The sequence below is a fragment of the Lissotriton helveticus genome, chromosome 6 (genome assembly GCF_964261635.1).
Source record: "Lissotriton helveticus chromosome 6, aLisHel1.1, whole genome shotgun sequence".
Classification (NCBI taxonomy): domain Eukaryota; kingdom Metazoa; phylum Chordata; class Amphibia; order Caudata; family Salamandridae; genus Lissotriton; species Lissotriton helveticus.
The window spans coordinates 326,318,896-326,390,984 of record NC_136067.1 but is presented as its reverse complement, the minus strand read 5'-3'; positions in this window follow the sequence as shown (position 1 = coordinate 326,390,984).

Sequence of the window (72,089 nt, the reverse complement as noted above, 5' to 3'; positions counted from 1 at the left end):
GCATCACTCATGATATGCTCAGTGACATCACCGATGACATCACTGATGACATCATCCACATGATCATCTGATGCACATCCTCACACCCTAATAAAACCTTTCATACACACACTCCAAAATACAGACTGCCAGTAACGAAACCATTGGCACACCAATAGCAGTTAGTACATACCTGCTCAGTTATTCATATGTCTACACACACATTCACCCACTAACCCATACAGTCACTCATCCATGCAGTCATTCATCAATACAGTCACTGATATATCCACTCATACACCCATCTAAACACTCCCACACTGCCACTCACCCAAAGAGTTGCTCAAAAACCTATTCAGTCACCCAAAGAATTAATTACACTGCCATTTATGCACCTATACAGTTATACACACACCACAACACTTATTTATGCAGCCACTGTCACAATCGCTCATTGTTACATATACTCACTTATATACTCCAACGCTCACAAATACTGCCTTGCACATATGTAGTTATTTACACATATACCACTAACACATCCATTCACTGACCAACACAGCTATACATAAACTCACTCACCGATACACTACCTAACACACACACTCATAAACACATACATCCAGTGAATCACCCACTCAGACATCCATGCAGGGAGTCACCCCCCATACCCACACAGACACTCAGGTACCAATACAGGTTCTCAGACAACCAATCATTCTTCAATATACCTTGGAATATATAGATATAACATTCTTGACATTTTTAGAAACACTTAGTCACTGGATGATGTCATCAGTGATGTCATCAGTGATGTCACTTGAGATGTCATGAGTGATGTCACTGAGCATGTCATGAGTGATGTAATATGTGACATCATCAGCAGTGCATTGTGGGGGCGCGAGTTATAGTTAGCTCTACTAACTATAACAGCTGAATGTCTCTGGTTTTATACGAGTGAAATATCCAACTAACTATAACGTCCCTGCAACCTATGATTTTTTCAGTGAATATATATATATGTACAGCAAAGAAAGTTACAAAATCACAAGGACAGTACAACGATTTTGCCATCCAATTGCGCAAGATCTCGACATTGGAAATGTTCTAGGAAAACGACCCTTGATAACATACAGGAAAACAAAATCACTCCAAGACCAACTAGTACAAAGCCACTTCAAAGACAAACCTAAGAAAAACTGGCTTGAAGACCAACAATTGGGTTTTAAAAAATGCAACAAATGCAAAGCTTGCAAAATAGCAATTAACACAAATACATTTCTGATACAGAAGGAAAGAAAATCAAGCTCAACAACATAATTACTTGTACTACCCAATCTGTTGTATATGTGATCCGCTGTGTATGTGGCCTACAATATGTAGGAAGTACTGTATGTATGCTAAAAAAGCTTATTCTGGAACATATAATAGCAGTAAAAAATAAAGACCTAAGCTATTTGACAGCAAGACACATGGCACAATGTCAAAACAACAACTTTTGAAAATTGAGTTCTTTGGACTGGATACCATGCCACCGAACGAAAGAGGAGGCGATAGGAAACTCAAATTAAGACAGCTGGAGTCACGGTATATCATCAGGCTCCGTACCAAGACTCCTAAAGGTTTGAATAATGACAAGGAACTTTATATCCATCTATGAAACTGTATCAAGTAGCTGGACAATGGAACCATGTCAGCTTGGGAAAATGTCATAAACTACCTTAAGGCTACTTACCCGGAATTGACATATGATATACTATATTTGACACCGTAAGGGTGTCAAATATAATTAGCGAAAATCAATAATGTGCAGCGTATGATGTGCATAAGAGTCACCCAAGGGTACCACCTACCGCAACACTGTGAGACATATAGGGGCCGATTAGGATGGCGGACGGAAATGGGTACTGTCCGCCATGGTGGGGGAAATTTTACTCCCGGCTGCGCCGCGGAGAAACCGCGGTTGGGATTAGGATATTCATGTCACGAAACTCCGACCGCGGCGGACGGAACACAACCAACACCGTCCGCGGTGGACGGAACACAACCAAGTCCGTCCGCGGCGGACGGAGTCCAATGAACAACCACTGCCGCGGACGGAAATGACCGCGGAAAATAAAACATGTACCGCCATCCCTGAGAATACTCCGTGGCCGCAATTAGGATAAATCCGCCCGTACAACGGAACTCACAGCCATCCACGTCCGCGGCGGAAACAATGCAACGAGAACCACAGCATCAGGGCGGAAGGCCAACACGCACAACATCCCTAGCGCCTAACAAATGTATGAAAGTGCACCGCAAGTCCTAAGCAAACATACGAACATTGACAAGGCCCCCCCCCCAGCACAAGCCACCATGACACGTCCCAATTATCCAATAATGCACACAAGTCAACACGCCCACCTACCACCTGACTGCCAACAACCATCGAGACACGACTATAAAAAGACACCCCCACACAACCACAATCCCTTGCACCACAGCATTGCTGCCAGCAAGAGGGCCATTCGAGACACTGCGAACTCACATAAAATCACATAGAAGACACCCACCCACCACCCTACCACACAAACACCCACCACACAAATCCTACACATCACACACCACACACCTGCACCTCCCAACTCACTCAACTCACACACTGAGCACCACACACCATGGCACCCAAAAAAAAACCCAAATTCACGGAGACAGAGTTGCGGGTAATGGTAGATGAAATTATCCTGAACTGGCCGAACGTCTGAGTGCCGATCAACAGCAAACTAGCGGTGAGCATACTGTCTGTGTAGGAAACTTGTGAGTGCTATGCATGTATTGGTGCACAGACACACCATTGAGTTCCGTGTTGCGTATGTATGCCTGTGATGGCATTTTGGTCCCATTGGGTGGTACTCATTTGACATCCAGGTCCGCCATGTTGACACGCCACTTGCTTAGTAGTTGAGTGTTAAAGCACATCCCCTAGTGGTCCATGTCCCCATGGCAGAAAATGTGAGGATGACTGGTAGGGGTGGGCCATGTGCAGGCTGAGGGCTCATGAACCTTTGTCTGCTATGTGATTTGGCTATCCTGTTCCTTCTGTACGTGAGTGTGCCCATGACTCACACATCTTTTCTGTGCATTTCAGCTTTGACAGAGGACACTCAGCCACAGACGGTGGAGAGTAGCCGAGGAAATGAGTCCGGCTCAGACTTCGCACACACGCAGACTGACACGGAGGAGGCCAGCGCCGGAGAGGGGGACAGGACCGTCCCTGAGGACTCGCATGTGGAGACACCATCGTCCTCCTCGTCGGACACTCTTGGTGAGCCTGCACTGTTGTCACAGACTGGGAGTGGGCACTCATCACCTTCTGTCGGAAGACAGCACACAGGGCCCACACTTCCGCCAACTGCACCATGTATTGTTCGTGGCCGAAGGAGTAGGGGGAGCAGAGTGGCGTTCGGTGCAGGCACCGCTGCCCCTGCCACGGTGAGCCAAAATGCACTGTGTGCTGAGGCCGTTGATCTGCTGCGACAGCTGTGTGTGGGTCAGACCAATATGACAAATGCTTTCCAGGATCATGATAGGAAGTTGGGGCAGGTGGTGGCATTCATGGAAGGGATGCATGGCGATCTTGCAGGTCTACACAGGACAGTGCAGTCATTGGCAAGCAGTGTGTCGTCTGCAATAGTACAGTCGAATGAACAGGGTGCTACTTCTGTTTCCCCATCTACACCGCTGGATGTCTCAGGGGGTAGTGATTATTCAGAGCAGGACTCAAATACAGGTTATTGCACTAGAAGCAGCGTCAGACAGCACGTCAGGGCACGCAGGGCACAGACCCCATCCCCTAGATCAGCTAAATCTGTTCACGTAGACGACGTCAGATGCACTGGAGTACACACACAGGATCCACAAGTGTTGTTGGGGGACATGCCTTCCGGAGCTACACAGGCATTCAACACGAAAGGTACTCCGAAGGCAAGGGATACTCACATGTCCATGGACTGTTCCTTGGACAAGGCCAGTCAGAAGACAAAGGCACCTACTGAGAGCAGGGAGACTCCCAAGAGCAGGCCCACAGCAGAGGTAAGGGACACTCCCAAGGACAGTGAGAAGACTAAGGCACCTACTAAGAGCAGGGAGACTCCCAAGAGCAGGCCCACAGCAGAGGTAAGGGACACTCCCAAGGACAGTGAGAAGACTAAGGCACCTACTAAGAGCAGGGAGACTCCCAAGAGCAGGCCCACAGCAGAGGTAAGGGACACTCCCAAGGACAGTGAGAAGACTAAGGCACCTACTAAGAGCAGGGAGACTCCCAAGAGCAGGCCCACAGCAGAGGTAAGGGACACTCCCAAGGACAGTGAGAAGACTAAGGCACCTACTAAGAGCAGGGAGACTCCCAAGAGCAGGCCCACAGCAGTGGATAGGAACACTCCCAAGGGCAGCGACACACACAGGGAGCAGGTGTCTGCTGGAGGCAGGTGCACCACAGACGACAAGTCTGCTGGCAGGAACAGGGCGGCGAGCAGGGCACAGGCTACATCCAGAGACAACACTCCACCTAAGGATAAGGCACATCCTACGGACAAGGCATCTAGCATGGACAATGGCGCAATCAAGGACAGGCATACTTCACCCCTGGCTGCACTGAGGCTGATGTTTTCTACTAAACGCCAAACTGATGTCTCCGCGGCGGAGTCCCCCCATACCTCCACTCCCATCCAGGCCAGTCAGAAGCAGAGGAGGGTGTCCCCTGTTGTTGCATCCCCCATTACACATCATTCCGAGTCCAGGCGGCAGGCACAGAGCAAACGACAAGCAGGCTCCAGCACGTCCCCCGAAACCAGATCCCCGGCAGCAGTTGCTCCACCTATACTGGGTGGTGATTCTTTGGAGTCCCCACCACTTGGCAGTCCTGTCCTGTCCAGGGTGCACTCACACCTCCCTAAGAAACGCAGACACACACCATTGACACCTGCAAACCCCGATTTGGCTCTAGGTGAGCTATCCCCAGCTCCCAGGCCCACCCTGCCTCCTGGCCCATACAGCCCTGTGGCTCATCATTTCAGTTATCCCAGTGGCGCCGGTGCAGTTGACTCTCATGTATCAGATGGTGGCACAGTGTCAGTTGTGCCCTCTCCTGTTGCAGGTCCTGGCAGTGTATCTGGGTCTATGGCTCACGTGTCAGTTAGAAGATCTGTGGCTGTGTTGCACACTCCTGTTTCTGGTGCTGGCAGTCTGTCTGGGTCAGTGGCTCACGTGTCAGTGACTACATCTGTGGCTGTGTCTCACACTCCTGTTGCTGGTGCTGCCAGTGTGTCTGGGTCCGTGGCCCATGTGTGTGTCACTCGGGCTGTGGCTGTGTCTCACACTCCTGTTGCTGGTGCTGCCAGTGTGTCCGAGGCAGGTAGTTCACGCAGTCCCCCCTGATTCTGTGATGTGACGTGCTGTACACTTCACTCAAATGTTAATTCACATGGTGTGTCCATTGAGAACTGCGTGGCACTCTTGTGGTCCCTGTGACGGGTTGGTAGGGACACGTAGTTGTGCTGCCTCTGATGTACCTGCTCTGTACTCTACAATGCCCTGTTGATGCTCTGATACTGCATGCTGCCCTCTCGTTACCTGCCTCTGATGTACCTGCTCTGTAATGCACAATGCCCTGTTGATGCTCTGATACTGGCCTCTCGTTACCTGCCTCTGATGTACCTGCTCTGTAATGCACAATGCCCTGTTGATGCTCTGATACTGCATACTGGCCTCTCGTTACCTGCCTCTGATGTACCTGCTCTGTAATGCACAATGCCCTGTTGGTGCTCTGATACTGCATTCTGCCCTCTCGTTACCTGCCTCTGATGTACCTGCTCTGTAATGCACAATGCCCTGTTGATGCTCTGATACTGCATTCTGCCCCTCTCACGTGCTGCCTCTGATGGAGCTGTTCTGTGCAATGGACTGTTGATGCACTTGGCCCCTCTCACGTGCTGCCAGTGATGTGACTGTTCTGTGCAATGGACTGTTGATGCACTTGGCCCCTCTCACGTGCTGCCTCTGATGGAGCTGTTCTGTGCAATGGACTGTTGATGCACTTGGCCCCTCTCACGTGCTGCCTCTGATGGAGCTGTTCTGTGCAATGGACTGTTGATGCACTTGGCCCCTCTCACGTGCTGCCTCTGATGGAGCTGTTCTGTGCAATGGACTGTTGATGCACTTGGCCCCTCTCACGTGCTGCCTCTGATGGAGCTGTTCTGTGCAATGGACTGTTGATGCACTTGGCCCCTCTCACGTGCTGCCTCTGATGGAGCTGTTCTGTGCAATGGACTGTTGATGCACTTGGCCCCTCTCACGTGCTGCCTCTGATGGAGCTGTTCTGTGCAATGGACTGTTGATGCACTTAGCCCCTCTCACGTGCTGCCTCTGATGTACCTGCTCTGTACTCTACAATGCCCTGTTGATGCTCTGATACTGCATTCTGCCCTCTCGTTACCTGCCTATGATGTACCTGCTCTGTACTGCGCATTGCCCTGTTGATGCTCTGATACTGCATACTGCCCTCTCGTTACCTGCCTATGATGTACCTGCTCTGTACTGCGCATTGCCCTGTTGATGCTCTGATACTGCATACTGGCCTCTCGTTACCTGCTATGTTGTACCTGCTCTGTACTCTACAATGCCCTGTTGGTGCTCTGATACTGCATTCTGCCCTCTCGTTACCTGCCTATGATGTACCTGCTCTGTACTGCGCATTGCCCTGTTGATGCTCTGATACTGCATACTGCCCTCTCGTTACCTGCCTATGATGTACCTGCTCTGTACTCTACAATGCCCTGTTGATGCTCTGATACTGCATGCTGCCCTCTCGTTACCTGCTATGTTGTACCTGCTCTGGTGCCCACTTTGCCCATGTTCACGCATACACTGTGATTTGACCCCTATTATTTGACAATAAAGGTAGTCTATCAAGTCTCGTGGTCTGTCGTTGTCATTCCTGCTTGCGTCCTGCTAATGTGTATTCGTATATGCTTCTCATCAGTGGTTTCGGTAACATGACACTCCCCCTCCCTACGTCACGTCCCTTGCTGGTATTCCCCTCCAGACAGCCAATGGTTTGTACCTTACCTGCGTCGTCGTCCATAGTAGGCCATGACTAGGACGTGGTGGATCGCGAAGAGCATCGGGAAAGCGTGTAGCGCCGGGTCCATGGTGGTGGTCAGCTTGCGGTGGGTATCTCGGCTGTGTCACCTATGTTCGCTGTGGGGATTCCGCCGTGTTAAGACAGGTTGTTTTTCCGCAGCGGTTTTATGTGTGTTTTCCGCCATCTTGATTTGGGGGACGGTCTTCGACGTCAGTGCGTACGGCGGAGCGTTTGGATGTGTTCCGTCCGCCGCGTGGTCGTGTGTAGTTGGCCGGCGGAGCGTGTTTTTCCGTCGCGGACGGAAATTTGACACGTTTTCCTATCCTGATATGGCGGACGGAGTATCCGCGGCAGGCGGACACGGAAAAGGCTTTTTCCGCCTACTCCAGGGCCGCGGTGGCTCTTCCGTCCGCCATCCTGATCGACCCCATAGTCTGTGTAAATAACAAAGAGATAAATAGTGTACTAGTCACTATAGTGTTTGTGATGACTCGTGTTGGGACCGGTTGGCACTATTACCTGAAAGGAATCTGTTATATATGTAATACATGTAATATATACAACAAATGAAATATGTGTAATATATGCAGTACGTGGAATATAAATATTATATGTAATCATGCACTCAAACTCAATAATGGCAATTTACAAATGGGGACCATTAATGACAAAGAAATCCCAAAATATTGATTAAGTGGTAAGCAATTAACAGTAATTGTTGTTACTGGTAGCGAATATTCCTGCATATGCTTCATAAATATGTAAAAACTATGGTAACTGCACCTTTTGAATTTGACAAAAACATATTTTTATATGTTACACTACAATTCCCAGAAGGCCACATACTGGGCTTGCAATGTGAGAGGTTTATGAACTCTACTTAGCCATATTGTCAATCAACCGTTAGCAAGGCCAAAAGGCAGCAACGTGTTGGTGGAGGCAGGCTGGCTCTGCATATGAAATAAAACAACTTATTGAGATTCCTGAGTGTAGCGTAATTTGTTTTCAAAAGATAAGCCTGTTTCGGCCCTACGTGAGCACCCGATGCCAAGCGCGCCAATTTGGGACCACATTGTTTGACAAATATATATGAAGAAGGCTGCATGAGACAGCTGGAAAGCAAACGAAGCACTCCCAACAACCTCCAGCAAACAGGAACTGCAACGCTTGTGAAGAAGGAGACAGACCACGAAGAACAGGCAAGATATTGATTTATTTTGACCCAAAATTCAGCAGCGACACGTTTCAAGCCCAAAAGCCCTTGTTCACACTGCAGTCACATATATTCAAAGCAAATAAAAATAATATATAAATGCATCTAATAGACCCCAAATAAATGTATATATTCATTTGGTTTACTAGATGCATTTATATATTATTTTAATTTTTATTTGTTTTGTATTTATTTACTCTTCTATTTTAAATAGCACTCCTGTACTGACAAGAGTATTATTTATATACAACAGCAGTCAACTAAATTTGGAAGAGTAAAAGTTATTTGGACAAAATATTTAGTTTTAAATATTGAGTTACAGAAATGTCGCCAAAAATATTGTAATACAAAAATATTATGATGGAGAAATATCGCTATCAAAACCATTATTGTTTTTTATATTGTTTACAATAAAACAGTTATAAAAAATAAATGTTTTTAATTATCTTTATGTGTTTTAGTTCAGATATTAAGTTTTTGGTATTATTGTTTGTATAATTGTTAATATTTTTAAATATAGTTTGTAATTTTATGTGATTTATCATTTTTCATTTAATTACTAATAGTAATTGATAGTGTAGCAGGTTGCTAGGTTTGTAAGGGTATAGAGTGGAAAGTTAATTAGGCATAATTAGTTAATAATTAATTATTAGTGTATTACAAAAAATGTAAGTGCTTATTAATTATGTAATTGTGTAATAATAATTATTTTTAAGTTATATATTAGTTGCAGGCTTCTGGGTTTGTAGGGCAATAGAGTGGGAAGGTAATTAGGTAATAATTAACAATTAATCAATATTGTATTGATTATTAATTATGTTACTTGTGTTATAGTTATTTATTTTAGTTATAATTTTAATGTGGTATGACAGGTTTGTGGGGATATAGCGTGGGAAGTTAATTAAGTAAAAGAAAAAGTAAAGTAACATTTTTAATTAATTATTACATTGTGCAATAATCATGCAAATTGTTTTATTGTTTTTTTATTTTATATATCATTTTTATTCAGTTAATAAACAATGTTTATATCAAGAGTTTTACATTTGTTGTACATTATTAGTGTTGAAATATGTTATGTTGGAAGTGTAGTACTTTTCCTACTGTTGCCCAGACAGAAGTGGGAATAGTACATTTAACCCTTCCGAAGACTAAGTTGTTCCCTACTGTTCACAGACTGGAGTGGGAATGGTAAATGTATCTCCTCTGAAGTCCACTGCTTTCCCTACTGTTGCACAGACTGGAGTGGGAATAGTAAATGTATTCCCTCCGCAGTTCAATGTTTCCCCTAATGTTGCACAGACTGAAGTGGGAATCGTAAGTATAAACCCTCTATTGTCTAATGCTTTCCCTATTGTTGCACAGACTGGAGTGGGAATAGTAAATGTAACCCCATCTTAGTCCAAAACTTTCCTTACTGTTGCACACACTTGAGTGGGAATAGTAAATCTTAACCCCCCCCACCCCTGCACCCCCTGAATTCTAACCCTTTACCTACTGTTACCCAGACTGGAGTGGGAATAGTAAATTGAATCCCTTCGAAGTCCAATGCTTTCCCTGCTGTTGCACAGACTGGAGTGGGAATAGTAATTCTTAACCTCAGAAGTACAACACTTTTCCTACTGTTGCACAGACTGGAGTGGGAATAGTATGTCTATTATTCCCAGACTTCAATATTTTTCTTAATATTGCTTAAATATATAATATTATTATTTGTTTAATTGTATTAGATTTGTTTACATATATATATGTTTTACTTTCTGTAAATCATTAAGTAATATTTTTAGTAAATGTATTTTTTCTTTTTTTATATTTCATTAATTTGTTAATTTATTTAATGTTTAGCATTTGATTTGTTAATATTTTTATGTTTCATATGTATAAATATTTACATATATATGTCTTTTATGACAGTACATTTCAAAAATGTAATAGAATGTAAAATATAAATATTTAATAATAGTGATATATATATATATATATATATATATATATATATATATATATATATATATATATATATATATATATATATATATATATATATATATATATATATATATATATATATATATATATATATATTACCTACTGGCGATAGCCAGTAGGTATATATAGTTAGGATTTTTTTCCTATGGGATTTTTGAAAATTCTATGTCGAATAACTTTGGCGTTTGAGGACAGAATTGGCTGAAATTTTCAGGAAAATGGAACATTTTGTTTCTGAGCAGCCCCTGAAAAATTTGGGGGGGTTTAGTCAAGGGGGGGCCGAGAAAAAAGGGGGGTCCCAAAACGTGTTTTTCCCATGCAATTTTCCATAGGGCGGTTGGCCTCACTTTTAGCCTGAACGGCTGAATGGATTTACACCAAACTTGGCAAAATTGTAGGGACTGGTAGCCCGATGTGCCTTTGCTATGTCTCAAGATATAGGCTCCAGTGGTTTTTACGAAAATTAACTTTGAAAAATATATATTGGGCTACATTGGGCTATATATATGTTGGAGCCCAAATGTAGCCCAATGTAGCCCAATGTAGCCCAATGTAGCCCAAAGATGGCCACCAGAGACAAAAAAAAACAAATGTAGCCCAAATATCAGCCAGATGTAGCCCAACTATAGCCCAATGACAGAATGTCCCAGAGTGTTCTAAAGAACAACTAGAGTGCTAACAGTCCTACTTATTACAAAGGTATGGCACACCTGAAGCCATCTTGATTGGAATAAAGTGGTAACTCTTAAAACATTTAATTTAAAAAGGAACAAAATGAGGGGGTTCATTTTGCCATAGAAAGTATGATTAGCGAATATATGACGAAATCCCGCATACCATCAGTCCGCAAAAAAAATCCCGCATGTACTATTAGGCCGCAAATTAAAATAACGAAAACTTTTAGAACGAATATGCCTTTAGCATACACTAAACAACTAAACTACCCTAAACCCTAAAACACTACCCCCAGCATGACCCTACACTACACAAACACTACAACACAACCCTAAACCCTAAAACACTACCCCCAGCATGACCCTACACTACGCAAACACTACAACACAACCCTAAACCCTAAAACACTACCCCCAGCATGACCCTACACTACGCAAACACTACAACACTACCCTAAACCCTAAAACACTACCCCCAGCATGACCCTACACTACGCAAACACTACAACACTACCCAAAACCCTAAAACACTACACCCCCGCATGACCCTACACTACGCAAACACTACAACACAACCCTAAACCCTAAAACACTACCCCCAGCATGACCCTACACTACGCAAACACTACAACACTACCCTAAACCCTAAAACACTACCCCCAGCATGACCCTACACTACGCAAACACTACAACACTACCCAAAACCCTAAAACACTACACCCCCGCATGACCCTACACTACGCAAACACTACAACACTACCCTAAACCCTAAAACACTACCCCCAGCATGACCCTACACTACGCAAACACTACAACACTACCCAAAACCCTAAAACACTACACCCCCGCATGACCCTACACTACGCAAACACTACAACACTACCCTAAACCCTAAAACACTACCCCCAGCATGACCCTACACTACGCAAACACTACAACACTACCCAAAACCCTAAAACACTACACCCCAGCATGACCCTACACTACGCAAACACTACAACACTACCCTAAACCCTAAAACACTACCCCCAGCATGACCCTACACTACGCAAACACTACAACACTACCCTAAACCCTAAAACACTACCCCCAGCATGACCCTACACTACGCAAACACTACAACACTACCCAAAACCCTAAAACACTACCCCCAGCATGACCCTACACTACGCAAACACTACAACACTACCCAAAACCCTAAAACACTACCCCCCAGCATGACCCTACACTACGCAAACACTACAACACTACCCAAAACCCTAAAACACTACCCCCAGCATGACCCTACACTACGCAAACACTACAACACTACCCAAAACCCTAAAACACTACCCCCAGCATGACCCTACACTACGCAAACACTACAACACTACCCAAAACCCTAAAACACTACACCCCAGCATGACCCTACACTACGCAAACACTACAACACTACCCAAAACCCTAAAACACTACACCCCAGCATGACCCTACACTACGCAAACACTACAACACTACCCAAAACCCTAAAACACTACACCCCAGCATGACCCTACACTACGCAAACACTACAACACTACCCTAAACTCTAAAATACTACACCCCAGCATGACCCTACACTACGCAAACACTACAACACTACCCAAAACCCTAAAACACTACCCCCAGCATGACCCTACACTACGCAAACACTACAACACTATCCTAAACCCTAAAACACTACGCCCAGCATGACCCTACACTACGCAAACACTACAACACTACCCTAAACCCTAAAACACTAGCCCCAGCATGACCCTACACTACGCAAACACTACAACACAACCCTAAGCCCTAAAACACTACCCCCAGCATGACCCTACACTACGCAAACACTACAACACTACCCTAAGCCCTAAAACACTACCCCCAGCATGACCCTACACTACGCAAACACTACAACACTACCCAAAACTCTAAAACACTACCCCCAGCATGACCCTACACTACGCAAACACTACAACACTACCCAAAACCCTAAAACACTACCCCCAGCATGACCCTACACTACGCAAACACTACAACACTACCCAAAACCCTAAAACACTACCCCCAGCATGACCCTACACTACGCAAACACTACAACACTACCCAAAACCCTAAAACACTACACCCCAGCATGACCCTACACTACGCAAACACTACAACACTACCCAAAACCCTAAAACACTACACCCCAGCATGACCCTACACTACGCAAACACTACAACACTACCCTAAACCCTAAAACACTACACCCCAGCATGACCCTACACTACGCAAACACTACAACACTACCCAAAACCCTAAAACACTACCCCCAGCATGACCCTACACTACGCAAACACTACAACACTACCCTAAACCCTAAAACACTACGCCCAGCATGACCCTACACTACGCAAACACTACAACACTACCCTAAACCCTAAAACACTAGCCCCAGCATGACCCTACACTACGCAAACACTACAACACAACCCTAAACCCTAAAACACTACCCCCAGCATGACCCTACACTACGCAAACACTACAACACTACCCTAAACCCTAAAACACTACCCCCAGCATGACCCTACACTACGCAAACACTACAACACAACCCTAAACCCTAAAACACTACCCCCAGCATGACCCTACACTAAACAACCACCACAACTCTACACTACACTAACACAACACTACACTACACAACACTACACTACACTACACAATCACTAACCCACGAAAAAATTAACACAAACCCACTTACCTCTCTCGTCATCGTGGTTTTCACAACGCAAATGCATTTACCATACATGCCTTTAAAACGTAATTCTTTGTAAAGGCATGCGCGATAAATGCACATGCGTTTTGAAAAAATGCGGGATAATGGTATGCGAGGTCAATGACCTTGCGGGATAATGGTATGCGGACTGAAAGTCTGCGGGATAAAAAATGCGGGAAAATGGCTGCAAACCATGATTAGCAGCAGACTTCCCTGGTGAGCACTAGCTTTACTACAGTGATCTAATGAGCAACTAGAGTGCTAACATTCAGAATTTATGGCAAATGTGTGACACATCTGAATGCCTTCTTGATAGAACCAAAGTAAACAAGCATTGAAAATGCAATTGATCTCGCCCTCGTTTAAGTTAAAGCCATTCTGTTTGTAATGAGGTGGCTTTTTAGCTTTGCTTTTATTAGTGTTTTTAAAACTTTCATGTAAATAACATGCATATGTATGCATATATGTATTTGTATGCATGCATTTATATTTATATAGATATGCAGATTATATATGTTTATATATGTATATTACCTACTGGCGATAGCCAGTGGGTATATATAGTTAGGATTTTTTCTCTATGGGATTTCTGAAAATTCTATGTCTAATAACTTTGGCGTTTGTGGGCGGAATTAGCTGACATTTTCAGGAAAATGGCACATATTGTTTCTGAGCATCCCCTGAAAATTTGGGGGGGTTTCGTCAAGGGGGGGCCGAGACAAAAGGGGGGTCCCAAAACGCGTTTTTCCCATTCATTTTTCCATAGGGCGGTTGGACTCACTTTTAGCTCGAACGGCTGAATAGATTTACATGAAACTTGGCAAAATGGTAGATATGGTTTGCCCGACGTGCCTTTGCTATGTCTCAATATATGTGCTCTAGTGGATTTTGAGAAATTAACGTTTAAAAAAATATATATATCTGTGACAGCGCTCCGGTTAGCGCCCCGGTTCGCGTACCTGACGCGTAACGGAACTTCGCGAAGCGAAGCTGATTGGCTCTCCGGTGTCTGTCAACATTCTAAACAGTCCGGAGCGGCCACCATCTTGTCTCTCGGTAGGTTCGAGAGACAAGATGTGGTGAAAAAAGAAGGGGGAAATGAAGGAAAGGGGGCAAGGTAAACCCCTCCTGACCCCCTAGGATTGATGAGGGGGATATTAAAGTCCCCCGCGATTTTTCGCGGTAGAGGCGCTTCCCGGAACGCGAACCGGGCAGCTAACCGGCAGCGTAACGGGAGTCCGACATCTTGTGTTTTTGGAGCGTCCGGTTCGCGTACCGGGTAGCGTCCTGGTAAGCGTAACAAGGGGAAAACCAAGAGAAACAGTAAAAAAAAAATAAAGGGAATAGATTTCCAGCAAACTTGGCAAAATTGTAGGGACTGTTTGTTTGATGTGCCTTTGCAAGGCCTCAAGATATGTGCACGTGTGGATTTTGTCTAATTAAGGTTAAAAAAATATATATATCTGTAAGCGTGCTCCGGCACGCTTACGTTACGGGTTTTGTTTGCGCTGCAGAGCCGATACGTCACGGTTATGCGACGCGTCATGAGGCGTCTCACGTGGCTACGTGATACGTCACGTAATAAAGAATATATTTTACAGCTATAGATATTAGCTTTTAAAAAACCAATGAAATTCACTGAAAAAACCATAGGTTATAGACCATATATAGTTAGGAATTTGCATTTACAAAACCTTGAAAATTCACTGAAAAAAACATAGGTTAGAGACCATATATAGTTAGCTGGACATTTTATTGACATAAAACCAATGAAATTCCATATATAGTTAGTTGCACTAACTATATATCGCGCACCCGCAATCCACTGCTGATGATGTCACATATTACATCATTCATGACATGGTCAGTGACATCACTGATGACATCACTGATGACATCTCAAATGACATCACTGATGACATCACAGATGACATCACTGATGACATCTCAAATGACATCACTGATGACATCATGACACACCAATACCAGTTACTACATACGCACTCACTGATTCCTACGTCTACACACACATTCACTCATTCACCCATACAATCACTCATACATACTGTCACTCATTATTACAACACTATCATATGCACTCATACACCTATGCAGACACTCACACACTGCCACTCATCCATGGAGTTACTCACACACCTAGTCAGTCCTGTAAAGAATCAATCACACTTCCATTTCCTCATCTATACAGTTAAACACAGAACACCATACTTCAGTGACATCACTGATGCCATCACTGATGACATCTCAAATGACATCACTGATAACATCTCAAATGACATCACTGATGACATCATGACACACCAATACCAGTTACTACATACGCACTCACTGATTCCTACGTCTACACACACATTCACTCATTCACCCATACAATCACTCATACATACAGTCACTCATTATTACAACACTATCATATGCACTCATACACCTAGTCAGTCCTGTGAAGAATCAATCACACTTCGATTTCCTCATCTATACAGTTAAACACAGAACACCATACTTTTCACACATATACTAATACATACTTACTCTCTTATACAATCACTGATACAAGTACACATTGATATGCACAGAGTCACACACCTCCCAGCCAGCCACACACACACTCAGTCTTCCATACATCCACTCATTCTTCAATATGTAAAACATATTTAAACTTTACAAAATCACACAGACACTAGATGATGTCATCAGTGATGTCATTTGAGATGTCATCAGTGATGTCATCAGTGATGTCATTTGAGATGTCATCAGTGATGTCACTGACCATGTCATGAATGATGTAATATGTGACATCATCAGCAGTGGATTGCGGGTGCGCGATATATAGTTAGTGCAACTAACTATATATGGAATTTCATTGGTTTTATGTCAATAAAATGTCCAGCTAACTATATATGGTCTCTAACCTATGGTTTTTTCAGTGAATTTTCAAGGTTTTGTAAATGCAAATTCCTAACTATATATGGTCTATAACCTATGGTTTTTTCAGTGAATATATATATATATATATATACATATATATATATATGTGTGCATATATACCTATACACACATATATGTGTGTGTATGTCTTTATATAAGTATATATTATACATAGTATTAAATATTACGGCAATATATTTAATTCTCATTATATTAATGTTATATATTGAAATATTTAAGATTTACAGATGCCCACTCGCTGTTGGGGAATAGGCAGTTTAAAACGAAGACATGCAAATACAGAAAAGTATGTAGTTTTTATTTCATGAAAACCTTAAACCACAAAAAAATCACAATCCATCTGCCTCTGTGCAATATTGTTGTCACTGAATCATGTCAAAGCACACACATCATGAAAAGGATTCTTGCATGCATGATGCACTGTTAGTCCCAAGACAGAAGTCGTTCAGAGCAGCCTTAAACATTAGTCCTGCATTTTCCTGCCTTCCTTTGAGTTCCTTTCACACAGGACGCCCCGGATAATCAGGTCTGCCTCTTCTACAAGCACGAGATAGGATGCTTGCTGTAGCCAGATGGCTGGGATGGTGCTAAGGTCAGAGAGTGGCTGAACCCCTTCCATTCACTGTGACCTGAAGCTAGCAAGCAGATGGGTTTACCTGCCCGAGGGACCCTTGGGATTACTTCTGTGATGGATCATGGGAGTATCGGCTTCCTTTTCTGTAACTCCAGTCATCTAAGTGCCAGCGATAGCCTTGATAGACTGAAGCAAGTCTGTGCTGTTTGGTTTACCCCTGGCTGGTATATTGAATGTAAACATCCCGCATTTGACCCCAGAGAATATGCATTTCGCGATTAGGGCGGCTCATCCACCATTTAACACATCCATTACTTTTTATTAGCATCCACTTCTTGTGTTAGATGTTCTTATGGTTCTGTGAATATTCTTTGTTGCAATTATAATCTTTAAAAAATATATATATTATTAGCCTGTTCTCGAAAGTAAGGATACCACCTGTATAGGTTTTGGAACAGATACATACCTAGAAAGTAAACATTAGCAGGATTATATACTGACCCAAGCAGGACCGTCCCCTTAAAACCCACCCATTGGTTGCCCTGAGTTGCAAGGCAGTGTGCAGCACACAAGAAGGGTACGTTTTAGGGTTGTAGGCCTCCTAATCTAAGACCTGTGATACATGCAGATGCAGTGTTCTAGCATGGGTGGGATGGTCCCTGATGCCAGCGTGGAAAACTACCCCCTGAGCCAACAATTAGACAGTGAAAACATCCATAACTGAGATGGGCAGGACCCCACACGGCTCTTTGACCCTGGTGTAACAACACATACTGAACAGTGAGAGCTATGCCCCGGTTTATTCTTCGCTGAGTTTCTCATTTTGCTTGTTTCCCTTTTCTTCCCTTGCTCCATCTTTTGCACCTCTCATCTACTTCCACGCTTTTATTCTTCCTCCTTTTCTCACACTCAACTTTGTCTCCTTCTTTCCTTCTCCTTCGTTACTTTTTCTTCCCCACTCCATACTCTGTTACCTTACCCTCTGATCTTTGTATTTCTCTCCTATACTTCTCCTAATCATCTCTTCTATCAATATCCTAGTCTTTTTCCTTTTTTCTGCTTGTTCTCTCTGTTCTTTTTGTCCCTTTCTCTTCTTTATCTTCTTTCTCCCTTTGCTTCTGCATCGTGTCTTTAGCTCTCTCCCTCTCATCCCCTTCCTCCCTTTCTTTCTCCTCCTTCGGCTTCTTCCTACACTTTTCTGTCTGATCCTTTTCTCTGTCCACTACTTTCTGAGCTCCATGGACCATATCGCAGAAAGTGTCCTGGAGTGCAACCCTCAAAACACTAGAACATTGCTATAAGCATGCTTGAAAACTTCAGGAACTTCAGAGAGAAGCATATGACCTGAAAGAATATGATACCTTTGTTCTATGTAGGTGGAGATTGTAAAAGGGATGCAGATGTGAAAGTGAAAGAAGTGTACATGCAGTGGTGTTCTGCTCATATAGGTGTTGTGACAGAACTCCAGCAGAAATCCAGGCAGTCACTCTGAGGTTGATAGTTGTGCAGCACTGGCTTATATGAGGTAGCCCTGCAAATTACCAGCCATTCAAGTGACACCAACTATGAATTCTACTCCCACATGTTTGATGTGCACTCTGGTAATTCATGGGGAAGCATTATCAGCTTTTAGAAGGTAGTCTGAAATGGAGATTTATTAGAGAGCTGGGACTAACACCAAGGCCTACACTGTAGAAAAGCTGTCCATGCATTACCTATATGTGGTGTTTACAGTGCAGGACCTGCAGCACAGCAAATCAGCATGAAACAGTGGTATGGGCCTAATTTTATGTATCCATTGGAATATTGGGTCTTCCCCGGTATGCTTCTAGCTATGCAATAAAGGTTGCCATTATTACACATATTGGGTCCAATTCGGACATATTGATGGCCATTCTCTGCATGCTGTTGACGTTCCTTAGCATTTTAGAGCTTAGTCCTTTCCTTATGTTTGCAGTAACAAAATGATGGCCATTTTGGTATTTGGTGGCAATTATACATATTTTTAAAGGAACGACAAAATGTCACAATTGCAAAAACTGCAACAATGTAATACCAGGAAGTGTAATCCTACACCCAAGAACTGGTGAACAAATACAACTAAAGCATAACACATCCTGTAATTCTGAACATGTAATCTACACCATCAAGTGTCCATGCGGACTCCTTTATGTAGGAAAAACAGATAGGAAATTAAAAGTGAGGCTTACTGAGCACAAAAGTCGAATAAGACTTAAGAATACCACATCGCCGTTGGCGCAGCATTGGCTCGAATTCAGACACACAATTGCTCAACTAAGGTTTCAAGTAGTAGAGCAAGTTCCACAAAGGCTTGGTTTCGATAATGCAAGGATCCTTCTCCAAAGAGAAGCTTACTGGATGCGAAAATTACAGACACTTGTCCCGTTCGGACTCAATGATAAAATGGAGATGGTTTGCTTTCTGTAAAAAGTCATAGAACATGGCCAGTTCTGAAGCCCCGTGAATTCTGACCCGTGATGAATCGAATAGTAAAATACATACATATAATTTTTCGAATGAACACATAACCAAATTGCACATTATTCACAACAACTACACACAGAGCTCAAGTTTGTAAATAGGAAGGTATTTAATATAATCTATATGGGGTAGGTTGAATATGTAACAGTTTCCTAATTATCTATTGACAATCTTTATAATAAGAGGCAATTGTTGCACCAATGCGCTATAAACTGTTCTAATTTTCCTTTTTTCTTCTTTTGATCTATATCTATATAGCCCATATTTCAAATATAATCGATTAACCTCACAGGAGACTTAAATAGAATAAACACACGCTTTAGGAATTCCAAGATGGCCACTGCGCAAAGATTGGAAGTCCTTTATTGATTTCCATGGGATGATCGACAATAGCATAGATGTAGGACTATGAGCTCGACTGAGGCATGAAGCCTTCGAGCACAGAACCCGGTGAGACGGAGCTGAATGCAAACACCCTGGTAAGACGCGAGAGCGTTGCTATGCTAAAGGTTTTTAGCGTTTTCAAACATTTTTGAACATGCCGAAAATCGCCACCCTTTAACACGTGGATCATATTTTCGCAGGCTTAAAGCGTAAATCAACACTGCGGGACCGAAGCCCTCTTGCCTAGGACCGCAGGTAAATGTTTAACTAGAGCTTTTTTTAAATGTGGCGCGCAAGCAGTACCGGTACTGCCAGCGTGCGCGAATTAAAGGCAGTATTGTCTGTCTCTATGTAAAGTAGAATTAAAACGGCACCTTTAACTTTTTTGCCAGGTTGTTGCGGGCTGGCTCACTAAAAAGGTGCAAGTATAACTACCCAAAGAGGTAAGAATATGGTGCTAGATATAGACATGTGTGGTGGATATCACCAAATGAACCTAGATTGCAATTGGTTCCCCTTTTTTTTGACAGATAGCACTTGTTCGTCCGGATCACAGAAGCGAGACCGACGCTGTATGCATAGGCTCGCAGGTAACTATCAAATAAGAAAAGTAGCAATGCGCAAACTACAATATTCAACTGACAGTGTAGTAAGCTACCCTGTATTTATTCTTGTCTTTCTGCAGAAGAGTTGTTCATCATCTAGAAAAACCATATAATAACGGTAGGACGGCGTAACAAAAACCTATGGCTCTACTAAAAATATGTAAATAAATTTGCATGATTTGCCATTTACACAATAAATATATAAAGATGTTGCATCTCAATATATGAGAGCTTAAGTCATCTAAATGATAATATTGGTTTAAAACAAGTAACTGAGAAACCTTTAAACGTCGAAAGTAACGAGTTTTCTTTTTCTTTTTCTTTTTCTCTTTCTATTCTATTATCATCTCTTCTTTTTATGTTTTTTCCTGGTAGACCCCTGACGAAGGGGCCGCGAGGTCCCGAAATGCATTGGGTTGATGTATTTTTGTATTGCATATTGAGTTTGATGAACTAAATGTCATGAATTTGCTATGATTTATGTATATAAATGTTAATAATGCTTTGATTACGGTGAATATACCGAGATAACATATCATGTAAGCAATTGATTAAAACCAAAAATGAAATGTTGAAAGTTATTTAAGAGTTTACTCATTCAAGAAGTGCACCCATGAGCCCTGGCAGCCATTCAGGTGCCAGGCTACATACATAATTATACATATTTGGCATTATGGGGCTCATTCCCGGCTGCCAGTAGCAAAATAATAGCCATTCTTGACCAATACTGATTCTGCCATAATGATGGCCATTCTTAGCATATTGTGGGCATCCTTGGCATTTTTGGGCTTGCCTTCCCCATTCTTCACATACTCTGGAAATTTATGGGATGATAAAGTGCCAAATTTATGGGATGATAAAGTGCCACCACTTTCAAAATCCACCAGTCTCCAGTAATTATAACTTCTTTTATTTGAGGTCTGAGCTCATACTTTTGGTGTAATATGTTTGAACCTGCAAGGTGTCTTTAACATGAGTGGTAGAGCTGCTTATTATGCCTCAAAGGGTTGTTTTGCTCTGTTTTCTACAATCCGAGACTGTGAAGGCTCTTTGATTTATCATTTTACACCCTGGCCTTCTAAGAAGATTCCTAGTCATAGCATATGACCAGACTCTACTTGGAAGTGTCAAAAAGAGATGCTATTTACATTTTGAAAAAAAATGCTAGTGCATGCGAAATTGTATACACAGATTTTCTAACTCTCCTCTAATACCTAAGACAATGCTGCCCTTCTTTAAGGAATTTGTGCATAAATATTCACCTCTTTGCCACCATGTATTAGTTTTCTTTGGAAGGATGAATCCCAAAAACTAATGGGAGGGGTCAAGCTTGCTTGGCACACCTTTACAGCACTGGAATATTGCAGGAGTGTCCCTACAAACCCTATTACTTTTTTAAATTTTGAATGAAAAAAGCATTGATGGCATTGTGCAATGCAACACATGACCCCAATTAAAAAATATATATAATCTTGGGGGCGATACCCCACAGAGCCTTCTTGGAGCGAGTTAGACTCATTTGCTTAACTTGGTCCATGAATAGGTATGTATGCCCTTTCAAAACTCAGCATTTTACTCACATATCTGTGAGAGACATTCATGGAATCTGTGAAGATTCACACAATTCCTACCATCCAGCATTCCCACACTTCTCCCAATAAAAATGCTACCCAGTTATGTGGCTCGGCTTGGCATTTGGAACATGAGCGTATTAAACTAGGGAGCATGCCAAGACAATATGGTTTTTGCATGGTTCATGATCTTTGCATGGTTCCTGGCTTGATCCGTTTCTGTTGAGTGTGCTGCCCATCCACACAACTGAGGTACTGCTTTTATAGAGAGAAGTAAGGGAATGCTCGTTGGTTTGAATTTTGAGGATCCCCAAAGCTTTCAGAAATTTCCCGCCCAGAATTGTGAGGAAAATATGTGATCTTGTCAAAGTTTAAGGTTTGCAGGGCATGTGGATGAGAAAACATTGTGGGATCCACGCGAGTCAGACCACCCTGAACTCCCAAATTTAAATTTAGTAGTTTTCACTGGTTGCTATGTGACCCTATGTGACCCTATGCCCAATTAGTTTGTCCAATCAGTTTGGTAAGTCAGAGAAAATTGGGCGAAGAAGTGTCCCCAACTGCTGCCAATGCAGCAAAAGTGAAAAGACTTTCTGTCTCGCACTCAGTAGGGCAGAGTGGGGATAAGCCCCACACCTCCACTCCGCATGGGGCAAAAAAGCTGATGTGCTCTTTATGGGGTAGGGGGCATGGCCTAATGCTGCTCACCTCCCTCCCCGGGGTCTATTGGATGCATTCATGCTTAGAGATTGCCCTTCATTGGCGGTCCCTAAGCAGTGATCCACTAGAGAGAGAAATCGTTGGAACGGGAAGATTCTTTGATGTCACCATCATCTCATTCACCGGAAGTAACTGCGGCAGTAGGAACTTGAAGACTTACTGCTGGGTGATGATATGTGGAAATTATTGACAAGTCCATGATGGAGGATTAAGTTTCTACTCCTCTAGTGTAATTTTGCAATCAACAGGAAGAATTAATGTTGCATCCTTGTTGTATGGGAATTACAACCGCCTCTTAATATTTTGAACACGGAATTTATTGTGAGCACATGAAATATAAATGTAATTGCTCCGTTCAGAATTTTAAGTACAGACTCTTGACGCTCATTGAATTGTTTTGTCCTGATGATGACCGCAACCTCTGACTGCGGTTGAAACGCCGTTGACGTATATGTGGCTTATAAACTTTAGAGGACACATAATCTCTGTATATGTTGTACCCCTTCTTTTGTAACATAATTATTGTTTGCCACTTGTTTGGTTTTCTTCTGTATGTTATGCATTGTTTTATAAACCAGCAATTATCTTCTTGAGCGCATTATCTATAATAAATTTGTGATACTTTTTTAAATTATTTGTTGACAGTTTTGATTTATGTCTCCCTTTTCTTTACCCCTTTCCTTTTTCTTCTTTTTTCCTTTTGCAAAGTAGAATTTGATTGCAATTGATTTTTCTTAATTGTGATTCGTTAATTGTCTCCTGAACTGTTGTTTGGAATACTTACCATCATGTCAATGGCACCCAGTTGAGAGCGCTATTAACATGAAGGTCATATCAAGAACACCCGAGCGGTTACGGAAATAATCTTTAGTACTCCAGGCCATGTTTAAGGATAGGCCTATTCCACTCCAGCCCTTTCTAATGAAAGTGGTACGGATGATTAGCTAAGAAATTGTCAATCCTTTTGAATTATCTAATGGGTTAGACCAACATTAAGGGGTTTTGGGTGTGGTCAGCAGCTAGAGTCAGTCCTTGTCCTGGGTGACTTTGGAAGCTCAGTCACTGATGGCAGTGTTGTCCCCTTTGTGGTGTTAAACATTTTTGTTCTTGTCCACAGTGGCAGCCATTGAAAATTGCTGGACTGTCTCACATCTCTAGGCATGAGTGTCAGAGCTCTGAGTTGAGCCACTTCTTTTCATGGTAACAAAATACAATTGATGTCCTTGAAAAGCACACTCGTCCCTATTTCATTGCAGGATTCAACACATCAGCAAACAGTGAGCTCAAACACATCATTTATGATATGTCTAGTTTACAGACCACCAGCTCAATGGAACGTTTGCCAAGGACTTCTACTGTTGTCAACTCCTAATTTAAAATAAAGTTGTCCTAAAGGACCTCGATTTCACCAATTAGGGTCACACTCTTACATATAATAAATGGCATATATTGACAAAAGGATCATGGATTGAGACTCAGTGTGGCTGCTAATATTTGTCTGGCTTTTTCTCTGGCCTTTTCCAGCAAGTTACATTAGGACCACTGCTCTCCTAGCCTAGTATGATTACTTGTGAAATTCTGCAGGGTCCTGTGCTCTCCCCACTTCTCATTGATATCCTCTCATTGGTGGGGATGGTCCGGGCAAACAAACTCACATATCAGATGCACATCAACGATACTCAGCTAGTGATTCAGCTGGAAATGGCAATGTAGTGGAACACTACACTCTTCTCTGCCTTTAGAAGATGTTTGCGAGGAGGAAGAACAACTTGGGGCCATATGTATCAACAAACTATTTTGCGATTCCTAAATAGCAATTTTTAAGGAATCGCTATTTAGGAATTGCAAAATGGTATGTATGAAGAAAATCGCTATATATTTTAGCGATTCCTTAATCTTCCTTATTTGCGAATTCGCGTTTTGCGAATTCGCAATTAAGGAATAATTTCCAATGCATTCCTATGGGCCAGGAGGCCCATAGGAATGATTGCGAAATAATTCTCAAATTGCGAATTCGCAATTTGCTAATCGCAATTTGAGAATTATTTCAAGGGTGCAGGGGTGTCTCAAAGACACCCTGCTGCACCCCTGAAATGTACATGTGTGCGCATATGGCGCACATACATGCCCTATGGGCATGTGTGTGCATCACATGACACATTAAAAAATGCCACATTGTGCATTTTTTGAAGAATTCACAAGTTACCATCAACTACAAGTTGGTGGTAATTTGCGAATTCTTAAACATAATTCGCTACCCAAAAATGGTACATACATAGCATTTAAGGAATCGCAAATTTGCGATTCCTTAAATGCTATGGCAAAATAAGGAATCGCAAATATTTGCTATTCCTTATTTTGCGGATATTACATACATACCAAAACATGCAAAAAGGCCGTTTGCGATTCGCAAAGGCCGAAATTCTGCGAATTTCGGTCTTTGCGATTCAAAAACGGCTTGATACATATGGCCCTTGGTCTTTAACAGGCCAGTGACTGGGTGCAAGGATGCTCTGTCCAGTCCAATATGATTGGTCTGAAATTGTGTGCACCCTCCTCAAATTGTCACTAAAGTAATGTCAGGTTCTATTTCAACCATTGCCCTCTTAATGACCAAACAAATTTAGGAAGTGGTGGTAAATTGTAACTTTTGGCAGAAGAAAAAGTGAAACCTCCTTTTATTTCTAGACAATCAACGACAGATACGCTTATTGCAGATATTGTGTTTAGGCTTAATTGTACAAATTCTGTTCATAAGTGTCTGCCAGTTTCATAGAATCAGAAGAAATAAATTACTGGCACATGCATCAAAAATGCCATTTGCGATTCCTGATTAGCGAAAAATAAGGATTCGCTGATAAGGAATCGCAAAAGCCTTTGTATGTAGGAATCACTAAAACAATAGCGATTCCTAGAAATTCCTTAATTGCGACTGGCAAAGTGCGAGTCGCAATTAAGGAAAGGCTTCCCATTCATTCCTATCAGCCTACAGGTCCATAGGAATGAATGGGAATTGCATGCGCAATTTGCGTGTGCCCATTAGGTACTCGAAAATTGCGCATGCAATTTCAAGGGTGCAAGGGTGTCAAAAGGACACCCTGCTGCACTCCTGAAATTGATATGTGCATCCATGCTGGGCACACACACGCCCGAAGGGCATGTGTGCGTGTAACCTGTAACTTTGAAAAATGCACTTTAGTGCATTTTTCAAAGTTTTCGCTAAATACCATCAGGTTGAATTTTTCGGTATTTTGCGCACCCTAATAGCGAAATCGCTATTTTAAATGCCATCTTGCATTGCATTCAAGTCATCGCAATTTGCAATTCCTTAAATGCAATCGCAATTTGCGATTTTTGCATTTGGGATGATGCATCCCAAATGCAAAAATACCGTCGCAAAGGGGCAGATTCTGAGAATCTGCCCGTTTGCGACCAGTTTTTCCTTTGATGAATGTGCCCCTTAGTTTTTTTAAGTTATAAATGAGAGACTGTATCGCTGTACCTTTGGTGAAGCTGCACTGGCTGCAGGTTAGCAGGTTAGGTAAGAAACTGGGTTTAGGTTGTACTGTTCTGCTCCAGGCAGGATGGGACAAAGAAATACAGTAAGGAGTAAATGGTCCATGAGAATGAGCAGCAAGGAGAAAATGGTCCATGAGAATGAGCAGCTAGAGCAAAGGCTCGTCCATAACAATAAAGTATTAATCACCGGAGAACAGACTCTGGTTTGCCAGGGTCCAGAACTCTGGGTCAAGCTTCCTGAAACCTGCAAGGAAATAAAGGCCACTAAAGAATCCGCACGGTGCTCTTTAAGAGAGAGTTAGTTTAGCATTCTGTCAAATTGTCTTGGGGATTTCGAGGGCCCAATTAACAAAGAATTTGCTATGAGCAGAAGTGAATTACAAGTTTAAAAAAAAAAAAAAAAAATGAGCAGAAGTGAATTACTTTTGAAGTCCTCCTGGTTTACTACTGATCAAAGGAATAAGTCAGGTGTACTACAATAGTAAGTAACAACAAAATATCTGAGGTCTGGGCAAGGAGTGCTGTGCCCCTGCTCCTTGTAGTAGCCTCTGGGATGCATAGTGCAAAGCAGAAGCATTCTTCTACTATGACAATTGATTCCTCAGAGATGTATGAAGGTAGGCTCAAACAAAGAGGTATAATGTCAGGTTACTGGATCCTTGCTTTATGTCCTCCAGCACAGGTTTTTTCAAGGGTGCCCCTTGATGAATTGAACACTTGCCTTGATTCAAAAGCAGGTTTGCATCTGCTGTGGTTGGGTTCCCTACAGGATAGTCAACAATACACAGAGATGTGACGGTTACTACCTCAGCCAGTAGGTCTGTGTGTTTGGGGCTGTGGCCCTACTCCACATTAGGCATGAGGACTTTTCACGCTGTTTGACACCATCAACTTCTAACTATTATCAGATAAATTGGAGAGGTCTGGCTCACTGGTTAGAGGCGGCAGACCTGTAAGCAGAGAACGGCCCGGGACCAGGGTTCAATTCCCAACGCGGCAGGGTCTTGGACCAGGGTCAATGGACTCGATAATTCTCGCCTCAGTGCCTACTCTAACCAGGGAACACACTTGGTAACTCTGGGCATTAAGCTTGCCTCATCTCTACAACGGCCCCCCACAGACGCCGGGGATGCCTGGTTTCATCCTGGAGATACCCAGAAAGGGACCATCTCACAGGGAAAACCAGGACGGGTTCCCCAGCGGTCTACAGCGCCAGGACACTCGGGTAGAGTAACAGTGCGCTTTACAAGTATCCCACATTTACATTTACATTTATAAAGTGTAGGTGTTTTGGTCCAAACTTTTATCACTACTAAGCAAACTACACTTAACAGCTGGGCCTCAATGACAAATCAGAGACCACCTGCCACAAAGTCAAATTCCGATTAGAGCTTGTGTCAGGCAGGGATATATATTGGCAGCCAAGGCTATTAAAATGTTCACATGCGACTTGATTCTACTTTCTATTTCTGTGCACAATTTTCACCCAAAACTATACCCAAATAATGCCTGTGCCTTGCCATATTCAACCAACTATCTTTTTATAAGACCACAGGCGGACTGCAATGACCGTCATAACTACGGGGCAGTACTTTGATGCTAACCATTTAAGAATTAACAAAAACTATTATATGGGTTATCTGTTCAAGTACAAAAAAACTAAGTAGTAGTGGCACCTTGAAGGTACAGTTATAACCGAAGCAAATGTGTCCAACTATCGAGTTGCGAGTTGCTCGCTGCTAGAATGGGTTGTGCACAGAGCATGACTGTCAAAGGAAACTTTTTAACGATCTGATTAAAGCATTGGCTTGCTTTACTAGTAAGTTTAGAAGCTTTTTTCTATCCCCTCGAGTAAAAGCCTACACGGTCAAAGGTGTCTCAGTGCTGACCTAGGGCAATGGGCTATGGCTCCCAAGATTTCTTTGAGAGATGGATCTGGTGGAAGACAGCCTGACATTGCTTATTACCAATAAAAGCAAAATTCTGTTTGGAACTGTAGGTCTAGAGTTTGGGGCCGGTGAGCCGGGGTTTTTTTTGTGAATAGCCTTACTGTTTTTAAGCTGAGCAGGCCTTGCTTATACTCCCTCCACTGCTAGAAAGAAGTGGGATTCCGCTGGATCCTGGTTCTGGCAGCTATTTCTAGGCCGATATGGGAGCCGGTTGACTCAGGCAAATATGAAGAATTTGTCCTGGTGCACACTAGTACACAAATCAGTAGCACCCACACATTGCCTGCTTTCCGTTTGTTTGGTGCAGCAATGTGCAGTTGATGAGGTGGCTTTCTTCGTTTCCCTTTCAAATGGGCCCAAACAAGGCCCTGATCTATAGGGCCATTAGCCCTTCTTTTGTTCAAGTATCACCCTGGCTGGTAGCCATTTCAAGCCTAACACCTAGACACTGATGCCATCGGAGGAAGCAGAGGCACACAGCATATCACTTGACAGGTGCTTTAGAGAAACTATGACTTGGCGGCAGATTTTTCATTTTGCTCAACCCTCTATGTCAGAGGTGGGCATGCACCCTTAAGAATGCAAGATGTGCAATGGGGTCCTTTTTTCCCATATTATGGGCTTGCCCCAACATCTAACAATACTGGAGGGAGATAACACAGGCCATGGCCAGGTTCATGGGCCTTACACATCCCACTGGAGGCGCATTGGCATATCCTGGGTGTGACGGTAGGGGAGGAGTGGCCTAAGTATAATAAAATATGTCTGATGCCGGAGGGGGTGGCAAAGAGAAACATAGTGAGGGCCTGGGGTGTGGATGGTCCACCGAGAGTAGCGGACTGGAAAACCAACCTGTATTGGTGTCAACAAGCCAAGAAGGTGGTCTATTAGAGTCGGAGATGTCCAAGGAAATGAGAAACAAGGTTGGGACCTATGTGAGGCCTATAGAGGTCACTGACACCACACCAGGGGGACTACTGAAAATTTCATATAGAGACTTAAGTGGTATAATGATCTATGTTGAGGTGTGTATATTATACACTAGGAAGCCTTTATTATCTATCTGACTATAATGGGCACTGTAAACATTGTGCACTTGTATTCTCACACTGTCAATTGTGATTCGGTTTATATGAACCTGTCCATGTATGCTGAGCAACTGTTTAATAAGAAATGTTTTTAACAAAAAGAATGGCAAATGTATCTGTGTGTATGAGTAATTACACAAATAATGATTTAAATTGAATTTACTAAATGTCTTATTTCATTCTTTTATAGCACTACTCTCCCAGTATAGGGTGTAAGAGCGCTTTCCATCACGCGAAGACACAATAAAGCATTCAAGCGCGTAAATCAATGTACAGTAAATGTTACATAAGACGATGGGGTTTAAAAAAGAGTAAGGATCACATATCGTTCAAACTTGTAGACATTATGGAACCGATTATGATGTCAGAGGGACTACCACTGATAGGGTGACGTTGGCAGTCCATCCAACATTTGGTGCTGCGGTGTGTCCGCCGCATTATGATGCGCGGCGGTCAGAGGCAGCGGGCGGAGGGACTGACAGTCACTTCCTACAGACTCAAGTAGCCCGTCGGACTATTGGTCCGAACGTAATACCTTACATTAGGAGCGGTGCCTGCTCAGGCACCGTCTTAGGTATTACAATGGCCCATTCCGACTGCCTTCTCAAGGTGATCCGACCGCCATGAAAAGGCAGCTGAAATGGGACTTCGGGGGCCCCTAGCAGTCCCAGTTCCCCGTGGGTCTCCACCTTGGGCCCAAACATCATTTACCCGTGTGCCTGGCACCACATGGTGCCTGCCACATGAGGCATGGATGTTTGAAAACATTTATTTTTCCATTTGTTTTTCCATTGTGGCTTGTGCTGTGGCCCTTTTCGGTCGGTCCCAACTCCGCTACGATGTTGTCGGACGCTCGTCCGATCGGCATCGTAATGAGGCCCTATATGTTAAAAGGGCATGGTTGGGAGAAACATAAAGTAAATAAAAAGTAACACAATTATTCGGGTTGTCTGTACTAACAAGACTTTATTACTTCCCTAGGTTACTCTTGTATGCAATCTTAGAATAACAACAGACTGAGAAAAAAACAATAAGGATCTAAGCCCACGACTTACAGTTGGCATGCAGCTCCTTGATGCCGGTAAATAGATCACTGTTATATATTAGAAGGTTTGCAGTTTATGAATTGGAAGTAACTAAATGATACTAATGTTAAAAACAGCATTTACTTCTCTACATAAAATACAAATATGTGATCTGCATATTACACAATGTACTTTGCAGCAGGCACATTGATCTTCTCTGCTACTTCCTGAGTCAAAATTGTGATTGGACAAATCACGGAACTCTTCCAGAACTGCTTTAACCACCAGAGTATTTTACCGCTATTATAATCCCCTCACAATTGCTGGGCACACAATGAGATTATTTGGTTATTATGCTTTGTAGTACAGTGGCAAGACACCGTTTATGTTATACGTAACCTTAAACTATACCAACTCTGTCTAGAGAAGTAAAAGACTATTGGGGGCAGCTTACATTATTTCTTCCAAAGGAGTTTTGATAGGTCCCCCGTTCGATTTGAGATGAGGCCGATTCTATCATCGTCAAGTAGAAACCTTCCAGAATATTTGGAACCGAGTGCCTCTTTTTAACACTCAGAGATGGAAGCTTATGTCCTTGTGTGCCTCCGTTTTGAAACTAGACATACATGAATTAACTATTAGAATGACCATACATTATAATAACGTGGCGAAACTACAGCTGATTATTTTGATTACATTTTCAATTGTGAACATTTATGATTATTGTATAACATGTTTTAAAATATTGTATATGTAATTCTGAGGTATTTTTGTGTTTATAGATTTGGCACCAAGAATAAAAGATAACTAAATAAATAAGTAACACTATAATTCAACTCAATTGCACTTATGTCATTGACCTTGAAAGGATGAAGGACTGGGTTGGACTACTAGATTTCCAACAGGTGACCCTATAGTTACACAGAGATTTCTATAGGCGGTGGATTCGTTCACTGAGCTCTCTTATTACCTCCTAGAGTAACCTAAACTCACATAAAGTAACTATAACACAACACAATTGTTCTATCTCCTCATGCATCAGCTGAGATAAAATTAACCAGAGCATGTCCATATAAATTGAACTTACTAACTTTCTTATTTCATTCTTTTATAGCACTACTCTCCCAGTATAGGGTGTAAGAGCGCTTTCCATCACACAAAGACACAATAAAGCATTCAAGCGCAAGTCACAATAAAGCATTCAGCTGCTATTGATTTTTTAAATAAAATGAAGTGGACACTGGATTTCACATTTGAGAATACACGTAAATTGAACATCCCAGCTGCAAAAAAAATTGGGGCTTGTTATATTGCGCACACATAGCGCCTAATGGCTTCGGGGTAGTGCAAGGTTAACCAAGGAGCAGTCGGCAGTCTCTGAAAACCGCACGACCATTGCGGTGTACTGAAGGCAACCCCACGGAAAAAAACACGTAGTATCCAGCTCAGAATTTACTCGCCATACTTCAGAGAGGAGTGGACCCAGAGCTGCTTGTAGGTAATTTGTCGACGAGAATGTTACAGCCTTCCCCGCTGAGAAAGCAGATCGGGGCCTCATTTTTTAGGCCCGGACAGGAGATGAATGCATCTTTTATGTTCTGGACGGAGTGCGAATGGGCCGCATGGTAAAAATTATTAGAGGCTCCAACAAGGGAACGCCAGTCTGCGGCTAATTTTTTGGTAACTATTTATTTTTTCATTAAACAAAGTCTGCCGTTGCATGGCTTGTTGTCTCGGAGTCCCCGAAGCCCAATAAACCAATGTGAGTGGGTTTTCAGTATTTAGTGAGTCTGGCTCTGAGATTCGAGCTATTACCTCATGTTTCCATTCTGTGCTGCAGCATACGCGCCATAAATGACACCTTTCAGGAGGCTGCTGTTCAGAGGCTACCAGCGCGCGGGTGGATCTCTCTGAGTGAGGGCCAGTCCCTTCACGCCCCTCCCTGTTGCTGTGGTATGAGAGCCCCTGCCTCCCCTCCCCCATACATCATATCTGTTAACAATCTGAATACCTGCTTCTGTTTGCAGACAGAAGCTATTGTCTGTCCCACATAGCTGCTGACCAGAGCGCATGTAATAGGCATAGCTCTGGTCAAATTGAGCTTAGCCCCAGGGATCAACTTAGCGCATAGTTTTCTCAAATTTCCTGGCTCAGCTGATTAGCCCTACAGCAACTGCCCTACGTTAAGCCAGTGCATCGCACAGCGCACATTACTCTGTCGGCTGAAGAAAGAAGGCCGCCTCTGGAGTTGAGCGCTCGCCACAGACAAAAGTGGTTGTCTGAAAATCATCAGTTGGCGTCCCAGTGGCAAACTCAACCTTCCACTTTCTGCGGCTGGTAAATCGAGTTCTAAAAGTTGGGGTATGGTAACATCGGGTGCTTGGAAACAGCAGAAGAGACATGCCAAGCACTATTGTTATTAATATTATTATTTTAAAGTCAGTATTAGCCTCTTCACCGAAGTCGCGTGAGGAGAGGGCAGGGGAAAGCTCAGTACATTCCCAGCGCTTGGAGAAAGAGAGAGGTGGCGAAGTTCTCCCCTATAGGGCAATGTTGCAAGTGCAGGGGCCCTTTTGATGGCCAGTCAGCTGACACATCTAGCCGCATAGCTTTGGAGCTGGGACCGGGGCCAAATTCCAGGCCCCATTCCGCGCGCTCTTGCTGCATGTACCGGGAGGCCGGGGTGCTGCCGTTAACAGTGCTGTCTGTGTGGGGTTTGAACACGCGGCCTGCCGCGCGAAGCCTCCATTCAAATCCCATAAGACGTTAGATTCCGTTGCAAGGCACGAGAGAGTCAATAAATAATACATGGCATATCTCTACAAGCTACTCGGGCTCACACGAAATATTCATGCTCTTTTGTGAGTAGTTTAGAGCTCCTCCGAGAACGAATCTGCACTGAGAATGCATAACGCCGAGCCCAAAAGATCCCCTCGTTATATTCCCTTGGTACCTTGGAGCATTGTTCTCTCCGACAGGATTTATATACCTCGCCTCACACAATCCACCGCTGCACCATTCAGCTTCCGCAGTCCAGGAGCACAGCCTTTCATTTGTCATGGATAATACACAGGCCTCAAAATATACAATTGATGACCTTCTTGAAGCTGCATATTTCAAGATGGCGCAGTATTTCTCCAACCCTGCTGCAGGGACCATCTTATAGTTTTTCAACAGCTCTCTTACAGAAAGGTATTTGAGGAAGATGTAGGTTTTTAGACATGTATGTATGTATGCATTTAGAGGAGAGATGATCCAGAGCTGAACCAAGTATCTGGCACACGCGAGCCCAGAAAATGGTTGCCATGAAAATCATGGAGCAGACATCACATAAAATATATATGACAAAGTCTCCTCAAAATTCAAGCAAGTGTGTTCTTTAACACGGGAAGCTTTGACCTTAATAAGTCACAATATATCACAGCACTGAGAGGTACTCATTAAAAGAGAGAGTTTTTAAACATGAACTTTCAACTATTTAAGTCCCCACCTTTGTCCTACGCGCCACAGTGCCATTTGGGACCTAAGAAGCAAGTAATTGATCAAACTCATGTATGTGGCCCAGATTCTTATACATAGGGCAACATTAAAGTTGATCAAATCAAACACAATATTTTTTTACAGCTCCTATTCTGAACTCACTTATTTGAAGGTGTTTTCATGTGGTAATAAAATAAAAAGGAGGATCGGTGACATAAAATATTTGCATAAAACCACACAATGTGGTTACGCAGGAAGCTGGTAATAATTCTACATTTCTTGTCTCACTTTGTACAAATCAGTCACTAAATGGGTTATCTATTCATCTATCCTTCCTACCTGAAATGATAATGCTTTGATTAGAACTCTTTGACCATAAGGGTAGAGGCCTGGGAGCCAGGCCCCAGGGATGCAGCATAAAACACATTCTGAAGGGTGGGGGTGGGTGGGGGGCTCTTCCATAACCTACATCAGGTGAAGAGCACACGGGGCGGGCCCCTTTCACATCAGTGCCATGATACCACTTGCAGCATTGATAGCTGTGCTTGTGGAGGTGTGATCTATGGTTGTTCGGAATGAGGCAGAATATTTGTGGGGAGGTTATTTTCTATTGTGTAGTGAGGATGGGGTCTTTGGAGAGGGTGGTTCTTTGATTCTATACTTCCTGGTGTGATGGTTGGGATGCTGATGCTGGGGATGTTGTTCCAGATCTTGAGTGCTTAGATGAAGATGGGCATTAAATAAGGAATTTCACATGTGTGGAACAGAGCAGGCATTGTTTTTCGAAAGATCGAATTTGATCAGGGCCGTACTGGGAATCCAATTCAGCCCTTGCAATGTTGACAGAGCAGTCCCCCCTGCTGCTTTTCTTACTGCGGGCCGATATAGTAGCACCACAGCAAAACCGGCCCAGAGTGACAAAAAACACCTCATCACTGCAAAATTGACCCCCACTCTTCCAGCCTCCCTGGGAAATGCTGATGCCTGTTACGGCTAGTCCGGCCCAGAAGCTTTATTTTATAGATTGAAGAGAAAGACCCACATCTAACTATTCTGCCTATTTCCGCCATTACAGCTAACTGGCACAAACATTGGGCTCCTCGATTATTGAGATGGGCTGACCAACAAACAATTATTAAGAAGCCATAATTCTGCATCTGCACACAAGACTTGTATTTCAGTTGACGTACAAAAATATTGGTCACAAACTCAGTCACAACTTTTTGCGACCAATCTATGTACTAATAGGTCGAATTGCAAAATCTCCAGCCTCAGGGTCAAGACCAGCCTAGCTAATCAATATTAATTAAGTAGGTCACTATTTGTGACAAGGAACTGCAGTCCAACCTTCCTGTGTTTGCATTGCCAACTAGGAATTACTTTTCCTTAAAAAAACTGGTGCTAGTTAAAAAAAAATGAAATCTATTTGGGAACATATCCGTGGGAGCAGGCAGTTATCCAATGGTGTCTGCTTCCCCCTTACAAATATTTTGCCGCCTCCTAAGAGGAGTCAGTAGCATTTCAATGATTTGTGACCACAATTGTGGCCACAAACCATTAAATTATACCCATTCCAAACCACAGTTTGCGAGGCCCCCTTTCTGATTCAGAATGGGCCGGTAAACCCATATTGTGAATCAGATTACTTTTCTGACTCATAAAATAGTTTTAGTACATAGCAAAATGCCATTTTGTAGTCACAAACAATGTGATTTTACAAATTGCAAGGTTTGTAGTCACAATATGGCATTGTACATCTGACCCGTAATCTATTGCTGACAGGTTTGGGGGGAAAGGCCTGCACAGAGGATGACAGGCTGGCAAGGTGTAATAGAAGCTAAGGAAAAACAGAATGGAGGATAAAGGACAAGTAATGGTTATTGGGGTGAAGGTTGGCAGAGGAGTTGTGACCTGGGGACATGAAAAACACCAGGAAAGGTGGACGTGTAACCCCAATAGTAGGATAAAGGTAGGAAAATAACGCGATGGGCTAGAAGATATGGTGGACAGTGAAACAGAAAGGGTCAGATGGAAAATGCCAGGTAGAGTGAGGAGGTAATACAGGTAAGGAAGATAGTTACAAGGATGGCCAGGGACTAGATATGAATTCGTGGAAGAGTTGCAAGAAAGACAGAGGCAGGGAAATTGAAAGAAATTAGGGGAAGATAAGAGGGTTTAGAATCTTGCTTCACAAAGCAGAGGAGAAAGCACTGAAAGGGAAGAGATTGGAAGGAGCATTAACGCATCAGGGAAGGCTGAGATAGAGAATAGAGGAGTTAATGACTATAGTCATAGTTGCATAGTTTCAAAAACAGAATGCAGGAAAAGCCAGTCCTCAAATAGGACATTTTTAATGACAAAGATTGTAAAAAGATACCGATAGTAGAACTAACAGACATGAGGTACTGGGTTTTTCAGATCCGGTACCAAACCGGTAACCCAGCGGTGCCAGGGTACACCCAAAGACCTCGGGTTCTTTCCTGATTCAGACCACAGAAACTCAGAGTCTTCTAGGTGAAGTCAAGGATCGATTTTATTGGCTGCAACCAAGGTAACAAGCGTCCTAGAAGTACAACACACGGGATGTATATTCTCAGGAGACTGCTCAAATTCACAAAACCAGGCATCTCTTTTTATACAAAATATTCAGCTTCAGGCAAACCTTCTTGAATTTACAGTATACTATTAACATTTTTCGTTACAAGGGAAAAGCAGAGTCATGATGACATGTCCATATTTCACTTTGCCCAGCCCAAAATAAATTACCCGGCAAGGTCCGGTATTTCCATCAGATATCAGTGGACCCCTAATAAAAACGGGCACCTCCCCATCATAAAGCAAGTGAGAGAAATGAGCAGGGAAATATGTGAGCAAGATTCGGCAGGGTGTGTGTGCGATAAGAAGGTTTTATGGCTTGTTGAGCCTTGATGTTATCTTGTTCGGCCACTGGGAGAGGAACTGACCTAACAGGTTCGGCCTGGGGCAATGGTTCCAACTTGCACAGGTCATAGGAAAGTCGATTAAGGTGTACGTGTCCTTTTGGAATCGAATCTAGCTGGATTAAGGCCTATGTAAAGGGCAACTCACAAAATGGCTGCCATACATAAAATGGAAGCCAAGGGTTCAGAACGAAAATGATGATTTCGAGGTGAAATCGTCACTCGAATATGCTGAAAATGCTTGTACATGGTGTACTCGTCATTCTCGGACTTTTGATACTAAATTCATCATGTTACAATGAAGTTTTATTCTCGAGTCCAAATTTATTATACGAGTCCAGAATTTCCAGAACCACAAACCCTCCTTTTGCCCTTACATAGGCAATTAATCTATCCTCATGCTAATCTGAGTCCAGATCTATATTCCTTAAGTCATTGAGATGTTGCTGTAAAATCATTCTAGTACTTAGTTCGTCTCTTGATACAGGTTTCCTTACACATGATATAACACAGAGGCCACATATTGCAGGAGCACACTGTACGCACAGACAGAACAGGAAAAGAATGGCTAAGACCATCCCAATGACCATGAGAATTTTCCATCCCCAGGCGGATACCAGTTTCCAGAACCATCCCATCAACGACCAATCTTCTTTATCCACATGAATAGATTCGGAAATCTTATGCAGTTTAGAGATGGCCTGGTACACTGTTGGAGCGTTATCTGGAATGAAAACACAGCAACTCGATTGGATCAATCTACATACCCCACCTCGGTCTGCAAGTATGACATCCAATGCGACCCTGTTCTGAAGGGTCATAAGTCGATCCGACTGGAGCTCAGCAGTCAAGTTGCTAAGGGCACCAGCAGTTTCAATCACGGTGGATTCAACCACCCTTGTCAATTGCCTTATGTTCCTGCTGTTAGCCATGGATCACAGAACGGCAGAAAACCCTTTGCAAAGTCCCCAAATTCTTGACCTGCAGTGTCTTCTTCGCTCAAGACACCTCTAACTACCCTTGTCTTGTGGTAATCTGCCGCTGCTGTGTAGGTGGGAGGCAACAGGAATGAAACAAAACATGAGCCCGAAAAGTCAGGGGGCAACCATGTATAGGCTCTATCATGGCAGATGAAATAGGTACCCTTAGCTGCTAAAAACGAAGGGGAAGTCTGGGCTGCAAAAACATACGCTTTAGTGCAGATACTCTTCCCTAACTGAGCTCTGGGATTCATGCCATTACCTTGCAGACATAGATGACCCTTATGGGGTACAATCCAAATCGGGGAAGATCTCTTAGCTTGCTGTTTCTCACTCAGAGTAGCTCCATATCCGGTTAAGTTCCATCCTATGTATACTAGTGTCTCATCTCTCGGGATTGTCTCATAAGAAATACCTTCCTTAATCATGTCTACTATACCCTTAACTAGAGCACTATTTCTAGGATTCTCTGTTACAGAACGTAGGGGGTAGATTTCGTGTGCATATATGAACATTGTCCTGTATGCCCACACAGAACCATTGTGACTGAATGGCAGGACCAGATAAGGGATACCTTTATCCGTTGTGTGAGGCATAAGACCACACACCCAACAGTTAGTTGTGTTCATTACTAGTTGGTGTTGGTGCAAAAGCTGAACAAAGGAGTTATTAAGGAACTCTAATCTCCTAGCTGATTCGTGTTCAGGAAGGGGTTGAAAAGAGTGTGGGGAAACAGTAGAAGGAGGAGGTATAGGCGATGTAGTGGGTGCAAATGTTACTCGAAAAGAGAATAACACATAACTTATTAAAAATATCATCACACTGAATAGCATGAAAATGCACAATATCAAGAAGCTTTTCTTTGTTATTACATTACACAGTCTGTGTTTAAAGTTCATTTCCTTGGCAGGTCTCTCCATCTCGGAAAACTCCATCCTCTCTAAAGTGCTGCCCGCGACGGGAGGTTGATTCTGCTAAGAAAGGCTTCTGTCAGTCCAGGGCAACTCCCTTAGACCAACCAGAACTGCCGACCTAACGTCGTCAGCTGCACCCCAAAGACTTTAAGCAATCGCGGCCCTAGCAGCGGAACCCGGATGGCGGTTCGAAAAACAAAAATAAGCAAGTTTTCTTCAGATGGGAGAGCTGCACTTAAAAAACTTGGAGGGAAAAAAGAAATGTATTTATTTGTCCATAGGTCTCGGTCTCAAATTGTAACGTTTTCTTCCAGGTACTGTTTGATCCTGAAACAAGAGTTCAGGCTCTGTAGTGTTCAATGGAATTGACGGTGATACTCCTGGTTGCAAAATATTGTCACTCTCTTGTTCAGTTAGTGTTCCTTTTACTCGTGCATCACTGAAGGGTAGGAAACATGGCACGGTTTCAGTTTCTGAGTCAGCGACACCCTTCTGGACCCACTGGTCATAAGGCAGAGGTAAAGGAATCCTTTTACAGTGGACCCCGTGGATCCAGTTGGCCTTCCACTCCACTCGAACTGCTGATCTTGTGGAAAGAAGGACGAGGTGTGGTCCGGTCCACCTGGGCTGGTCGTTCTTTGTTCTCTGGAAGTTCTTGACCAACACCCAGGATCCAGGATCGATCCGATGTCCTGGAGTCTCAGAGACCGGAGGCAGGGTGTCGTGAACCTGTTAATGCAAAACACGCAATTTAGCCGTCAATTCATACAGATAATCAAGCAACACAGGGTGTTCGAGTTCACTGAACTTAGTGGGTCGTGGCACTCCCCATATGTTGGCCGGGCGGCCAAAAACAATCTCGTAGGGGCTAAGTTTCACTCCTGAATGAACAGTCATTCTGGTGGACAGGAGTGCTAAGGGTAGAGCATCAGGCCATTTAAGACCTGTGCTCGCTTGAATTTTGGCCAGTTTCAACTTAAGCATGCCATTGTAACATTCTACTAATCCAGCTGATTGGGGGTGATTTGCAGCGTGGAACCTCTGTTGAATGCCTAGCCCTTCACATACTCTCTTCATCACTCGACCCACAAATTCACTTCCATTATCACTCCAGACCATTCTAGGCATTCCAAACCTGGGGAAGAACTCTTTCACAAGGGCTTTAGCTGTGGATAAGGCAGTGTTGTCTTTTAGGGGATAGGCTTCTACCCATCTTGAGAAGGCACAAACAACAACGAGTACGTATTTTAAATTGTTGCACCTCTGCATGTGAATGAAATCTAGCTGCAAAACCTCGAACGGGTACGTAGGAGGTGCAAAATGACCAGCTGGAGTTGGGGTTCCCCTACCAGGATTGTGTTTCAGACACACCATGCAATTCTTGACGACATTCTCTGTATACTTGGGAATCCCTGAATTCTGCCATACTGGAGCCAACAACTTGCAAATCCCTTTCACGCTGATGTGAGCCATTCCATGAGCCATTGTAACCACTGCAAGCACATATGCATCGGGTAACAACCATCTCTGATGCTCTGACAATTCAACCCAACAACCATTTGCATCCATTCTACCCGTACTTTCTCTCCACATGCTCAACTCTTTCTCTGTGGCCTCAGCTTGAATAGACTTCACACTCTCTATCGTGTCCTCACACATTCCAACATCACCAACCCATCTTGCAGGGCCTGCAACATACATTCGGCTCATCACATTCCTTGCAGTTTCTTTTGCGATTTCATCAGCAAATGCATTTCCACGACCCACATCATCAGTCACCTTCTTGTGAGCACTACATTTCACAATCGCCAATTGCAGAGGCATGGTCAGTGATTCAAGAAGCTCACAATCGTCCAAAACTGTGAGCCACACCAAATGCATACTGACTGTCGGTATAGACAGTCACTTTCATTCCTTTTGACAACACACATGCTCTTGTAAGTGCAATCAACTCTGCTGCTTGAGCTGAATTATGTGGAATACGTGCAGCTTCAACAATTGTATGCAAAGTCGCGACAGCATATGCTGCAGTCGTGTCACCATTCGGGAGCTTGAAGCATGAACCATCCACCCACAATGTACCATCACATTCAGCAAGAGGAGTGTCTAAGAGATCTATTCTCCCTTTCGTTTCTTCTTCTGTTCTAAGATAACAGTCATGCTGTTCAGAAACATTTAGTTCCTCTACAATTGGCAACAACGTAGCTGGGTTTAAAGTGTTGCACCTTTTTATGTGCACATGACTAGCTAACAATGTTAATTCGTAACCTGACAATCGAGCACTAGTTAAGTGCTGTGTCTTGGTTCTATTTAACAACGTGTCTACTGCATGTGGGACCATCACGACTAGTGTATTGTTCATTACTAGACCAGCAGACTGTCGGATAGAAACAGCTGCTGCCGCTGTGGCTCTTAAACAACTTGGCAACGCTCTAGCTACTTGATCCAAGTCGACGAAAAATATGCACATGGACGCTGTTTGTCCCCAAACAACTGAGTCAAAACTGACAATGCACAACCTTCCTTCTCATGGACATATAATGTAAAGGGCTTACTGTAGTTGGGGGTACCTAACACAGGAGCCGAACATAATGCTGTGCGCAATTCAGAAAAACTTTTCTGACACTCTTCAGACCAAGGAATGGGATTGGGTGTATCTTTACACGTTAATGCCACCAAAGGTTGGGCTAATAACGAAACATTTGGTATCCATTGTCTACAGTACGATGTAATGCCCAAGAAAGCACGCACTTCTCTCTGTGTTCTTGGCACACTCAATTTCGCTATTGCCTGAATTCTTTCTGGGGTCAGTTTCCTTCCCTCCTTCGATAAGAGGTGACCTAAGTAGGTCACTTCTTGTCGGCAATATTGCAGTTTTGAGAGAGACACTTTGTGGTGCAACTCACACAAATGACGCAACAATGACAATGTGGCTTCTTTGCAGATTTCCTCAGTATCTGCAGCAATAAGCAAATCATCCACATACTGAATAAGGATAGCACCTTCAGGTAAAACAATCGTATCAAGCTCTGTTTTTAGAGCTTGACTATATATTGATGGACTTTCACAGTAGCCCTGGGGAGCACGTTTAAAGCGGAAGCTGCGACCTCCTAAACTGAAGGCAAAAATATCCCTGCTCTCCTCAGCAATCGGGATGCTGAAGAAAGCATTCTTCAAGTCAATCACCGAAAACCAGGTGGCAGAAGCTGGAATCATAGTCAATAGGGCAGTAATGTCGGGGACAACTGGAAATTGTGGTACAACTATTTTATTGACCTCTCTAAGATCAATCACGAATCTGTAAACAGGTGGCTGGGAAGGATCAGTTCGTTTTAAAACAGGCAGAACAGGGCTATTGCAAACGTTGCCTCTTGTCTCTTCAATCACATCTTTTTCAATCAGTTCGTAAACGATCGCTAGCAAAGCTTTCTCACCTTCACTAGAAATTCTATATTGGGGAATTCGTGGCATTTTAACATTGGCTTTCAATGTTACAACATATGGTGGTATTTCTAAAAGACCTACATCATTAGGACCAGTAGCCCAAAGAATATTAGGGAGAGATGACAGTACTGTTGGAAGTTTGTCTCTCGACAAATACATTGGAGAAACCACTTTCTTACCCAGTGTAAGTTGTACTCCAGAAGGAGAACAGTACAAAGTCGCATACAATCTTTTCAGCAAATCTAATCCTAACAAATTTTCACCACAACCTGTTGTCAGAATAAGGGGTGCTTCGAATTCACAAGGTCCAACAGAAAGGGACAAAGGGTCAGAAATCGGATTTCTAACTGGGGCGCCAGAAAAACCTACAGATACATTCATTTCGCCAGACAAAGGTGCGCCAGGGAGTTTGGAGTGCATAATAGAACTCTTTGTAGCACCAGTATCCAACAGAAAAGGCTCTGACACACCTGATGTAATCACCTCAACGTAAGGTCCATTCTGATCTACTGGAACTGAAACAACTCCCTCTCTTTGTCTATGGCTGTCCTAGCAATCATTACCTTCCCAATGCTCATCTTCTGTATAGTAATCATCAGTATAGTACTGAGCTGTCCTACCAGATGCGTTATTCTGCTGATCAAACCTATTCATCAAATTTTGAGGTGGAAGAGACTGTGTGTTCTGGGGGAAATTTCCACGTCCTCTACCTCTAGACGCTTGCTGAACACCTCGACCTCTTACATCAGAAGCACCATTTGCACGCTGTAATAAAATAGGACAACTATACTTGAAATGACCCTCTTCCTTACAATATGAACACTGATTGGGGCCTACAGGGACACGTGGCTGAGTATACTCGACTCTTTGCAAGTTCCTCTGATACTGTTGAGGCTGCTGATAATTATTTTGATAGTTACTCTGACCACTATTATTTTGACCACCACTATTCTGGCCACCTCGTGGCGGATATGCTTGCTGTAACAAAACCTTCGTTTTCAACTCTTTAGTTTTCTTTTCTGCTCTGTCTTTCTCGTCTTTGTCTCGATTTTCGTAATATTGTGCAATAGCCAATATCTGTGCTGAGGAGGAAACTGCCCAAGAACTTTCTGAGTCTTTTAACTTTTTTCACAACTCTGGAAGCAGATTGTGCACGAATTTATCGACGAACAAACGCTGACCACCTTCAGTGCTCTTATCTTGACCACTGTGGTCGACAAAAGTCTCTTCAAACCTGGTGAAGAAATCTGACACTGTTTCATCTTTCTTCTGCTTACATGCAGACAACTTATCCCAATTTACACGTATTGCAGGCATTATCGTTTTCATGTAATCAATTATTTTACCAGGAAGTTCGGATACTAAGGGCTCAGGCTTAGCACCACCAACTTGTCGGGCATCAGCAGCAGCAATATTAGCCCATGAGTCACCTAACTCATGATCATGATCTGTATGACGAATCTTACCCCATAAAGGCTGTGGAACAACATTCCCAAATAACATATCGATATCGGCTAAATTCATGATACATGACCCAGCAGTTTGTGACAACTCTTTGTAATACCCTGCGGGATTTTTACGGGGATCAGGTAATGTCTGTTTAAGGGCTAAAACTTCAGCTCGCCTCCATGGGACATGTACCCACACACGCTGAAAATGAGGCTGAGTAGGTGGGTTGGCATTTGCATCACCCTCTCTCCATTGTGGGGGGATCTCTCTCATGGGGTACTGTCGCGCCTTTTTCCTACCATGCTCAAATAGCGACTGAGAAGGGCCCCCCTTACTCCGATATGACAAAAAGATCTCAACCGCTCTCTTGACATCGCGACCTACAATCATGCCCTCTGCGAAATTGAACCGCACACGACACAACTCTTGTGGGTTGTATTCCAGATCATTGTCTTCCAAATCCTCACAGAGAAAAACACACATTTCTTCAAAAACGTATCTCTGCGTCGGTGCTTCCCATTGACGGAAGACTTCCATGACAGACTCTACATCATACTTTACAGTGTCCATAACCCATTTATGCGCTAAACGATTCAGTGAATCTCTCTCTTGATAGTCAGGCAGTTGACTTCGCAACTGTCTTCGTCCCATGTTAGGGGTCGTAGTAGGCGACCCGAAAAGAGGTGAGAGAAGATTAGTAACAGTGTTGGTCATTCTCTGCCGAACGGAAGGAGAAACTGAAGGAAGAACGGTGGAAAAACAGGGTGAGATAAGGCAGGGGCAGAGACAATAGCAGAGGAAGCATCAGGAGAAATAGAAGGTGCGCTAGGCAAAGTCGTAGAAAGCACAGGTGAAGCAGATGTGGTCGGTGGGCCTGGAGGAGGCTGCACCGAAGGAGCAGGAGCCAGCTGAAGAACAGCTGGTGGGTGCTGTGGAGGAACAGGAGGCACAGGTTGCACAACTAAAGGTTGCAGAGGAGCCGTGGCATTTTGAGCATAGGGGGGTGGCGAATTCAATAAATGCGACATTAAGGGATCTTTTTCAAGCCCTTTTTCTGCATGAAATGAAATGAAATGAAATGAAATGAAATGAAATGAAAAAGGGACTTGCTAAAGCGCACTGTGGCCAAGCGGCTTCCTGGCGCTGAGAACTAGTACCTGACTCTAAAGAGCATCCGAGAGGGCTAACAAGGGAAGGCCTGGGCAAAAAGAAACGTTTTCAGGGCTTTGCGAAAAGAGGGGTAGGTGGGAATGGAACGAATAGAGAGAGGAAGACTATTCCAGAACTGGGGGGCAAGAACCGAGAAACGGGTGCCCCCGTTCTGGATTTACGGAAGCGGAGGACTTGAAGAAGAGAGAGAGATGAAGAAAGGAGAGTGCGAGCCGGAGTGTAGGGAGTGATCAAGGAAGCAATAAAAAGAGGGGCGGAGTGGGTATAAGCCCGGAAAGCTAAGCAGGCCAATTTAAAAAAAGATCTAAAGTGCACAGGGAGCCAATGAAGGGACTTGAGTACAGGCGTGATGTGGGAGGATTTGGGAATGTGGAAAATAAGACGGGCTGCCTGATTTTGAATGGCCTGTAACCGTCGAATTTCGAAGGCAGGTATGCCCACGTAGAGGCCATTCCCATAGTCAAGGCAGGAGGTGATAAGGGCCATGACTATGGATTTAAGGGCATCCGTGGAGAAATACCGGGATAATTTCCGGATAAGACGGAGGGATAGGAAACAGGAGGAAACGACGGAACTAACTTGGGCATGCATGGTAAGGTCATTACTGACCTTGATGCCCAAGGTGCGAACAGAGGAGACCGGTAAGGGGGGGGAGCCAAAGGAAAGGGGCCAGTGAGTCAGGGACCAAGGATTGGAGGGGCCACCCGTGAGGACAAGCTCCGTCTTATCCGGGTTGAGCTTCAGATGGTTAGTGCTCATCCATTCCGAGATAAAGACTAAAGTGGAGCTAAGAAAAAGAGGGGAATCCGAAGAGGTGGAGAGATCAAAGACGAGCTGGAGGTCATCCGCGTAGTTGTACACGGAGACCCCCTGCTCGCGGAGAGAACGAATAAGAGGATAGATATAGAGATTGAATAGAAGGGGGAAAGAGAAGAACCTTGGGGCACCCCGCACACGACTGGGCGGGGGGGAGCGGAGACGCCTGAAAGATGGACGGCTTGTGACCTGCCTTGAAGGAAGGACGCTAGCCAGGAGAGTGCTGTTCCCCTGATGCCCGCTGCGCTGACACGGTCGAGAAGAATGGCATGGTCGACCGTGTGAAACTCAGCTGACAAGTCGAGAAGCACCAGGGCTTGGGGAAGGTTGATGTCCGCTTTCCCCTTGAGTTCGTCCAGAACAGCAGTGATCACAGTCTCCGTAGAGTGGCCCGGACGGAAGCCCGCCTGATGGGGGGCCAAAAGGCAGTTTTCCTCGATATACGAGGACAGGCAAGATGTTACGTGACTTTCCAAAATCTTCCCCAAGTAAGGAAGGAGAGAGATAGGCCTGAAATTGGTGGGGAGAGAAGGGTCCAGGCCAGGTTTTTTAATAATAGGGAGAACCATAGCGGTTTTAAAAGAAACAGGAACAGAGCCGAGAGCCAACGAAGTGTTGAGCAAAGTAAGGGGGGGGGCAGGGCAGCTAGTAAAAAGAGCTTTAAGAATCCAGGCCGGAGCACAGTCAGCCGGAGAACCGGACTTGACTTTAGAAAGCAAGTGAAGGAATCTGTCAATGGAGATAAAAGGAAAGTGATCCAGAGAAGAAGAGGGCAAAGGAAGGGGAGGAGTGGCGCGGGGTTGACAGACTGTGGGGATGTTAGCTTTAATGTTGGCAATCTTGTCGATGAAGTAATCATTAAGTGCAAAACAGAAGGATTGAGTGGGGGCAGGACTAGTGCTAGTGCGATCGGAGGTGGCAAGTTGCTGAACGAGGGAAAAAATTTTGCGAGATTTATTTGCAGAGAGAGCAACTCTCTCCGTGAAATAATTTGTTTTGGCCAACAGGATTGCCTTTTTATAGCTATTGAGCAGAAGTTTGTATTTAGCACGAAGTAGAGGGCAGTAATTTCGTCTCCAGTGGCGTTCCGAGCGCCTGAGATTAAGTTTAAGGTCTTTAAGCTCACTCGTAAACCATCTATGTGCGTCATGTGGACGGACAGATTTGACTTTCTTGAGTGGGGCGACCTGATCACAAGAAGAAGAGAGCCAAATGCTGATGGCATTAGTTTGAGATTCGAGGGAGAGGTCCGTCAAGTCAGGCGCTGAGGAGGTCAGGGAAGACGAAAGAAGAGTGAGGTCCGTCTGGTTCCAACTACGGGCTAACACGTTCTTAGGTAGGGGGGGTTTAACGGAAGAAGCAGAAAAAATACTAAAGGAAATAGTGAAATGATTCGACCAAATACACGGAGAAATGGATGGAGGGGAAACTTCGCGGCGCAATGACCAAATTTGGTCTAAAGTGTGGCCCTTGACGTGGGTGGGGGCTGCGATATGAGACATGAAATTTAAGGACTGAAGGGTGGCAGAAAAATCTTTAGATGTGGAATTTTCTCTTGGGTCATCAGGCCAATAATTAAAATCTCCGAGTAGGTTGACTGACGAATTATTGACCGCCAGGGTGGCCAGAAGATCCTGCAAGGAAGCTACAAATTGGGGCATGGGTAGGGGAGAGCGATGCATAAGAATAAGAGTAAGAGGATCTGGGAGGTTAAGGGACCGAGCCACAAGGTAATTCACATTGGGTATGGGTGGGTGGTCGAGAAGCTGGAATTTAAGGGTGGAACGAAGAATCATTGCCACACCACCTCCGGCCTTTCCGGCCGGGCGGTCCGCTCGAAGAGCATAATAGGTGTCGGGAAGAATGGCCAGGAGATCCGCAAGCGAATCGGTGGAGAACCAAGTTTCGGTGAGGAATAGATAGTCAGGAGAATCTGAGCTTAAGAGGTTAAAAAGCTCAATTTGATGCTTGACTGCCGAACGAGTGTTGAGCAGGCAGGCTGAGGCTGCGGAGGGGGAGGATGGGGGTGAGGATACTACTAGAGGGGCGGGAGGGGAAGAAGTGAGGCTGTGAGAAGAGGAGGGTGACCAGGGAAGGTGGGGCGCGAAAATACCAAAAGTGTCGAGGCGTTGCACCAGTGGAGGGGAAAGCGGGCTGGGGACCATAAGTGCAGAGAGTTGAGCGGGTGAATAGACCAAGGGACAGACAGGGTCTGTGGCCCCTGGTCCCAGCCGGTCGCGGACGGGCGCAGACGGGCTTGCCTTAGGCGCGCCCGCTGCGCCCGTCCGCTGCGCATGATTTGTAGTGACGTTCAGGGCGTGGCCTGGTGGAGGTGGGTGTGGCTAGAGGGGCGGCGAGCGAGGGAAACCTGACCCGCTGCAGCGTTGACCTCGGCTGCGCGGGGGCCACGAGGCAAGACAGAGGTCCCTGAGGAGGATGAAGGTAAGTTTAAAAAAATGAGCAGAAAATAAACACTAAATATTTAAAAACAAGGCTTCGGTAGTCTAAGCTCCCGCGGAAGGCAGGGGAGAGTCCGGCGATCCGAGCTAGTACTCAGCTCCTCCCTATATAATATAGTGGGCGTGGCCTGGTGGAGGTGGGCGTGGCTAGAGCGGCGGCTCGCTGGTGGCGGCGAGCGAGGGAAGCCTGACCCGCTGCAGCGTTGACCTCGGCTGCGCGGGGGGCCACGAGACAAGACAGAGGTCCCTGAGGAGGATGAAGGTAAGTTTAAAAAAATGAGCAGAAAATAAACACTAAATATTTAAAAACAAGGCTTCGGTAGTCTAAGCTCCCGCGGAAGGCAGGGGAGAGTCAGGCGATCCGAGCTAGTACTCAGCTCCTCCCTAGATAATAGAGTGGGTGTGGCCTGGTGGAGGTGGGCGTGGCTAGAGGGGCGGCTCGCTGGTGGCGGCGAGCGAGGGAAGCCTGACCCGCTGCAGCGATGACCTCGGCTGCGCGGGGGGCCACGAGGCAAGACAGAGGTCCCTGAGGAGGATGAAGGTAAGTTCAAAAAAATGAGCAGAAAATAAACACTAAATATTTAAAAACAAGGCTTCGGTAGTCTAAGCTCCCGCGGAAGGCAGGGGAGAGTCAGGCGATCCGAGCTAGTACTCAGCTCCTCCCTATATAATAGAGTGGGCGTGGCCTGGTGGAGGTGGGCGTGGCTAGAGGGGCGGCTCGCTGGTGGCGGCGAGCGAGGGAAGCCTGACCCGCTGCAGCGTTGACCTCGGCTGCGCGGGGGGCCACGAGGCAAGACAGAGGACCCTGAGGAGGATGAAGGTAAGTTTAAAAAAATGAGCTGAAAATAAACACTAAATAATTAAAAACAAGGCTTCGGTAGTCTAAGCTCCCGCGGAAGGCAGGGGAGAGTCAGGCGATCCGAGCTAGTACTCAGCTCCTCCCTATATAATAGAGTGGGCGTGGCCTGGTGGAGGTGGGCGTGGCTAGAGGGGCGGCTCGCTGTTGGCGGCGAGCGAGGGAAGCCTGACCCGCTGCAGCGTTGACCTCGGCTGCGCGGGGGGCCACGAGGCAAGACAGAGGTCCCTGAGGAGGATGAAGGTAAGTTTAAAAAAATGAGCAGAAAATAAACACTAAATATTTAAAAACAAGGCTTCGGTAGTCTAAGCTCCCGCGGAAGGCAGGGGAGAGTCAGGCGATCCGAGCTAGTACTCAGCTCCTCCCTATATAATAGGGTGGGCGTGGCCTGGTGGAGGTGGGCGTGGCTAGAGGGGCGGCTCGCTGGTGGCGGCGAGCGAGGGAAGCCTGACCCGCTGCAGCGTTGACCTCGGCTGCGCGGGGGGCCACGAGGCAAGACAGAGGTCCCTGAGGAGGATGAAGGTAAGTTTAAAAAAATGAGCAGAAAATAAACACTAAATATTTAAAAACAAGGCTTCGGTAGTCTAAGCTCCCGCGGAAGGCAGGGGAGAATCAGGCGATCTGCATCTTGCTGAGGAGGTGGCAAAACTGGATAGCATTTATCTATTACCATTTTACGTTGCCTGTGCAACTGCTCACTCATCTGTTCTTCTTCATTGTCTTTAAACTGCATAGCAGCTTGTATTACCGAAATACCCCCTTCTCTCTTATTTTTCTTCGCTAATTTGATTTCCTTCTGTTTGGCTTCTTTACGCCATAGGCGGAAAGAGTCAAACATTGCCGGCCGGGCTTTCTTTTTGAAAAGTTTAACTTCGAGGTTATCTTAGATTACGGTATCAAAGGTACCATATTGGGTCCATTTTAAAACACCATCTTTTCTGGTGTATTTGATCCACACTTCATTGTATGTGATGGGGCCTACCCCATGTTTCACATATAACTCGTAAGTTGGAGTTCCAACCGGAGGAACCGGACATGAGTCCTCCAATCGGGAGTCCCTATTATTACAACCAAGACAAAACAAATTTCCAAGTCTAAGACCAGGCATCTTCGCTCTCTAGTCTAGCTCCAAACTTCAAAGGATTATCGATTACGATATTTCTCGTGAATACACGAGTCCTTCGGCTTTGGCACTTGCAAGTTCCAAATTAAAACTAACTAAGGACTGGGAGACGCTCCACTTATACTTAACTGAGATATAGATGATGTCACCAGAAGACTCGTCTTAGTGTTTCGCTCTACCAAACTTCAAGGGTCCAAATCAGGGCGATAGCCAGGGCAGCAGTCCTCTGTAGCCGTTGGGAAGCGGGGAACCTCGCAGCAAAGACCTTCGGACCACGTCGACATGCAGGGGTCGATGAAGTGGTTGGCCGTCCTCCAGAATTTTCACACGAAGCTCCTCACGAACCTCTGGCTGACTGGTACCGCTGGAATCGCCCCACGTTGGGCGCCAACTGAGGTACTGGGTTTTTCAGAACCGGTACCAAACCGGTAACCCAGCGGTGCCAGGGTACACCCAAAGACCTCGGGTTCTTTCCTGATTCAGACCACAGAAACTCAGAATCTTCTAGGTGAAGTCAAGGATCGATTTTATTGGCTGCAACCAAGGTAACAAGTGTCCTAGAAGTACAACACACGGGATGTATATTCTCAGGAGACTGCTCAAATTCACAAAACCAGGCTTCTCTTTTTATACAAAATATTCAGCTTCAGGCAAACATTCTTGAATTGACAGTATACTATTAAAATTTTTCGTTACAAGGGAAAAGCAGAGTCATGATGACATGTCCATATTTCACTTCGTCCAGCCCAAAATAAATTACCCGGCAAGGTCCGGTATTTCCATCAGATATCAGTGGACCCCTAATAAAAACGGGCACCTCCCCATCATAAAGCAAGTGAGAGAAATGAGCAGGGAAAGATGTGAGCAAGATTCGGCAGGGTGTGTGTGCGATAAGAAGGTTTTATGGCTTGTTGAGCCTTGATGTTATCTTGTTCGGCCACTGGGAGAGGAACTGACCTAACAGGTTCGGCCTGGGGCAATGGTTCCAACTTGCACAGGTCATAGGAAAGTCGATTAAGGTGTACGTGTCCTTTTGGAATCGAATCTAGCTGGATTAAGGCCTATGTAAAGGGCAACTCACAAAATGGCTGCCATACATAAAATGGAAGCCAAGGGTTCAGAACGAAAATGACGATTTCGAGGTGAAATCGTCACTCGAATATGCTGAAAATGCTTGTACATGGTGTACTCGTCATTCTCGGTCTTTTGATACTAAATTCGTCATGTTACGATGAAGTTTTATTCTCGAGTCCAGAATTATTATACGAGTTCAGAATTTCCAGAACCACAGACATCCTGCTCTTCTGTACAGTTTTCTCTCAGAAACTGTTACCAGTCTATAAATCATATAATCAGCCTATAAATAGTCAAAAGAACCACACAGCTACTTCCAAATGAAGCTAGTAGAAGAGGGAAGTTTACTTAGATGCTCTTTTAGTCCCTTAGAGAAACCCCTTGTCCCCAGGAAGGCTCTATATGGCTGCTTGCTGAAACACGTCAACTAACCCCCATTGATAGTGCCCCCTAAATTCTCTGAAAATGAATTCAATGTATGACTGATTTACTCTAGTTGTATGGATGACCTCCCCATTAACAAACAACAACAATCACATTTTAGAGTTTTGTGGAACTGGACATTGTAAGAACATTGAAAGGCCAAACGTCTATCCTGCCACTCATGGAAAGCTGTGGACTTCTTTTAGATGCTGCAATGTCTATGAATAATATTAGTTAATATATTTACAACACAAAATCTTTGGCAGTGCCTAGTTTTTAAATCTTATGACTTTTTTTATGTTCCATGTTGGATATGCTGTCATTCCAGGCCAGACATTAAATGACTACCGTCTTCGGGTTGGAGGCTAGTGGTGTAAGAGGTACAAATCTTACATAAATATATTTAAAAAGTTGTTTTCAAAGAATCAAAACAATAATTCATGATACAGTCTTGGGGGGATTGGTTTAAATCTGTCTCCCACATAACTTAAGAAAATATTTGCTTTCGTTCAAGGAACCAGTTTTCTTTTTCACAAACATGCATGCAGTCACCATGTTACCTTATTCCTTCCACTTACCTTCTTCTTTCATAAAAGTCATGCCATCCCAATTACAAACCCCAACCATAATTTCTGAAAATCCCAGGTGAACAAGTGCTTCATCTGTAAAAACCAAGTAACTTAGAAACTACAAAGTTCAATTGCCCCTCTTGACAGACCACTTGACAGTGGATGGTATTATATTGTCGCCTCACTGGGAGACCGTGTGAGCATAGGTAACTGATATTGTGTGGCACACAGTAGGACCGTGTGTGTTGGGAGATCTCTAAGCAGCACATCTGGTTGAACTTCTGCAGGGTAATAAAAGACCAGATGACAGCAAACTTCGCCCCCGGAATCTTCACGTCTTCCCGAATCTCAAAGGTTCCTAACTTTACCACGCCCTGTTTAGGTCCAAGCTTACCAAATAGAACAGCTGTCTAGTTGTGAAAAGACCTCTTGTGAGCATTCTGAAAACTTTCCTGGGAATGCATTCCACCAATTGCTTACCATTGGCTTTGTGCTTTTGTAACTCACATTTTCTGGATTTCTATTTGATGGCTTTATTTGTTTTAGGTTGTCCAGCATGTCTTTCTCCTTCCCGTGGAGCAAAGCGTGTTCACCTATGTTCTTTGTATTCTTCCACACGTCCTAGTTTTCTGTAAATAAGTCTTTAAATTTTGTTCTTGTCACATTTGCTGTGTGTTCAAAGACAGAGGTCGAATGTCAGACTCAGTCTTTCGAGCTAGCTTGGTCTTTACTTTTCTTGACTTTAAAGTGAGAGGATTTATATGACAATCTTGCCAAGTACTGGGAGATCAACACTTTTTGTCTAGCACACAACAAAATGTTACTATCTGTAAATTAACTATGCAACTATTTCCAAATATATCAGAATTAGGAAAGCACAAATGAAGCATAACGTTTTGTAATTCTGAAGCGTAGAAACAAATATTTCAATGCGATCAATACAAATCAGTACATTAGGTGAGATAATTTCCACACATAATTTTTTCAGCCCTGTATAGGTTAATTATTAAAACTGTATGTGCAAATGTAATAGTCATTTCAATTGAAAATGTGTCTGGAATGGCAGTGCACTAACACACCATGCATACGCCACTCTAAGCCATTCCACTCTATGACACTCTACTCCACTCCACAAATCTTTACTCCACTCTATGACATGACACTCCACCACACCTCACTCCATCACATCACCCCTCACTCCACTCCACTCTATACCACATCACTCTAGGCCACACTAATCCACTCTGCGGCACTCCACTAAATGACACAACCCTCCATGCCACTGTATGACACTCCATGCTTCTTTATGACACTGTATGCCACTCCACTCTAAGCCCCTCCACTCTACGACACTCCACTCTCCACCAATGCACTCTCTGACAATCCACTTCACTCTACAAACTTTACTCCACTCTATGACATGACACATCACTCCACTCCACTCCACTTCACTCTACCACACCACACTCCACCCTACTCCACTCTACTCCACTCCACTCCACTCCACTCTATGCCACTTCACTCTAGGCCACACTAACCCACTCTATCAAGTTCTATGACACTCTACGACACTCCATGCCACTCACGACACTCTATGCCACTCTGTGTCAATCCACTCTATGAGACACGTTACTCCACTCTACACTACACCACTCCACTCTACTACACTCTACTATTCAACACTCCACTCTACTCTACAACACTTTACTCCACTCTACGCCCCTCAACTCTATGCCCCTCCACTCTATACTGTTACTTTACTCCACACCACTCAGTTCTATGAGACTCTACTCCACTCTACTTCACTATACTCCACTCTATGCACTATATGTCACTCCACTCTATGCCACTTCATTGTAGGACTCTCTACACCTATCTCCCTTCTATGGCTCTACTCCACTCTACGCCACTCCATGACACTCTACTCAATGCCATTCTCTGACACTTCTATTTAAGACACTCCACTCTATGACATTTTATTCCACTCTATGACCCTCCCCTCTACTCCAGTCCACTCTGCTACAGTCCACAACACTCCACTCTATAACACTCTACTCCACTATTCACCACTCTCCTCCACTATTCACCCCTCTATGACACTCCCCTCTATGGTACTCCATCCCACTCTCCTCTACGCCACTACCTTTAGTCATCCTGAACACCAGCCACACTGGTGTACAACTTGTCTAAAACTATTGGCAAAGCCAATAGCTCTTTCATAGGCGAGACCTATTGGCTTTGCCAATGCTTGTTAATGACTTCTGGCAATGCTTTAAGTGCTCCAGGCAATAGCGTTGCACTTATTCGTGCATTCATAGTCTGGTAAATATTTCCTTCGTCCAATCTCACCCTGGCAGTAGTTTCTATGAAGTCCACTGTAAATGTATATTAAGTTGTAGTATGTATTTCTAACAGATTTTTTTAGCGCTATGTTGGGGTGATGCCTGATGAACCGGTAACAGAGGAAGTGAGGAGCATTGTTATAATTCATCAAATTTACGATTTCATTAAAAAATGCTGTTTTGAGAAAGCAGAAAAAAGATTTAAAAGCGTTGCTACGAAAAGCATACTATTACAAATCTAAAAACGAATTAGAGAAAAGGCCAATCGACTATTGAGAAAACAGTTACATTTTACAGACGTTGAAGGCATTTGTTCTGAGCCAACCGATCTATAAAAGGACCCCAGATAGCAAGTTCTTTGTGTTTGCCACAACGACCCTTTAACCTATAGATCGTGATTTCTACTTCATATTTAATACATAAGGGTGCATTCCACTCTTCAAAGCTGGGAGGCTCTGACGGAATCCAATGCTAAGAAATTAGCAATTTAAAAGCAATAACACTATGTCCAGTATCTGGGCATGATATGCTTTCATCAATGCTAAACATTACCAAACATTATTGTACCTGCATTCAGAACAATATTAGTATAGGTGGTTCTTCTTAATTTCCGAGAAATTGATTCCCAAAATCTATTGAGGGCAACAACATTAACAAACATTTTCATATTATGTGCTTTCTCTAAACCACATCTGAGGGAATTAGAATCGCAACAACACCATTAGAGATTAACCTTTTGGGTGTATACTACATCATGTTTATTATGCGAAAATGTTGCATTTGTAAATTTGCTGCTCTGAGTTTTCTAGACCAAAATTAAACCTCTCAGAAAGCAAATTATCTGATACTTCCATGTTTAATTTAATGGTCCATTAACAGGCTTTGACTTCTATACTTTCCAGGAGAATCTCTATAAACATATGAAATAAAGTTTTAATATCAAGGGCTGTAGGTTAAACAATCAAAAAGAACTTTAACTTCATTTTATTCATCTTCATCATAGAAAGTCATGGAGATGACCTTACCAGCAGGTTAAAATGGCAGTTGGGGGATTGCCAATTTTACCATGTCTTAGGGGTCAGAGCACACACACTGAGACCTGGTCAGCATTGCCCCAGTATGCAGAGTTCAGAAATCATCAGCATCAGTCACAAATAGAGGGAGTGACTATGCAAAAAGAGACATTTTCTCACAGACACGATATGATTGGTACAAACAACATATCAATCCCCACCTGTTTTAGCAAATAGTTATCTTAATGTGGGATATGAGCCACCTAAAAGCATAGAATACCAATTTGTACTCTTAATTCCTCCCAAACGCTAACTCAAATGAAGTCCCATAGCATTGCAGTTTATCATCTTTAGTGTAACTATAAATCAAGGTCTAGGTGGATAATCTGATAATAATCCTTGCTGAGTTTCATACAAACCTTTTCCACTTTTTATTTTTTTTATTTTCTTTAAATTACCCCCTGCAACCTTAAACCACCACCAACGAAACACTTTCCCTTGTTTGCCCATCTCTCATGTCTATTCTTCCTGGCGAATTGAAAACATACTCAAATCAAATCAGTACAGAATTTTGAAAGAAGTCTCTCATACCATCTAATAATCACCTCTCTTTTTCTCTTTCATTCTGTTTTGTGGCATGTTCATTTACCCCAGAACACATTTTGTTTTTATTGTTGTTTATTTATGTTTGTTTTTATGTTTTAGAGTCTTCTGCCATGCCAGATTCAATCTCATCTCTCTCTCAATCACATCTGCAGTCTGCAGGAATCGCTAAACTTGCTCCCACCTCTCTTTGGGACTTTCATTTCTGCCCACATTTCTACAAGAACATCAGGTAAGTATTGAAAGAGGGACAGTGTTTTGAAGATACAGTTTTGCAGTCTCAGTTTGCTGAATTTTGTGAGGATTAAACATCGATTCCACCCTTTTCAATAAAAACATTGCTACACATTTTCCAGGAGAGCTGCCTTAACTATCACCAAATTCTGAAACATACTGGCTAATACGTTTGCTCCTTGAAAATTCCTTCACCTGACAGTCTTGGCCATGAGGAACCAGCACAGGCTACATCGGTTTCACTACCTAATGCAAAGCTAATGACCTCCCGCTAATTCCCCTTTCGATTCTCTGGCAAGGTAATGGTCCACATCTCAGAACAGGTACAGTAACATTTTCAGGGGAAACGTGGAAATTATATATTTTTTTCAGAGCCCCATCAATATAATTATAAATAATTTGCAACAGGCTTTTCACATAGGGGCCTATTACGATGTTAGAAGGAGTTGCCTCCGACTGACACTGTCTCGGTCTCAGGACAACCGACCTCCGGTCAGCAGTTCTGACCATTTCGTGTTGGAAAGGCCAACACAGAAAGGCTGTGGGAAACTGATATTGTAATTCCGATGGCTGAAACACCGTCCGTAGGGGATTACAGTGTGGCTCTGACCTGTCGGAAAACTCAGAGAGTCGGTCGGAATAATCGGCCGGTTCACGCTCCAACCGCCGACATCCGACATTGTAATTCGGCAGTTGGACTGCAAACTGACGGGTCGGTCAGAAAGCCTCCAACATCGATTGAAAAGCTTCTGACTAGCGGTCGGAGGCTTTACGACCGACATTGTAATTGGGCCCAAAAATTTGTTGTACGGATTTCCCAAAGAAAAAAACACCACCCATGCCATGTTAAGTACTACTTATTTGGCTCAAAATCACTTTTAAAGTTAATCATTTTTGAAATTCTTATGCAGAGAATTCTCCTGCAAATTTTGACTGCAATATGGCAGCTTTAAAGTGAACAATATAACTGTGAGTGAGAGAGTACAGCGCGTTAAGTGGTTGCTGCCATCTTTGTGTCTTGGCAATACTCATTCAGAGCCTCGTCCCCCTGAGCTTGATCTTATGAGCGTCACTTGGCAAAATGATGGTATTTCAAAACTGATATTTTGATCATTTATCTTACTTCTGATTCTATTATTACGTCTGTGCTTAACTTAAGTGTAGATATTTATATTATGATTATTGCATTTAGACTATGATTCTCCCTTTCTCATCATTAGGACGGCAGTGGCACCATTTTAGACCATCTTATCATAGTTTATGACGTTTTGCTTCCCAAATGGGGCACCGGATTATTTGTATCTCAGAAACCTTTATCTTTACCACTGGTCTTCCATACCAAGTGGCCTCAGAGTTACTAGGAAGTCATAATGAAAAGTATTGCTTGGTAACTCTGGAACCACCCGGGACTGGGAGGTATTACGCACATCAAAGACATTTCAGGCATCTTCTTTATGGGCTTTGACTTTCAGGTGGTAGCGATGTTGAACAGTTAAGGTACTAGACTGAGGTAATGGTGTCAACGTCGGGTGCGTGTGTGCAGGGCAGGTAGAGATGTTATTCGGCAGTGCCAAAGATTCATAGAATGATTCTGGGCTTGGACCCCGGGGGGTATGGTGGTATGCCAGCTCAGTCAGAAGCAAGGAAAGGGCCAACATTTCCAAATGCCAGTGCAGCTGTGGTTCTCCCTTCATGGTCCTGCTGGGTTGCACGTATAGGTAGCAAAAAGGAGCTGGAAGCGTCTTGGACAGCATGGTAGCAGCTGGAAGCAGGGAAGGAAGAGCAACTCCAGCAGACACATTGTGCTTCACCTAAGAGGCTCTTGGGATGTTACATCAGACTTTGTAGTCATTGTCTCAACAATGGGTGGTTGTCTCTTGCAAGAAGACCACTGAAATATAAATTGGAAGCCATCCTCACCTTGGTGTGATGTGTCCAGAGGGGACATGGCTAGCCTTTGAAACAGACTACTAAGTTGCAGCTCTGCATCCTTTTGAGTTTCACAATACCGATATTGTGGCGATGCGAAGAATATTCTTTGATTTGCTCTTCGTTGATCATTATAAGCAACCTATTGCCAATCTTTGGACGGTGTTAGTGAACAGCTTTGTTTTGCTTTGGGTTGGAGTAAACAAGTATTTTACTCCCTAATGAATCATAGAAGAATCCATGTAAAAGCATTAAAAGGGTGAAAAGGGCATGTATCAGGATTTATCACTTCATATTGATGGTGCTATCTTAATTGCTGGTCCTGATAATGACCCTTACAAGATAAATCTAATAGGGTCGAAACGTTGATGAATGCACTAGAGGGCTGATTTTAATTATGATGTGGTACATCATACTCTGCCTCAGAGTGGTGTTAATGAAATTTACATCCATATCAGCCCCTAGTTCTGTATATATGCTTTGTATATAGCGCCTGCGCACTTTAGGCACTCACTTACTTTCCCTGCATTGTTTTCATTGGAGTACTTTTTTGTGATGGAATTTGTTCAAATATATTCTTTTAAGATGTTTTTATAAACAAATACATTTGATTCAAATCCTTATAAAACTAATCTAGTGATGCTTTTCTAGATTTGCCAAGAAGTTGAGGCTTTTACTTACCCCGAGGGGACCAGTGTTTCACTTTATTACAGATTTACCCCGGTTCCCAGCAAAAGTCCTTCAATCAGGGTTACCCTTAACCTATCAAAATAACGTTTTTAATGTACCGCCTGGGCATTCTTCCATGCGCCAAGAACCTTCCACCATGGCAGAGGGCATGATCACCAAACACTTGCAGCTTGTGTGACACAATCCCAGGAGACATTCTGCGCTTAATCTGCACATGCATGGCGCTGCAGCAAGAGAGGATATAGCTGCTAAAGTCCCCTCTCAAGCAGCTAGGAACCCACACCAGGAGGCAAGCGGTGCTGGCATGCTTTCGATTCAGGGGCCATACAACAAAATTGCAGACTGGTCAATTCCTCACACTGGCAGAACAAAAAACAAATGACACCATAGGAGCGCACAAAACATTCTAGCATTAAATGGACAATATAGAACCCGACATGCCAACCTGAAGCTGCTTCCCTAAACTTAATCTTAACAACTCAAAAAAGAGCCCCCAATATGGGATAACTCTTACCTGCCGCCATCCACTAGGAGCCTCCTCCTGATGTGTACACACTCTTTGCATATTCGCCATGTGGCTGTCTGGCACTATTGTCATACACAAATGATGTACACCATAGGCCACATTAACCATCATTATCACAGCCATGTAGTACTGCACTGCATATTTTTTAGGGCTCTTGTTTTTATTGTCACATTTGAATGACACATATTGAAATGGCTTTATTTGCTTCTTTGTATGTAAGCACCGCACAGCATTTTTTAAATCAATGATTTTACTGCTGAACCACAACGATTTTTTATCCTGATAAGTTCATAACAGTGCAACTGTTTTTAGTGACTATGCATAATAAAAATAAACTTGAAACTTGAACTTTAAACATATCCAAACCTTTCCCCTGTGCTGATGAACTGATAATTAATAATGTGACCCAGTGGGCCAGTTAGCATCCATAGATATTTACAGTTTCTGCTGCATTTGGAAAGTATTCTTGAGTGTGTATAGTCCAGTCTCATGGTAACTAGGTGCCACATTAAAGTTAAACCCTCTCAGTATCCATGGAAATGCAGACATCCCTTATTTGCCAAAGGGATGTGAATTCTCTTCAGATGGCCTTCTGCCAATCGGAGGGTGTTGCTGGTGCTGCAGTTCATATTCTTTTTTTTTTTTTTTTGTTAAAAACCTTTATTGAGCAATCACATAAAATTACATAGATGGGCCCACAACCACACGGGCTGGCCGCTAAGTCGCATAGTACGACACATGAAATAGACAATCATTTCCTAGGTCAGGCCAAATCGTAGAACGAAATTGCTCCAGACATAGAACAGGATACAACAATTTTCTATATAAAACATGAAAATAACTAACACAAACATAAGGCGAGTGCAATAATCAAGTCAGCCCAAATAGCAGAGGGGGAGGTCACGAAACAGGAGAACAAAAATACATCAATGAGAATCGGGAAGGCCGTGAGGGGGGGGGAGCAGGGAGGACAGGAAAATCCTAGAACAGAGCGAAAAATTTCGGGAACGTCAGCCTAAGGAGACAGGGTAACATCGGAGGTGGCAACCAAGGGAGGGGTACAAATGTCTCCACGGTACGCATTCCATTGACCCCAAATTTTCGTCCACGCCCCCGGCCTGCCCCTAGCCACGTAGACTGTCTTCTCACGGAACATGGACCAGTCCATGTTGTCCTCCCACACTGAAACATCAGGAGGTCGGGATGCGCCCCAGAGTTGCGCAATGTCACGCTTCGCGACCATGTAACCCAGGGTCGCCCATCTAGTCTGGGCCACAGAGTAATCGGAGGGTTCCCACACATTCAGCAGACATCGACGGGCCTCAGGCCGCAGGTCAACACCAGTCACCACAGTCATCAACGCAAGCACATCCACCCAGTAGGCTGCCACCACAGGACACTCCCAAAGTATGTGCATAAAGGTAGCGCTCATCCCACAGCCACGCCTACACAAGCCATCCGGGGAAAAACCCATCACGACCAAACGCGGACCAGTCACATACACCCGGTGGAGGATCTTAAGTTGCACCAAACGAAGACGGGCGGGAATGGCGACCTCCTTCGGGGAGGAGAGTGCCGACTGCCAGTCCTCGTCATCTAGTTCCAATCCATCACCTACCCACATCTCTCGGAGACGGACCAACAGATCAGCGCGATTATGAATCAGCTTCTTGTAGATGAGAGAGATGGTGCTGTCGGGCAAGTGCCCATCTAGTATACGATCTTCAAGGGGGGAAGACTCGGGCAGGGCCACATCAGGAGTCAGTACCGAGGCCAAGGCATGTCGGACTTGCAGATACCGGAAAAACTCTCTATCACTCAAGTCGTATTCTGCCTTAAGGGCCTGGAATGATTTCACGCGACCATTCACACAAACGTCACCCACTTTACAAATCCCAATCACATCCCAGCGGTCAAAGCCCTTAGAAGACCAGAGACATCCCAAACGTTCAGAAGCATAAAGCGGAGTCGCCAGCGTCAGCCGATTCTCCCATCCCAAACTCACATTCGCTGCGCGCCACACGTTGACCGCTGCCCTGGTCGGGCCCACAAGATGGCGCCCGGCCGATCTGGAGTATAGCGCTCTATTAAAGTCCCCTCCCGGCAACTGGAGCTTATCCATCTCAAACGCCGGATCGCGACCCGGCGAGTACATCGCATGCTTAATGGGCGATAGCTGGGCCGCCCAGTAGTACCTCTTGATGTCGGGGAGTGCCATGCCCCCGTCGTACCAAGGGATAGTAAGTTTCGCAAGGGCTATACGTGGACGCCCATCCCAAATCAATTGTCTCTGCAGACTCTCGATTTCTCTGAAATAAGTAACAGGAACATCGTCGAAAGAGTTCTGAAGGGCGTAGAGGAACCGCGGCAAAGACATCATTTTAAAGAGAGCAGCCCTGCCCAGAGGAGACAGGGGCAGCTTACGCCAACGGGCCACATCCAGTCGCAATCTAAGAAGCGGGGAGAGGAGATTACGCTCAAACCGGAGGGAGGAATCCCGGGTAATAAAAATCCCTAAATACTTGAAGCCAGACTGGACCACCTGGATAGGGAATCTGGCCGGCAAAGAGGGCAAAACACCCGAGAGAACATACACACAGGACTTAGCCCAATTAATAACAAGGCCCGAGTTAGCACCGAACGAAGTAAGAACATCAAATAAGACGTTCAAGGATTTACGCGGGGATGTCAGATAAAGAAGAATGTCGTCCGCGTAAAGAGAGACGCAGTCTTCAAAGTCCGGTGACCAACGGATCCCTTTGAGGGAGGGTTCCCATCGAAGCCATGCAGCTAACGGTTCCAAGGCCAGCGTGAAAAGCAATGGAGACAGGGGGCAACCCTGACGGGTCCCTCTACCGAGGCTAAAGGGGACAGAAACTCTACCGTTCACCACCACTTGCGCTAAGGGTTCCACATACAACAACTTCACCCATCCAATAAATTCAGGGCCAAAACCAAATTTTTCGAGAGCTGCCCAAAGATAGGGCCACTCTACCGTGTCAAAAGCCATCGAGGCGTCTAACGAGGCCAAAATGGCCGGCTCCGTCAGAAGCCCCGCCCTCGCAACAGCGCCGTGAAGACGACGTAGGTTAAGAGCCGTGTTGCGATGTGGGATAAATCCGGACTGATCCGGATGAACCAAGTCGCTAATGACCGTCAGCAGGTGGGTTGCCAGGAGCTTAGCCAGGACCTTAGGCTCAACATTTAACAGGGAAATGGGCCTATAAGACGAACAAAGGTCCTGCGGTTTCCCGTCCTTGGGAATTACGACTATCGTAGCAAGACGCTGGTCATACGGGAGAATACCCCGTTCCCGGGACTCCAAAAACATGGCACGAAGATAGGGCGCTACCTTGTCAGGGCGTAGCTTGTACAGCTCAATTGGCAACCCATTCGGGCCCAAGGCCTTGCCCGAACGGAGCGAACGAATGGCAGTCGCTATTTCATCCGTAGTAAAAGGGGACTCCAACGAAACACGGTCCAGATCGGAAACACTGGGCAAAGCTATATCGTGCAACAAAAGGCGAGAGTCAGCCACATCTCGTCCAGACACAGGGGTATACACCACACGAAAATACTCAGCAAAACATTCAACTATTCCAACCGGGTCTGTCACTCCGACACCAGTCGACGACTGAATCACAGGCACCACACGATTCGCTCTCTCTTTCTTATCCAACCATGCCAACAATTTACCCGCTTTGTCCCCCACATCATACAGACGACCCTGCTGCTCCCGGAACATCAGTCTAGCCGCATCTGTGACCAAGGATTTATAAGCAAATTGTTTCAGACCCAGGGCGTGGAGTTTATCAGAGGTGATCTCAGACTCTAAGTCGGCCTCCCTCTCAGCAATCTCTATCTCAAGGTCCACCACCTCCCGATTCCTAGCCTTCTTGGATTCAGCAATTAGAGAAAGGGCCTGCCCACGAATCACGGTTTTAAAGGCCTCCCACAGGGACACCGCCGAGGAAACCGACCCCTCGTTGTCCAAAAAGTAAGCATCTAAAGACTTAGTCAAAAGGTTTCGGGTCTCAGGGGAGGCAATATACCAGGGGTTAATTGGAGCCACTCGGCCCACCGCCTCCACCCCTAACTCAACACAAAGCCAGAGCGGAGAATGATCGGAGATGCCCCGGGGGAGGTGTCTGATCTCACGCACCGTCGGCGTCTGCGCCGCGGGCATCAGGAAATAATCCAGTCTGGACAGACTCCCGTGGGCCCCCGAATGGAAAGTGTATTGAAGCTGGGTAGGATGCAGGAGCCTCCAGCAATCCACCAAACCAAACGTATCCAAAAACCCACCTAACCACTGTTGGGCTAAAGGAGTATCCCTAGGGGGGTAGCGATCTTGTAGACCGGAGATCACAGAATTAAAATCGCCTGCAAGAAAAAGAGTACTATCAGGAAGGTCCAACAACACACGGCCCAAATCGGCAAAGGTAGAAGTCTGTAGGCCGGGGGGCACATAAACAGTAAACAAGGAGAGGGTACGACCCTCATAGCGACCCACGAGGACAGCATAACGCCCCCGATCATCAAGGATCACATCATCAATAGCTAGGGGGAGGGAAGCCCGAACAAGGATACCCACCCCCCTGGAACCCGTGGTAAACCCCGAATGTGCAGCACGGCGATACCCCCACCTATTCATCGCACGACAAGTATTGCCCACCAAATGAGTTTCCTGCAAGAAAACAATATCGGGAGATAAACGGCGTAGACATATTAACACCACACTCCGCTTAATGCGATCTCCCAGACCATTAACATTCCACGAAACAAGCCTCAACCCGCTACCCCCCATCCCACACAGCAACCCCGAAACCCCCCCGCAATGAGCATGACATAAAAAGGAGCAGAAGCCAGATTGATTCGCCTTGAAAACATAACACAAAAACATCGAACATCCCAACCACCCACCCCCCAACAATCAAGAAAACACCCCCCACCCTGCACCCCTGCAAAATGCTAAATAGCCACCCCAACATGCAGTGTGCCTGTCGCCCAAGAACCCCCATTCTACAAAAAGAACCCCGGAGGAGGAAAGGCTCCGGCCCACCCGCCACCCCGAGTAAGACAGATAATGAGGAGAATACACAAACAGCAGAGGCACTAAGGCATTAAATCCCTGAAGAGTTTACTCTATTCGAGGGCCCAGGCGTAGGCGGATTGTTCAGCTCTCCACACCACCCTCAGCACCACCCGGGTGGGCGGCGGACTCAGTCTCAGGAGATCGATCAGGCAGAGAGTCCATCCAGTCATTTACAGAATCAGGCCGATCAAAGAAGAAGGTTCGGTCGTTGTACTCAACGCGCAGCCTGGTCGGAAAAAGCATGGCGTAGCGAAGCCCCATTTCTCGGAGACGTTTCTTGACATCACGGAAGCCCATACGCTGTCTCTGGACCTGTTGAGAAAAGTCCGGATAGAAGTTCACCGTGGCGTTCTCAAAGGCCACCGGGCCCTTCACACGCGATGCTTGCAGGATAGCGTCCCGATCCCTATAATGGAAGAGTTTCGCAACAATAGGCCTCGGCGGGGCACCTGGTTTACCCTTGCCCCCCGGAACACGATGGGCACGCTCCACAGCGAAAAACTTTGTCAGACCAGACGGAGAGAGGTGGTTCTGGATCAAGTCCTCAACAAGGAGATCAACAGAGTGAGGTTCTGGATTCTCTGGAACTCCGACCACGTGTATATTACAGCGACGTGCCCTGTTCTCAAAGTCCTCCAGGCGCCGGGTCATGAGGTCGTTCACCCTGCGAAGGTTGCCGACCTCCGTCTGTATCTCCGAAACGTCCTCCGTGAGACTGGATGACTTAAGATCCAGTGACTTCACCTTCTCATTGGTTTTCGACAGGTCAGCACGAATCAAGTTTACATCAATGGCCACGGTGTCGATTTTGTGGGCCAAAGCTTCATATTGTTGGCCTATCGTCTCCTTCATAGCAGAAATGGCGCCCATGATGTCCTGCAAAGAAGGTTCCGTTGATGCGTCCACAGCGAGATCAGCATTACTGGCTCCGGGCAGGGCGGCTCCGGGGGACCCCTTGGAATGGGTGTAGCGGTCCATCACGTTAGACTGGACCGGGCCCCCACGCAGGGGCGTCTTGGTCTTCCGAGTCTCTCGGTCCCCTCTGCCCGCCATATCAGAACTGCGTCACCAGGTGATTAACCAGGCTGGATGAAATGGCCACAGGAAAGTAGGGCCTCGGGACCAAAGAACCGCAGCTAGGGCACCACTAGTAGAAGGGCCAACAGATAGGAGAATAAGCTAGCCAAAGGCCCGACAGCCGTTCCGTGCCCCGACAGCAGCCCAGGCCAGGCTCCTCTGCCAGATGTCTCAGTCTGAGGCAGAAACGAAACCGAAACTTAAGAGGGGGACCCACAGGTCGAATCCCCCTGCCGTTGTTGTTCAACTTCAAGACGGCCACTGAGCCTCACCCAGTCCCGGGCGTACCTCGAGAGTGGAGCCCGAAAGCTCGAACAGACGTAACTCCGGAACCCCGGGTCCAAATCGAATTCCAAAAAGTCCAGGGCAATCAGCCCAGTGTCCTCTACACAAATCCTCGTAAAAAGTCAGGATAAGTTCAGGATATCATGCCGGGAGTGGCGGGGGTCCGGGGAGCGCTGTGCTCACGCGGCCATCTCGGATGCCCGCCAAGCTCCTCCTCCAGTTCATATTCTTGGGATGGAATCAAAATACCAAAGGTGATCAAGTCATAGATGAGACCAAGCTCTTGTCTTCTTTTTCTTTTATCCAAATGTTACTTTATAGGCCACATGTTGGCCTGAGTGTGTGGATCCTGACTAGACACACAAGAACCTGAGTAAGTCTGGCCTGTGTGGGGTTAAAAGGGAGCAATATTGAGGAAGAGAAGGGTAGAGAGTCATGTTCTACAACTGTCTTCGGTAAAACCTCACCCTCTTGGGGCGGCATACACACAAACTCACTGACCCACCCCAACATAGTGCCCACTGTCTCAACCTCACAAACTACATGCATCTCAGTTTTGAGCAGATGTGTGAAATAAATGTCTGACATATTTCCGAGATTTTTCTAGAGAGGGTCAACAGGTTCTGTACACTGGTGTTTTAGCAAAAAATTACTTCTGTGTCAAGTCGTATTGAGGAGTGGGCAAAGGCACAACTGTGATCTATGATGAAAGAAGGTAGTATGGTGTCAACCCTGATCTCCAGCAGAGTGTATTCTACTACTGGGAAACAATAAATCAACATCACTGTAAAGGAGCTCTCAGGATGGTTGTCATACGTCTATTCAGCAGGAGCGCTGTGATAAGTAAGACCAACCAAAGTAAGTCTGATAAAATCTTGTTTATCTCCACTTTTTACATCACCCACAGCATGTTGCATCCATCTGGCTTGAACGATGAACAGCAACTGGCCATTGTAATTCGAACCGTCACCAGTGTTTGCTCCATGCACATTAAATCATAACACTCACAGCAAACTGTCTGGAAACACATCACAAGCTAAACAGTGCATGAGATGCATGTGCGATCTATATTACATCACTTTCCCCCCTTAAAACACAAAAAGACTACAAACACATACATAAATTTTACATGTGTATGACTGTACTTGTGAGAGTGAAATATCTTACATAGCCATATTTAATACCTAACAAAGTCATAAAACTTACTCTGGGAGCCTATCACACTTCCATCAACATTGTGACCAATGTCAACAGAAACAGATTCTGCCAGCAACCTTTGTTCACTAACTTCACCAACATTTCCAGAAATAGTCCTACCATTCACATCAGACTGCAACCACTGCACACAATCTTGGCCATCCGCAGAACGCACCTTCTGTTGTATAATGTTGACTTGTTCAGGTGTGGCCTTCACTAATTGTCTTTTGTTCCATCAACCTTTACTAACTTTGCTGACTTGTACAGGCATGGAAAACTCTGACTCCCCTTTTCTTACTTTGAGGGTTACTTAATTTTTGTCCAATCACCACCTGAAAAGTTCTTTTTACCAAGACCAGGCCTGAAGTCAAAATTATTTTACAAAGCAACTTGCTTCATGGCAACCTTAGAAGATACTTCTTCTGAACTGTACTTTTCATTTTTGACCACATTTCTTTTTGACCACAACCATGACGGGAACAGAGCTGTGTGCACATCCATGCCCCTTAACAGAGAGAATGGGGTAACCACCATGGTGCAGTGTGGTGAAGTATTATAATTCCACACCTTCTATTCAATAAAGTCCCTTACATCCAACCCTGAAGCAATGGCGGTCTGTATACCCTCTTTCATCACTTTGCTACCCCGCTTCACTAGACCATTCGAAGTGGACAAGTATACTGCAATTTTGAGATGTTTTATGTCTTTCTCAAGCTTGAATGTACACATCCATTCTGAAATGAATCATGTGCCATTGACTGTGACAATAACCCTAGGGGCAGCTTTTGTTGAAAATATCTTACTCAGAAACTTAATGGTTGGATCAGTGTCGGGGGTTTCAACAAACTTATAATACAACCATTTAGAAGAATAGTCAACGGCTAGAATTAAATACTTCACACTAGAGGGCAACACTAAAAATGGCCCTGAAAACTCCAAACCAATCTTTTCCCATGCTACCTTCAGAAACTGCATAGAGTGCAATGGTGTTTGCATCGTTCTCCAATGTTTGCCAGACATGAAATATTCAGGACAATTATCCACCATCATTTTGACTTGACTGTCAATAGCTGGCCACCAATAATGTTGTTTCACCTTCATGCAAGGGAGTAGCCTGAACATTGAAATGTCCCCCACTTTGAACTAGAGCTTTGATGGCACCAAGCAATCGAGCCTAACCACCCCTGCTGAAGAGCTCTCTTGCCTCTTCCACCCATGCATCTATCCATTGGTCCTTTTAACTTCCATCCACCTGCTGATATCCACTATTTCGCCTTTACATTCTGTCACCCATTTGTTCTTTAATCCATCATTCAATCTTCCCCATCACATCCAGCCATCCACTCTGCCATCCATAGAGCCATTCATCCATCCACTCTTCCATCCATCCATCCATCCTTCCATCCATCCACTCTGCCATACATCTACTCTGCCATCCGTCTACCCTGCCATCCATCATCCGTCCATCTAGTCTGACATCCACCCATCCATCCACTCATCTTTTCACTCAATCATCCATCTCTTACTCTGCCATCCTTGCACATTTCCATCTACCTATCCATCATATTATCTGTCCTCCTTTCACCTGTCCATCCACCTATCCATTCACTAATCCTTTCACTCACTCATTCATCCTCCCACTCTTTCATCCATCCACTCATTCATCCACCCACTTACCCATCCTACCTTCCCTTCACCCTGCTTTCCATTCAGCATTCCTTTCCCCTTTCCATTCACTAATTACCCATCTTTCAGTATTCCTTGCAGCTGCTTGCTCTTCTATTGGTGCTGTATTTCTTTATAGCATTAATTAGGAGATTTTGCCTGCAAGTTGCAGATAGAAGAGGTCCTTTAAGAAACCCACCCACCACTGTAGCTGCTAAAGCTGGAGGTTCACAACGCCCCTGCATTCATGCAAGTTTTCGTGGTGCTAAGATGACCTTGGTGTGCCCTTCTTATGATTGCACAACGCAAATCAGTAGGTGGAAGAAATCGGTCACCACAAAGCACAATATCATTCTACACAGACAATTCATCCACAATTTGTGAAAAACACTTTCAAGTCCCCATTCAAGCACCTTATTTCTGCCCATTTATGAGTAATACACTCAATCACTTTTGTTAATGTTTGATCTTTAGCTCAAACCTTCATCCAATCTTTTACATTTATTACTGACTCATACAACGGTACAGCATCAGCCAACGCTACACACTCAACATGATCCAAATGTGAACCATCCGCAACTTCTTTATCTATAGGCATTCTGAACAAGCAATCAACCCGGAAGTTCTTCCCTCCCAGAATATGTTTGATCATTAAGTTGTATTCTTGTAACTTTGGGCTGGATGTATGACTCTTTTTAGCAGTCACAAGCAGGAAATCGGCCCATTTGCGACTGCTAAATAGGTCTCTGGCATGTACAAACGTTATTTTGCGAGGCGATAACCTATTAGTTGTGGAGACAGAATATCAGTGCAAAAATATCGACTTGCACAAATATCGAGGTAAATATATCGTGGGTCAGAAATAGCGACAGACAAAATATCTTGGTCAAGAATATCGATTTTAGGTAAGTAATATCGATGTTTAAAATATCGAAGTGTTTAATATCGTTTGTAAAAATATAGTTGTTAAAAATATCGATTTTTTATTAATGTTATGTATTTTAATATATAATTTATATATATGTGATATATATTTTTTTGTATAAGAACTGCTTGTATTTTCTTAGATGTGTTAAAATGTTAGTAGTTATTAATTTTGTTTATATTAATTTTACGTTTTAATTCCGTAGCAGGTTGCAGGTTTATAGGGGAATAGGGTGGGAAGTAATTTGATTATATCAAATTTATAGATTATTTTTAGTTGTTATTAATATTTTTTTATTTGATTTTGGCGCTTTTAGTTCCGTAGTGGGTTGTGGGTTTATAGGGGAACAAGGTGAGAAGTAATTTAAATAGATTAAATGCATTGAATATTTATTATTTATTAATATTTGTTTAATTGAGATTTTTATAGTGTTAAATGTGTAAAGTAATTTATTATGAATCAATAAATAATTAGTTGTTAATTACTTTTACTTAATTAATTGGCAAATAATTATGGTAATTGAGTCATTAGTTTTAGGTGTGTGTTGTGGTGTTTATATGTGTAAATGGTGGGAAGTAATTTATTTTTAATTGATGAATTAATATTTAGTTGTTAATTGGGGGGCGCTAGAGAGCCCGGTGCAAGATGGCCGCACTTTAGTGCTTCTCTGCCGGTCGAGATCCCAATCCGTCTATTAACCTGATTAACTGGCGCCATCTGGAGCCTCCCTGCACAGATTCACGCTCTTCACCTCTTAAGGATTCTTTTGATACCTTTTGGCTGGAGATTGTTGGCTCGAGGCCACGCTTTTTCTTTCCGTGAGGTTTTGGCGCGAAATGGCGGCTCGGCTCTGCAATCCCTAATGGCCTGCCTCCTGTGTTGCTGCTACCCTGGAATCGTGTGTGGAGGATCTGTAGCTGTGAGTCGGGGTACCTCCTGATGCACTGTTTGGTTGCAGCACTGCCACTCTGTTCATTGCTGGCTCCCGCGACGCTGGTGGACTCTTGATGACTGGGGGCCTGTAACGTGAAGGTAGGCCGCCTACCCTGCGGCTTTGCGCCCGATCAGCTGTGGTGTGTGATCGCGGTTCCTGGCTGGGGACAGAGGGACTGTGCCGGTTATTGGAGGGCCCAGCCTGCTGCACATGGTAACAGCTGCACGGCCTCGGCCGCTGTATCGCACCCCCTGCTGTAGAAAAGTCAGCCCATATCGCACCCGATGCCCAGGCTGCTGGTGCAGGGCGACTCTATCAAATAAAGAGACGGGCACTGGAAGTAGGAAAACAAGAACAGGGTTTATTACTCATGAGGAGAGCCTGTCCTTTGGGACACTCGCGTAGTGTCTTCGGGAGGTGCTCTAACAAGTTTCTCTGAGGCTTCGTCTTTTATACACAGGTTGGTGGCACACAGGCAAGCTTTATTACAATCAACACTTTGTATAGTATGGAGGTATTCCAACACGTGGCTACAGTAGGGCCCTTATCCTCCATGCAATAGGAGGGGCTGTCATGCGGCTGAGTGTTCTGCTAATTCTATTGGAATGTGTGTGCCTGATCGAGTCTCAGGGGGTGGGGCGGTCGTGATCAATAGTGGCTTCTTTCGAAAGAGACGAGTGCGTACAGTGATGGGCAATAAACTGTATCCTTGGGCTAAGGGATGACCAGCGGTCTGTGCAGACATTCAGGCTCAGAGGAAGAGGTCATCAAAGGAGGGGTATTCATGGGGGGCAGGAGGTGTCGGTCAGGCGCGGGGTGCGATTCTTAGGGACAGAGTCATGCGGGAGGGGAGGGCTCATGACTCGTGCATTAGAGAGCGGGGCAGTCAGGGTGCATGGGGGATGCTTGCAGGGTCAGGGAAGTGCGCTGATGAGCGATCGTGGACAGGGAGACCATGGTACCTAAAATGGCTGTCGTGTGCGTGTGTGCTATGCCAGCGGGACAACACAGTCAGAGTCTTAGCGATATCCATTCTGTTTACGCCAAGGGGTACTGTGGACACAAATGAACGCCGCTTATGTACATACATATTGCTATTTTTAACAGTCGCCACTTTTTACATAAGCACGTTCAATTTCTACACAGTCGATGTGATAGGCAGAATACGATGCATGTTAATTTACATCTGTTAGGCTCTTTATACAAGCCTAGAAATCGGCATAATATTCTGTCGG